This window comes from Nanorana parkeri, unplaced genomic scaffold, assembly GCF_000935625.1.
Source record: "Nanorana parkeri isolate BGI_ZX_2015 unplaced genomic scaffold, ASM93562v1 scaffold899, whole genome shotgun sequence".
NCBI classification, from domain to species: domain Eukaryota; kingdom Metazoa; phylum Chordata; class Amphibia; order Anura; family Dicroglossidae; genus Nanorana; species Nanorana parkeri.
The window spans coordinates 533,550-595,237 of NW_017307167.1; the positions used below are offsets into that span (position 1 = coordinate 533,550).

Here is a 61,688-nt window from a genome sequence, read left to right on the forward strand (position 1 = left end):
GGGGGGGGGTGGAAATCAAACCTTTCCATGGTATATTCCTGAAAAAATGGTGGGAAAAGCACAATGGGAACCCTAAACAGAAAAATATGGAAGATGATTTAATCTGTTGGGAAGTTAAACAAGAGGAAGCTACTCTGAGGTTTGGTATTTGTAGGTTATGACACAACAAATGTGTTAATACATTCATGGCCTTAATTTGGCATCATTTAAAAGAAAAGAAAAAAAAAAACGACAGCTACTAGGCAACTTGTGCTATGCAAGAACCAGACACTGACACAACTGGTCAATACTAGAAGCACCAAACCAGACCACATACACGTCAACTTTTCTAGAAAAGGCACACTGCAAAAACCATTAAAATAAAGACATGTTGCATACAAAGAACATTTAGGTCAATATATAGATATGTTGTAAAGAGACATAAGTGCCTAAGCTTATATTTCACATTTTTTCATTCAACAAGGGCAGAGACATTCTTACTACTGTTAATTCGGCAGCTCCGAATGCCCATAAGTACCAATAAACATCAAACACAAAATAAAACGGCAACCTCACAAGTCTCAGGGTACAGTAATGGTCAAAGGGAGATCATCAACAGTACCACAATTCAACCCAGCTGATCATGTGATTCCAGCTTACTACTCCAATGCCAACATCACTAAGACCTTTAGCATCTCAAAGCCTTTTAACTGTCAGAGGGTTCAGTACTGTACATTGCACAGCATTTGTTCTCCTATCGTATCCAGTGATCCGATGGAGGATTCAAATAGCGCTGATTATATATACTGCGGTTATAGATTGCCCCCACTTCCAAACCACTGATCTGTATACTCATCTGGGACAATAAGGCCCTTTAGGGGCTCCACAACCAGCATGGGCCAACCTTTCTGAAAACAAAAACCATTTCCTTACCATCCAAGAAAACGTTAAACACTGTTACTACCACTGTCATATACTTAAAAGGAAAAGCAATTCAAATGGTTACAAGTCTTAATACTGCACATACTTCATAAAGCCACCACCTGCACTATAATCGGTGGAAATTCACGTTGCATTTAACTGCGGCATGCACCAGTAGAATTATGCTCTACAGGGACTAGCAGAAGTTAAATGATTACATTTAGCACTTGAAAGCAGCAAAGCTATCTATAACATTTCACAAGCAAATTTTTTGGCACCAGTTTTTAAGTATTGCCTACAATATAAAGAATACGAACGCTAGCAGGAATACATTACACTAAAGGACATAAAAGGATTCTGTAGTTGGCATACTTCTGTTACAGGGGCTACTCTACAGAAACCAGCAATATGGAATATACTGCAGGTCCCACCACCAGATTAAGGGAGGCAAGAGGGTGTCAGACTATCTCAATGTGAGACAATGGAATTCGTTAGAATTTGGTAATTTTAAGTGCGTAAAAGGCGCCGGGGCCAAGTAAGAGCTACCAGGGAATTTCAGCATAGACGGTGCTACTAAGCTAATGGCGAGCACTGGGAGAAATGTCCAATCCCACCAGCTTAAGTCAAACGATATACCAAACACGTCACTTGCAAAGTGTGTTAAAGATTAAAAGAGCAGCTCCATAGGCTGAAGCACGACAGCACAGACACGGAAAAAAGACATCACTTCATAGGCTGGTGCGCAAAAGCTGAAATGTCTTCCTCGTGGACGCTCCGAGGAAGGGCCACCTTGTTGTCTATATTCTACCCCGACGAGAAGCCCGGAAGGAAAAGCGTATGAAACGACGGTGGCACCTGGTGTTTCTGTCCTGGTCACGGATCTTCTTTTCCATTTCAGCATCTGTAAGGGTCTCCAGAAGAGGGCACCATTGATCTGCATCACCTGTATTTCGGATGGCAATCTCCACAGTTGGCAAGGGGTTTTCACTGAAATGCAAAAAACATCGATTAAGGAGGTATAACGGAATCAGCTCGTCTGTCTCCTTCATGCACTGTTTCAGTCCCATCAAATGTGCTTACAGCTTCACAATACAACAATAGGTGCCTAAGCGTCCAATTGCTAGGCTCAAGCTCTGTCACATGGTTGTTATGTAATATCAAGTGCAAATACCACATTTTAGAAAGCTGGTATGATCTTTGGAGGAATATAGTAGACACAAAGTAAAGATAATTTGGAATGGTGGCACCATAGGTCTCTTTTGTACAATTAGAGGCTCAATTGGATTTTATACTTAACGCTACACTGACAGCATACTTGTTCCAGGTGAGTGACTTGCATCCCAGAGAGCTGTCCAAATAACTATCAACTGGAAATGGCAGATTACACATTTCTTTTAAAAGTAATGGGGCAGCTGGGAGGATAAGGAACTTCTTCAAAGTTCACAATCTTTAGGGCAGATGTTCCTGACTATAAACACACATTTGCAGTTCTCACTTACACATGTGATAAGCTACTTATGTTGGGTATTCCGTTTCCCTTCAGTCACCAGCTCGTTAAAAATGATTTAGAGTTCATACACACAAGAACTGATGTGGAAACACATCCAGAGCACGTGGCTTCCAGGTGTCATCATTGCCCACTATCAAGACTTCCTGTGATTCCCTGCTGCTCACCCAGTGGGGTAGACAAAATGAATATGCCTGCAGTGTCGCACACAGCCAGATCTTGAGGGCAAAGATTTTATGCAGCCAGGTGGGGGCAAACATTTCATACGTCTGAGGACAACCTGGGATCATGCCTTTTAAGGAGGCATTTCCAACTACATGGCCAATAACAGTATTTCCTCCCTCTTAAAGTGAAGATTCTTGAATCAGGTCCCACAGCATGGAACAGGGACCAATGGTTGCTCTATGACTTCAGCTCTGCTGCAAGTAAACTGGGAAGCCATGGGTTACATGTCATATGAACCCCCAGTGTAAACCAAATGGATCACTGGCAAATGTAATTATAACCCTCTTTGAAAAATAAGCTGCAAGTACAGTATATTGGAGAGAAATTTACTAAGATTCAGGACATATGCCTTTGGCCTTTTAGAATCTCTGTTCTGGCCGCACGATTTGGTTGAAACTAAATAGTAACAGTATATAAATATCACAGCACTTAAGTGTTTGTTCCTGTTAAAACCACAGTTTCATTTATATAAAAAGTAGAACAGATGAAAGAACAAAAATAACTCTAAATTAGATCTGTTCCTTTTGCTTTCATGTGCCGTATTAAAAAAAATAAACACATTTTCTTCTGCATAGAAATACAGTTTAACAAACTTATTGGAATGTACCCAGCAAGGCCTTATGTCGTGCAGATTGTAGAAAAACAAGACATTTGCATTCCAGTTGCACAGTAAAAAAAAAAAACAACTTGCTTAACGAAATGTAATAAATAAGTCTCCTCTGAGGAGTTATTTACATAAAGCAGGAGGCAGCTATAAAGAAAAATTCTTACTTTCTGCCTCTGCCCAAGGAAACAACTTTACTGCTGTTGTCATAACGTGTACAGATCATTATTAGGGTTCAATCTCTGTTGTGTTACAAAATATCAGCATTTTGAGACTGCAGCTGATATTTACAACATGCATGGACTTTTTATACCATTAATAAAATTAGTTTCTGTATTTTCCCAAGAAATTCCACTCAAAACTGATTGTTTTGGGTGGAGCAGATAAGGGCTCTGTTCCCCACCAGGCCTTAGCTCTCTTGGATCATAGAAGAGAGACTTGCTTAGAACTATTATGTCGGCTACTGAAGCAAGTTCTCCATACATTCTCCCCTAACGTACGACGTACATTTCTATGTCCAATGCCTTCAAATCTCACTAACAGCCCAAGTTTTTGGAATATATAGGGGTGGCATTTCAGAGATGCCAGCTCATCCACATGAGAATATATGTGGTTACCTGCGATCTAATAGCTTATTCTTAGGAATACATGGAGGGTCTTACTTCAGTATGCTTCCTCACCACGATTCTCGGAGACCTGTTAACATTTTACCAGGAAATAAAAAAAAAAAGACCCACTTCACCGAGAATGGCAAAAAAATAAAAAAAATGGGCTTTAGGTTGAATTCTCTGTAGCTCTATTAAATGAACGCACAGTAAAGTGCCATTCTTTTTAAACAGCATCCCAACAAAACCTGCCAGCAAACCACAGTGCACACTCTTCAGAGTAAGATAACCCGCAGATTTCAATTACTTGTGCTTTGTGGTGTGCAGCGTTTAAATAAATAAAACAGCTGCAGGTCTGTTAAAACCTGCATTTTGGTGTGCGTTGGCATTACATGCAAAATGAGTGGACTCCCTTACTGCAACAAATGTCAACATGTGTGGGGTAATGCAACCCAACACAGTAATAATGTGTGAAGGGACCCTTAATATCAAATCAAAAAGGGCCAATGTGCCCTTTGGTATCCAATTCTACAGAACAATAATAATCCATAAATCATTCTCACCAGCACCCTTTTCAAGGGAGGATTTAAGGCGATTTCCAGCTAAGTAAAATGTTATAGCCAATTCTGTCCCCTTTGTATATAATATAGTAATATAGCTGAAGGTATAAGCATCATAGCTAATAAAGGAATTCTTATACCCCTATTTAATGTCTATTTGGCTGACTAAAATCAACATATTCAGATATTAATGATTACACAGATCCATTACATCTGAATAGTTGAGCAAATTATACCTACAAGTGAAGTTTGAATTTGAAGCTCCCAGGGATGGGATTGTTGTCAGTTAGCAATTTTTAGGAAAACCCTTTTAAACCCCAGTGTCCAGTCTTGTTTTAGACAAAGAAAAACCTCCAAGTACTAAAATTCACAGTAATGCACACATGGAAGAATTTATAAGCAATACTGTGACACAGCCATCAGTGATGGTGGTGGACACAACACTCCGCCAACTGTCTACAAATCACCCTGATGTGAATTTTAAAGTAACAGGTCATCCTACCTGAATGCGTATGTCTTCTGGTGCCAGCTGAGCTGCCCTCGGATGCTGTATGCGATAGTGGTGACAAACTCCCCGCCCAAACCAAGCTCAGAACATAATTTCAGTGCAAACTTCTCTGGTGAATTCTCCTTCTCTGACATGTCCCACTCAAACTGGTCCACCAAAGAAATGTTCCCAACGTGGATATTCAGCTATGAAAGAACACAAGGACAAAACCACGAGCCAAAAAGTGAGGCCGCTATCTTCCATTCACCAGCATTAAGTATCTCAGAGACAGAGCTGATTGATCACTCACAGGCAGCCTTACTTACTAAGAGCAGCATCTGCAAGTGCCATGCAAAAATGGCATGCAGGCATCAGCTCACTTACACACTGAACAACCAAACTGTCACCTTATCAAGGAAGACAAATACTGCATGCTTACAGTCGCTCTAAATGAGGTCCATACAACACACTGCAAGGGCATGCATTGGAGCCAGCTAGGAATGAATATAAAAGATAAAAACGTTATAATGCTTGGAAAAAACAGGAGAGATTTCCTTAATCATGGGTACCTTAATAATGACTCTCTGATCGGACTGATCCTCCAGTATGCTGTCAGTGGGGTAAGATTCGATCTGCTGACGGATCGCTGAAGCAATAGCTGGGACAAAAGCAAGGGGGTTGAGGTCTAAATCATCACAGAGGATCTCTGCAAACATTTCTGGAGTCATTAACTTCTCTGTTAGAAACAAACAGAAAGCATATGCGCAATAAATTAGAAAGAAGCATTATTGGACTTTGACACACACACAGAACTTGATGGACCTGTGTCTTTATTCAACCTTACCTACTATGTATCGATTTGTTTATCAACCATTAAAACCACTCAATGAACTACCAATGCTAGCAATTATTTCGTAATGCTTATATAAGAAAGTTCCCTTAATTTACCTTAATCTGAGTTCTCTAACAACCTGCAGAGTCAAGAAAGCATTAGGTTCAATGGGAATGGGCACTTTTCTCTCCTTTAAATGTCACCATGCACCTCCAGTGACACTGCTCCCTTTTACTGTCCCGACGCACCCTTCCTCCAGTAAGCACTGTTCTTTTACTGTTCCTACCCAGCTCTGGTGCCTCTGTCCCTTTTTACTGTTCCCACCAATCTCCAGTAACTATACTCTCTTTTACTGTCCTCACCCAGATCCGGTGACTGTTTCCTTTTACTGTCCTCCTCCAGTGACTCTGCCCACTTCAACTTTTCCTATTCATTTTCAGTGACGTGATTAACGAACAGTGCCATGCAACGCACGGTGTGTTAATCACATGGAACCATGTGATTAACGCACAGACCCGGTTGGAAAAGGCCCTTACAGTTCCCACACACCTCTAATGATTTCCCCCCCCCCCCCCTTTTACTTTCCCCACTCATCCCCAATGACTCTGCTTCCTTCAACTTTTCTTATTCAGCTCCAGTGACTCTGCTCCCTTTTACTGTACCCATGAAGCGCCAATGACTCTTCCTTACGAGTGTGATTTATAATGTTTTTATATGTTTGTTTAATAAAACACAACTGAATCTGCCACTTTATACCATTGTGCTCCTTCTTTGCTGCTATAGAGGATCTTTATTTTTTTTGTTTTGTTTTTTTTTTGTTGCGTTTTCTTAGTTCCAATAAAAATGGTGATATGACCATCAAAATGTTTACATTTTGTGACTTTGTTTTATTTTTATATTTTCATGTAAAATAAGTGTCAGTATAATTTCACAAGGGAGAAGCAGAAAATGTGCAGTGTAATCTCTAGATTGCATTACATTGAATGATGATGAAGCAGCAAGTAACTAATCTCAAAGCAGCTCACTTCCATCCGCTTGCCTGCAGCTCATCCATGAATGTGTTACATTGTATTATCTCACACAACAAAGATATCAGAATATAAACCCAGAGAGCTATGTAAACAGCAATAACTGGTAAGTACCGTCTCCACCTCAGTGTTGGTGGAGAGGTGGATTAAAGTACATGCAAAAGGAGTCTGCGCGACAGTCTAAATAAGTCCCAAATGTAGTTACTATGTGATGCACAAGCCTCACATGCTTCCACTCCTAGACACTGCAGCTCACAGTGGGAGGGTTTCAGCAGCAGTGCTGTCAATCCGGAAAGCAGTGGGCAGTGCTAGGTGTGGCCAGGCGCTGATTGCCATGCTCTGTCATCTCATCCCACAGCAGTGAAAGCAGGCACACTCTACATAGGCCTGACAACACTATTTTGAGCGATGCAGTGACATTGTAACCGCATCACAGAAAGTTTCATGAGGTGGACTTCACTAGCAGGATCAACAGGTATTTGTGAGATTTTGCAGGGGGACTTCGAAAACTAAGTGCAGATGTACCTACAATTAGACGATGGAGCGTTTTTTTGCTTTATTTGTTTTATTTAAATGGGAGGCTATAGCATTTTTTTTAAAGCATGGCCCCACACTACTCATGAACTTTTTCCTGCAGAACTTGGTGTACTTTAAAAAAGGTGCAGCAATACATGTTCCTCAGAAACGCATTGCTGTATTGAAAACGCACTTTGAAAACATTCTAAACCCCAACAAGTGAAACAATATTTTTGCCCATAAAAGTTAACACTGCACTCCTCTGAGTGTTTTCATATACTTGGCAATTACCAGGTAAATCAAAGTACAGACTATCTGTATCTCATCATTGTGTGATCTTATACAATGTAATGTTGGGTATCTCTGAGTAAGAAAAGTAGTGTGATCAGGTATCTACAGGCTCAGTGGTGCTAAATAGGAGTTGGCCATGTGTGTGTTTTGTACAAACACAAATCTGACCAGTTCTGTTGATGATTAGGGAATCTATCAGATTACCTTTAGTTTCTTTACAGGACAATAAACTTTGGATCCAATGATAAACATAGCATGACGTATTACTTACATTTTCTTTCAAAAAATAAAATAAAAATATATCACAATATATGCTAATTTAAGAAACTCCAGGTCATATGTACCGTTCATGTTCCATGTGAAGGCATCGCGCAACTTCTGTCCATCTATCTCCATGTCCAACCGGATTGGAACTAGTACTTCTGGCTGAGAAGCATTTTCATGAATCACAGCTGGATCATGGTCATCAAAACTGTACAGGAGTAAAAAAAACACCAGTGAATTCTAAATCAAAATGTCAGCAAAAGGACATTAGCAGAGTCACATCTAATCAGCAAAGCAAAACAAACACAGAGGAAGGCCCTCTTCATACAGGGTTTCATGCATGGTCCATGCCCAGGGCTGCTCTCAACCTTTTAGTGCACTTATCTTTCCTAAGTGTCCTTTTTAAGAATTTTTGTAATATACAAAAATAGGAGCTCTCCATTCATCTTCATTGTGTGGGCTGAAATCACAGTATCTTTTTAAAACCTTCCCAGTCCTGTATCTCATTCCCTGCGCATGCAGCAGCTCAGATACACATGTGCAGAGGGCTCAGTCCACAACTGGGAGGATGCTGAAGAGAGGCTTAAAGTCATGGAGCAGGCCACAGAAGGAAGATCTACATGGAGCAGTATATCAGATAAGAATATTATATTAAATAAAGGGGAAGGTTAAAGGAGAGTGATGTCTGGGGGCAGCAGTAGAAGTTCACTTATAGTGTACTGGTCATTAAAATCAGAGAGCAAAGCAATGTAACACTCAGGAACGAATTGTTACAATGCAGTAAATTGAGTCAAGCAGTAAATTGCAGTAAATTGAGTCAAGCAGACGAATTCCCACTGAATGAGCAGAAAAAAGGTTAACAAAAAAATAAAATAAAATATAATAATAGTAACAATAATAGGTACAAAGTGAAGCATTTTAGATACTTTAGGAACTAAGTTCCCAACTCCTATTATCTAGTCCAGTAACAGAGAACTCAGGACAGGGCTGATAACATTGCTTGAGATTTCAGTAAAGCAGATCTATCAGCTCACTACAGGAAGTTAGGAACTTACTGGATTTCTGTCAGATCAACAGGCATTTTTCTGTACTTGCAGCATTTTTGAACAGGCCAAAAAATTGGGATATTTGCACTTTCTTTAGCTCGGTATACAATATGCTTTACATAAAAGAAGCAAACAGAGAGCCTGCAAATGTGAAAAATACCCTAAAGCTTCACTTGCTGGCTTAAAATGATGCAAAATATTAAATTTGCAACATTTAGGGCTCATTTACAATGGGCGGCTAACCTGGACAGTGCAAACTGCTATTAGGTGCTGCGTACAGCCTTGCAGAGAAGTCTATGGCTGTACATGGCAATATGCCAGTACATGCACACAGCCATTTATGCGTACGGACACACCACCTGGACGCAGGCTGTCTTTGTCCATAAGCAAACCCAGCTTTACACAATTACCAGCGCAAACCTGCATGCAGTCTATGATTTTTATGGGAGGCTGTTTGCAGCACCTTTGGCTTCTGGGTGGGGAAAATACATCAGAATATATGCTATGCGAGTTCGACTAAAAAATAAAAATATTTATAATATAATAATATTTATGTTAGTGGGGAAAAAAGTAATTTCAGGTTTCGCCCCGACAAATTTTGGTGCTGCAGGTGCCTTTCATTTCAATGGCACCCCAAACGTGCCACCCACCTGCACTGGAATGTGCAGTACCGCAATGCTGTTGGAAATGCAGTTCCAGTGTGGTGCAATTGCAAAAAAATGTGCATGCAGTTTTATTCTGAAGTAAAGTTTATGTTTGTAACACTCCATTTGTGTATTTTATTTTAAATTAGGGGTGGTATTTCATTTTTATCCAATTAATTGAAAAAAAATAACCAACTAATCGATTATAAAAAAAATCGTTAGTTGCAGCCCTACTGGGCAGATATGCCTCATCCTTATAACTTTACTTCAGTCATTAGAAGCCATGTTCAAAATGAATTGCATATTTAGGCAGGCAGAACACTAAGCCTTTGTCTTGCATTCATTACCCATCATCTTTGAAGGCACCCATAGACATGAGATTACAATCTGACAATCCAGTCATACAATTAGATGAGAAGTTTTTCTCAAGTCTTTGTGGCAACTATGAACCACTGCAATCAACAAAATCAGAGGTGAGAAAGCAATTGGGCCATTTAGAAGCCAATTTTCAATAGCTATAATTTCCTTTATGATAAATGGTACCAACACTGTCTGAAACATGTCACCCTTACCCCCTTCATAGCCTAAAATGCCATTACGTTTATGCTTGTAGCTAGGCCAGAAAACAATGGAATGGCTGAGCTGTGCCTGTATGGTCTATGGCCAGCTTCACCCCAACAGATGTTCACATTGCCATTTACAGTGCTAGGGAGTTTCACATGGAATTGGCTATAGGTATAAATATACTGCCACTTACCTGAGGTAGGTTGGAGGTTCTGTGCTAATGGAAACAGCTTTATATTTCTCATCGTTCCCATCTAGGATCTCTTCAACTTCTGAAGCTTTCAGTAGGGTAACGCTAGTAGCTAATGTTGTGTATCCATGATCTAAATCAGGACAAGGGAGGAAATCATCAGTCTGGTTGAGGAGCTGCCACTTCAGTGTTATGGGAACTACATTATATTCCTGTACGTTTTTTTAAAAATTTTAAATAGCCCTGGCAGGTTATACAGCTCCTTCCAAACCACAGTGTCTCTTAAATGTCAGATTTGTGTCTTTGTTTTTTCCAACTCTATAATGCCATTTTCCAACTAAGACCTCAGTAAAGATTGGAGGACTTTAGTTCCTGGTGTGCTGGCCAATTTGCTACAGTGATATACACGGTATCATTGTAGGCCATGCGCCCTCCTCAAGGCGCTAAAGGTACAGGAATGGATGCAAAAGGACAGCATGAATGCTTTACAGCATGGTAGCACATAAAAGAACTGCTGGTTACATTTCTCATGAGTTCATTTAAAGCCCTGCATTTCTCAGGTGTCATTTCCCATGGGAAATTCTTCAGCTAAAACACCAGCAAACAGGAATTTTTAAAAGTGCACTGCACCAAAACACATAGGTGATTGGTGCATCTTGCACCACAGCAGTGTGTATTATAACTGAAGGTAAACAATCATAGCTCCGAGGTGAAATAAAAGGACATTCCTCATTAGTGAACTCAACACAATAAGGGAGAACCACTGAATGTTCAGTGACCAAATTAAGCCCGTCTGCCCCCCAAAAATATGACTTGTGTATTTAAGTTGTGAGCATGCAAACAACATTTGTATATCCACGATATGTTTTGGTTGTAATCTGTGATTTAACACTATCACATCCAGGCTACATTAAATTAGGAAAGAGACAAAAAGTTGTAAGGGTTTCTGGAGGGGTGTAAATGACCGTCCAATAGAAATATATAAAGAAATATACAATTTATTGTTAATGCATACTTGATTGGTTACATGATTCGATTACACTTATTAAAAATCAATCCCTGCAGAGGATACATCAATTCATTGATTCTTTAACAACTCTAAAAATCTAATAATTGACCCAGTTGGGGTCTCATTTAGGAATACGAGTATACAAAATAAATACATCTAATGTATGCAATAATGAATGTCGGGTATGATGTACATATCAATGAAGAAAAATTCTCTTATCAATAGATTCATCCTGAATGGTCCCGATGAAGCCTTTGGCGAAACGCGTCGGGGCCTATTAAGTTAAGCTATGCTTTGGAAAATTATGAAATTACATCTGGAAATTTGGATCAAATGATTTTTAGAGTTGTTAAAGAATCAATGAATTGATGTATCCTCTGCAGGGATTGATTTTTAATAAGTGTAATCGAATCATGTAACCAATCAAGTATGCATTAACAATAAATTGTATATTTCTTTATATATTTCTCTTGGACGGTCATTTACACCCCTCCAGAAACCCTTACAACTTTTTGTCTCTTTTTGAATTATGCAATTAGGGGGAGAGGTGTAAAACTAGGTATCCACAGGGGGACTACCCATAATTTAGCAATCTACATTAAATTAGGACCATAAATCCTTGTCATAAAAAAACCTGGTGATTCGTCAACAAAGTGGAACAAAATTGAATATGGAAACATCTAGGAAACCTAGAGCCGAGTGTTAGGGGTAAAAACTCTTGTTTTGGAAAACCTTACAACAGATTCTGAAGCTACACACATCAGCAACTACACCTATATCTACTCAATCCCATCTCTGTATGTAAATACAGGGGCTGTTGACCTTTCGTTAACGATACCTCCAAAGCACATACAAGGGTAAAGCAAGTGTTTGATGTACAACTCCAAAAAGGTGCCAGGGAAACAATGAAATGGGAATAGGAGGATGGATGGTGCAGCTCCAAAAGGCATGTAAATGTCAGGTGATTGTCTGTTAGGACTAAAATTCAGCAGGACTGATAGAGATTACCTGTGCGCTTTTAACCATCATGTCCCTTGGGTAGGCACAGAGCGTGTGCAATTCCCAAAGAGTAGCAAGGGTTAATAATGGACTTAAGGGAGGTGATCATTTCCAGGTCATGAACTGCCATGCGTTTAAAAGTTTACACTGCAATCTTTTCAAGTTTTATATAAGGAAGGGTTTTGTCACCTAGAACTTCCAGTGTTATGGCTATACAATACAAATGTGTTTTACAGCCAGTGGGGTGCATCCTATGCTGTGCTTTATATGTGGAACATCTTTGATAGTGGTGTGCCAACCAGGGAAACAGCACATGTATAACCACACTAACGTAGCTAGGTAAGGTGAGCTATCTTTGGAGACATATTTCGGTTACCCATACATCAGGAACCTCACTATTTGGAAACAAATATACCCGATACTGGTTCAATATGACTTTTGAACGCTATCTCTGTCACCAATATTCCAAGTTGCCAGATCTGATGTGACAATGATGCAGCTTTCCTAAAATGATTACTAAAATTATGTTTCAACAATCTCTCAAAGACAACCCATATTTTCCGCTAATCATAAAAGTTACCCAAAAAGCAGCACAGACATCTAAAACACCTATCTTTGTCCTCACTCACAGTCTTCTATGCTAAAAGAGGAACTGTGTAGAAGCAGAGATGCGAACTGTCCGATGCTGCCTGAACGTCATTGTCTCAAGATCCTTGGGCACAGACCTCAAGACCAAGGCCTAGCACTGGACACATGACTGGTAGTTGAGGACAAAGGAATTTGGGATATTGAAGGAAAAATGTCAACAATTAAGATGTTTCTGGGGGTGAATTTGGATTCCCTTATTATATAGACAGACAGTGGAAGTCCATTTGATTGTGTGAGCAAGTATTAAAAACAAAAACCGTAAACCAGCATTTACATTTCTTCCCATGTGAGGAGGCTACAATTTTCTTCCTTTCTTCAACGGTGGCCAAGCGTCTCCAGAGAGAAGGATACCTTTTGTACAGCGAGCCTCTAAACATGCGCAGGTAATTCCCTACCTGTGAAGAAAAAAATATATATTTATCACAAGTTAGAAAGATCAAATGACAGCAATTGTCAGAAACTCAAACCATATGTGAAAAGCTTGCAATAAAAGTCATCTCTAACAAATAAAACAGACAGCAGTATCATGAAATAGCAGGTATCATCGATGACCAAGGACGGACGAAACACGGGACAAACACTGTAGGCCCATAGGCTCCCCGGGCATTTATTCCACAACGTCTCTCTAGAAGCCACTAAAGTAAAACTGTCAGCACAAAAATCTGGGAGCTGCCCTGGCTGCTTGTTTTAAAAGTGACCAAAGGGGTCCAAGGCTGTCATCGGTATCCATGCTGCTCTACTTGGTGAGTAAAAATAAGCATGCAGAATGAGTCCAGACTTTCGTGGCCTAATGGGTTAATACTGAGTCACTAGCCCAGATGCAGATCAGGACTTCAGATTTTCCCAGTATGCCTAATTGTTCCAGTGACTAAGGATCATTCAGACGGGTGCACACGTTTGTACGTCATGCACAGCCGTAAAATGGCCCGATCCTAGATATGTAGGTTCCTGCTGTTTTGACCAAAACTCGCCCCTATCGGCACCCCTTCACAACCCCCATCCCGTTCCACAACAGTCCATTTTTCAATCTACTTTTGTTGAAGGAGCCAATATGAAAATTCTCAGCCAAACTGTGGCAACATCCCATTAGGCTAGGTTGGGTATTCAGTGGAACAGTGGCTGCAGAGTACAAGAACCAGCTGTGGGGTTCCCTTATCCATGCTGTTTATTGTGTATGGGGAATGGATGGATTTCTCTCATTCAAGAAGAGTGTTTTCAGGCCTATAGGACATTTTGCACAGACACGGTGAGCACAGCTGATTGTAAAACGTGAAAAGGGAACTTCGTGGTTTGGGATTGGAAGAGAAGGGATGGAGATTTTGATGTAAGAAGGTGTAGGCTGTACTGGATAAAAGCAGACTGAGTGAATCAAATATGTTGACACATATACCGGGATTTACCAACGTGCTCACATAGGCACATGGAGGGGAATTTATCAAAACTGGAGCAGACAGAATCTGGAGCAGTTGCCCATGGCAACCAATCAGCATCTCTCTTCAGTTTGTTCAGATTAGATCTGAAAATGAAAGATAGAAGCTGATTGGTTGCCATGCACATCTGCTCCAGATTTTGATAAACTCCCCTCATGGAAGGCTGTACGATTCATATGATCAGCGGAAACAGGCACAAATCTATATGCACATCCACAAATCAATTGCATTTCGCATTGAAATATGGCTGCCATCTGCTATTTCCCCAGCTGTGACAATAAAAATGGGACTCGTACGCAATGTTATTAATATGAAAGAGATAAGACGAATACTTTTTCTGGAAATGGTAGGCTGACCATACACTATACAATCTCCTTGCACAATTTCCTTTAGATCGACCATCACCTATGTAGTGGAAGAGTCTATCTGGTCTGATACTAACTGAATCTGTTGTTTAGGTTGGTCCTCATGTTAAAAAGTTTTGGTAACTCTAAAGTGGATTGTACAACAAGACTGTAACGTGTAAGGTGAGCCTTAGGGTCACCATACATGTTACAATCTGACCATACAACCAACTTTATACGTACCAAACCTATGTAATTTAGTGCAAGCCCTTGCACTAAATACTTGTGGGTAGATCTAAAGGTGGTTATACAGTCAGATTGTAACATGTGTGGTGGGCCTAGGACACTGTGAGAGATTGTACAATCAGATTGTGTAACGTATGGCCAGTTACGAGTAAGTAACAAGTAAACAATTGTTCCAATGTGCTGTGTTATCAAAGCATTGACCCCTTCCTTCCAGTTGTGTGTGTACAAACACAACTCTATGTATACAAATATACACAGGCAGAGAGGAAGTGGGCCTCAACTAATGGATATGAACACTGCTGGTACTCATTCATTCCCATTTCCTGTAACTGGGAAAACTTCTACTCCACCATTCTGTTGATAATAAAAGTGTTGGGTCTGATCATCCCTATCCTCCCCCCTCTCATATCATTGTCCGCCCTCAGTCTCTTTGTCTCAGGCCTCGCTACATACGGAAAGCCTGCCAGTACCTATGCTGCCACAAACCCCGCTTTCCTCGGCACATACCTCTGAACCTATCATGTAGAACTCCCCATCTTCCTCCAGTTGAAATTTCACCGGCTTCTGACCAAACGTTTTACTTAGCGCCATAATCATCTTGCCGTCCACCAGAGCCGGGCCCGCCGCACTGAGCCTGCGCAGAACATTAGCTCCCGCTGAGCATGCGCAGTACACGGTTCTCTCACCGCGCATGCGTGAAAGGCGAGAGCGGAATACAGTGTAAATGGTTAGGAGGAAGGTCTTGTGCTTGTGTGCTGTGTTGTGTTGTAACCTGCAGGTATCATTACACTGCGCAGTATTTGGCCTTGTTATATGTAGTTTGCAGAACACGGTGTTTAGAACGCATTTGCAGGGCTTCTAGCAGCTTTGTTTAAAGTGTATGCAGACAAAACATTTTATTTTCTTTTGGATAGAGGAGAGTAAAAACCCTTGCTAGTCAAAGTTTTGCTGTATGAGTATCATTGGGGAAAGGTCTCTTCACTTCCTGTCCTAAAGAGGGAAAACAGGTAGTTCGGGGAAATTTCCCAATTTAAGGGGAATTCCCGTGTTAACCCTTTCGCTGCCAAGCCCTGCCTAACACATTTGACCTCAGCTGGCCAGACTATTTTTGCAATTTTCACCTTTTTTAAATTTGTAACTGCAGCTTTTTGAGTTTGTAAAAGACCCCCCCAAACCATACATTTCCTGAAAGCACAGGACCAATAGAATAAACAGATGGTGCTACTCATTTTGCAGGTCCTGCTACAGTCCCGAAACAGTTGCGCAAATTGTTATCAAATCAATATTTTCACAAAAATTACACTACAATCATCAGCGCACACAATCCCCCCCCCCCTCCGCATAATCTACAAGATTTCTAAAAAATCTAAAAAATAAAACTACTGACTTAATTTAAAATTGCGCCTTTTGCCAAATGGTAAAAAACGAAGGAACGCAGAATTGTTAATAAGCAACTTATGCTAACAATCTGTGTTGTTGTAACGCCTGATCTGCAGTGGCGTTTGTGCGCTGTGTTGGTGTGTGTTGCGATAAACTGATGCAGGCGAAAATGTAATCGTAACACAGCATACTACAATGCACAGCAATGTGTCACAACGCTTTGCCATGCGCTGCCACACAGTTACATTCGTGTTGTGTTAAATAGTGAAAGAATCAAGCACTGCAATGTGTTCTAACAACACACCACAGCGGTTGGCATACACCACAATATGGTGTGCGTTATGTTATGGGTGTGTGTGGGGGGGGAGGGGGGGCTTTATTTCTTTTTTGTAACCTTTTTACTATTTAAAAAAAAAATTAAATTATTTAATTTATTTTTTTTACTTTATTGTTAGGGGCTTCTGAAAATATTAGGGGTCTAAACAGACCCTGATATTTCCCTTTTGAAATAGTAAAAGAGATTGAGGACACAGAGTCATCAATCTCTCTTTCTGCAGCCCCTGTACTGAATGAACAGAAGCACTCAATACAGAGGCTTCCTGTTCATTCACAAACAGTAGGGATAGTACTCTCCTCAGTTATGAATGGACAGGAAGCTACTGTACTGAGTTCTCCTGTTCATTCATACTATGTCCCCATTCATGAATAAATAGGAAGTGATGTATAGCACTTCCTGTTTATTCATAACTGGGGACATTATAATCACTTACTATGTGTTCAGTTGAGCTGGCCATACACGGGCTAAACGTAAAAAATAGAACAGGCTCCTCCATCAACGCTATGAGCGTGTTGATGAAGGAATCCCCGCTGTTGCCTTTGTATTCGGACAGCGGCTACCAGCCGCTGTCAGAATACCCGAACAAAGCCGGCAGCTCATTGGCTGATCAAGGGATGCCGGCCTAAAAGCTGCCGACAGCGGCACCCACTGTGAGAATTTCGGCCGGTTCCTCAAGAACTGTCCGAAATTCGCACAGTGTATGATCACCTTTATTTACAAACACTGAATGATCAGTACTGCTCACTCGGTGTTTGTTCTGCACAGGGAGGGATCGGTAAATACTTATTTACCAATCCTCTGATCTCCATCCTAAGCTGCTCTGCCCCCTTCCGACTGTCACTGGAGCAGAGCTCCATGCACCGCCCCGCTCAGCCTCTGGAAAGGTCTCTCCTCCCCGCTGGGTGCTGGCAGCTGGATTGGCTCTGTGTCCCCTCCGATCCCCGCTGCCTCTGCCGATATAGGCGGGGGAGAGCAGCGGGGATGGGAGGGGACCCAGACCACAGCACGCAGCTGGCTCCCAGTGGGAAGGAGAGAGCTGCAGAGCAGCAGCAGCATGGGGGCCCATTTTGAATGAATAGCTTGTCAGCCACTAATGACAGCTATTCATTTACAGAGGAGAGTCAGGGGAAGCCTTCTATTATAAGTTTATGGTTGCTGAAACGATCATGGGCTTATAGCAGAAGGCTGAATACCAGTTACGTAAGACATCTTAGCTTTGGATAGGGTATGCCCTTGTCATGTTTTTAAGTTCATGTTAGAGAGATTTTTGCTTACTTCCTGTCCTAAAAACACAATCACAACATCTGCAATGTGAGTGGAGTTCCCCTCTAAATCTCATCACACACGTTACAATTTTGTTCACAGCCTGCACAGTCTCCTGAGACCCCATACAGCCTTCTAAGATCCCGCACAGCCACCTGGGACCCCTCACAGCCTCCTAAGACATAGCACAGCCACCTTAGACCCTGCACAACCCAACTGACACCCCACACAGCCACCTGAGACCCCGCACGGCCCACCTGAGACCCCACACAGCCACCTGAGACCCTGCACAGTCCTACTAAGACCCTGCACAGCCCCCCTGAGACCCAGCACAGCCCTCCTAAGACCCCGCACAGCCACCTGAGACCCGACAGAACCCTCCTGAGATCCTCTGCTGGAGATGTCAGGCCGGCTCCCTGGAGCAGCATGTAGCTTCATATTATTCTGCATTGATGTATAATGCATTGCTGGGATTTGTAGGCCTCTATAGCTGGTTGCCATTTGGCATTGCTGTATAATGTATTGCTGGGATTTGTAGTCCTCTATATCTGGTGATATTCTGCATTGCTGTATAATGTATTGTTTGTAGTCCCTCTACAGCTTGGAGTTAGTGGCAGAACTACCAGGGGTGCAGCATTTGAAGCTGGGACCGGGCCCTGGCACTTCACCACTGTCCTAAAATCATTAGTCTGTATTGTTTTAGAAAAACTGTCACATGACACTAAAAAAAGTATCTGTAATTGGTATCTGTGCGTAATTGAGGAAAAGTATCGGTACTCGTACTCGGTCTCGAAAAATTGTATCGGTGCTTCCCTTGTAACAGGTATAAGGACTGTTCCCACATCATTTACATAATTCTAAGTTCATACGTTGGAAAAGGGGGAAAACGCTTATCACCAAAACGTCATACCCTTGCTACATTTCCAGTCATATTCCTGACCTATGGAAACAGGGTAATATAAACACTTTGGTAAAGGGCTCATATAGGTACAGAGTCAGACTTATAAACCAGACCCAAATGAAGACTATTTGTGAAGGAAAGAGGGATGGTGGGATTTAGGTCCTTAAAAGACTATCCATCAAGAACGAGGGACAATTAAGAGCTATGATTACCTAAAACCTAGATCACATGACTTCTGGCTACGATATGTGTGTTTTTAAAGCGTGTATTGTTTTCAATGAGACAGGCCAGTAGTAAACATGAATATAATTAACTCTTGTACCAAACCCTACAGGTATTTGGTCCTAACCCCACCCCATTTCTACCTATACCATGTCCTACAACGTGTAAATACAGAAGTCATTTTTATAACTTAAGGAAAGGCACTGACAAACCCTCAGTAAGATAGCAGCAGGGGCTCCATCATCAGATGTTGGCAAGCTTTCATAAGACAATATACGGGGGTTAGCACTTCTCTTTAGCATTTTATGTGGGTGCTGTCAACCTACCATGATTCGGAAATCAGTGGATATGTGCAGTTGAAATGTTTATAGATGTGAACCGTGTTCTGTTTTGGCAGTTCAATCAAGAGATAGGAGTGACAGAAAAAAAAAGAAGAGTAGAGGTACAGGACATTAGGAAGAAAGAGGTGTGCGCAGCAGGATCTGGAATGTATACTGGTGTTTCCATTCCCTTGCATCCATGGTGCAAACGCTGGTGAACACAAGGTGGCACTGCAACATATCACATACAATTTTACATTATGGTGTAAGTAGGTGGTTTGTTTTTTTTCAAACAAACTTTATTCAGTTTTTCGACCACCCCCACATGGGGTATAGCCTTTTTTAACAAATGAAATGGCTTGAAATGGTTTTTGCATCTTGGGGTCACTCATCGCATCTCCCAACAGTATGTAAGTAGGTGGTTTAATGTGGGCACTAAGCCATGCTGTAATTTTTTTAATGCTGAGTATAGTATTTGAAGCACCAACATGTGTCCTCTTTTCTGACTGTTTCCAAATGCTTAGCACAGAAATATTACAACAGGATATCATAAGAAGAACTATGCATTTATTCTCCTAACAAGTTACCCTTTAGAAGATCTGCAAAACAATACAAAACAATAGGCAAACAAAGGGCAAAGAACTAGTTGCCAGTTTTCCTGTGGTCTCCCTACACCTAATCTTTTCCCCAATACTGATTTTTCCATGCCTTGTTCTTCACTGTGTCTTTGTGTTGGGTAGCCATCTTGGTAGAGGCAGGGCTTTGCTTTCTTATGTCAGACCTGCCTCCCTGATGCCTGTTTATGGGATGACTGGCATGGTGATGATCAAAATTAGCAGGAGAGGACACTTCCACAGAATTAATTAAAGGAGATCCATGAGGTGAGTGATTTCCACTCATCCTCATAGCTAGAGCCGATCTTTGACAAAGAAGCTGTCCCAGGTCGGCTCTATTGATCGGGAAGTGAGCAGAAGCATGCACCGATCTGCTCACTTCTCGATCGTCTCCCTGCAGTGAACGGTGACTGTCAGTCACCTATCCCCGCAGGGATTCCCCCCCTCCCCTCTCCGATCCTCCAGCGCTGAGTGGAGGAACGAACAGGGTAGGGGGCGGGCACAGCTTGCTCTGCCTCTAGATAGGCAGAGCCAGCTGTCACTCACGCAGCTGGGTAGATCTCGACAGTAATGTCGGGATCCTTCCCGGCTGCGGCGCTCACAGTATATCGCGGGCAATAGCCCACAATATACTGAGCTTTGGATCACGGGAGGACGCTAGTATATGTCCTCCCGTAACACCTAAAGAGAACTATGGGGAAAAACCCTTACCCCGTAGTTCTCTTTTAAGCAGCAGCAGGGAGATGCTTGCACTGCAGATCCTCAGGTACAGCTTCAGCAAGGGGAACAGTGAACAGCAGAATAGTGGCACCACCAAATGCTAGCATCGGAATCGGGCCCGATACAAGGCATTTTCACAAGTACTTGTACTTGTCAAAATGCCCCGATGCCTAGCGCCGAAGCTTGCATCCTATAGAGGGCACTGCAACAATAGATTTACAATTATCCTCTGCTAATATGAATGGGTTAAATGATCCATAGTACATGATATGTAGCCCTGTACTATGGATCATTTAACCCATTCATGTTAGCAGTGCAGAATTGTATATCTATATGTACTGTACATATACAGCACAAATCTTCGAGACAAATATACTGTATTTATTTTTATATCTTCTCTTCTGTATTTTTTATTTTCTTGTATGTTTCTATGATGAAAGTCTCTCTTTATGGTTTTGTGTGGTGGTCTAAAGGTGCCTATACACCTTACAATTATCTGCAGATTTTCTGTGGTCAGATGGAAAAAGTGCAACAGATTGGCCCAGGTGGAGATTACTCCATCCACACAGTTAAGTGTAGATGGAGGAATCTGTTGCACCTTTTCCATCTGACCATAGAATATCTGCAGATAATTGTAAGCTATATCGCCAGCTTTATCGCTGTCATATAGTTTTACAATCTCAGTTGGAAGGCACAGTCCAATACGTATGCTCAGATATTTTATTTTCATCCCTTGTATGCTGAGCTTCCAGTTTGGATAAATGCTGCCAGCATATTTCTACATGGTGTATTGCTGTTATACATCCCGCTGCTGCTTGGAGGTTTCCTTTAACTGTTGTGGTTGTTTTGCCCTTTGCAGCCATATTGCCTAAGTGCTCTTTAACATTGTTCCATGCATCTTCATGTGTGGTTTCAGTGTGTAAACACACATTGAATTGCATGTGTTCATTTTCCACGAGCCCTTAACACATGTCCATGGACCAGAAAACATACCTGACTTGTTTTTCCCAATGTACAGCATCGCAGGGCAGGTGTTTTCTATTGCAAGCATTGTGAAGGGTCAGGTGCATTTGTTTGGTGTGACAATGCACGCTGGGCCGCAATAAAATTGAATGGAATTATTATTATGCACAAACTTTAACTCTCTCCCTAAACAGAGGAACCAATAAGATTTCATTTTTTATTGTTTAACACCCAGTTTTCTCAAACCGTTTTTTTTAGCCCTGTACTCCATTATGTGTTGATTTTTTTCTTGGAAACGCCTCAATTACCTTTTTTCTTCCACTAAATATAATACCTTCCCCCTGAATAACCCTGAATTCCTGTGTTCCCAGTGTGCATTGAGGTTCCATCCTCCGACCCCTGCGTTACTACAGGACATAGCAATGACATGGGGGTCAGAGGATGGAACCATGGTGTGGAGAGGGGTACACAGGCATCCAACACACCAGGAAGTATTGAATACCAAAAAGGATTATAGAGGCTCAGAGGCTGGCTGGAGACACGGGCCAGAAAAATGGGCCCATATAAAAAATATATTCTATTTCAGGCATCTTTAATCCCGATTTATTCAAAGTCTGATGTGGCTTTAACTACAGTAGGGAGAAGTCAATGCTCCAGGCTGGTTATGCTGTCCTGCAGGACTGTGTTCATCTCCAAATGAGATGGACAGAAATACAAAGTCTTTACAGTGGCGGAACTACCGCCTAGGACAGCACTGGAATGCTTCACCTATTGGTGGTCACACATTCCACCGCCGTCTCTATATACCAGCGGACTGGGCGGGGACCCTCTCAGAGGGGGTAAGTTATGGGGTAAGTGTTTTTCCCCATAGTTCTCCTAAGGGTCACGGGAGCACATAAAATACTTCACTATCTATTGAGCCGACGTGTGACAGTTTCATTGTCACAGGTCGGCTCGAACTATGAGGATGACTGATTTTCACTCACCTCATAGTTCTCCTTTAAGCCAGCTCTCAGGATCGGGCGAGTATTACTTTTTTATTTTCATGTCTAGACACAAACGAGCAAATAACCCTTGCAGTGGGTGGAGGTGGGGTCGGGGTTGGGTAGGCCCACTGCAAGAGTTAATAAAAGTTTTGCCCGGAGTTCTTCTTTTATGTTTTTGATGACTGAAGACACTTTTGGAACAAGCATCTGCTGTAAGGATTGAACATTTACAAGCATTACGTTTTAAAAAAGGAACAGCTTTACAGGCTGTGAGCAGTGAGATATGTTTTAACATACAATCTCTTTCTAGCGTTTTACCACCAGTGGGATTTGGATAGCACACTAAGCCAGTTTCTGAAAGAAATCTTCCTTGAAATGTTATGTCATGTGACCTTTTCCTGTTTGTCTTTGCTGGTTTTCTATCTTGTGCAATGTAGTAGACAGATTTGAATGCAGGAAACAAACTATTTAATGTGATTCATTTTTTTACCTGAAACATTCCATTTATAGTTGTAAATAACTACTTCTACCCAACAGTGACCATAGATGAACCAATATATAGGGACAATAGGGAACCACTGAGATTTGTTATTGATTATTAATATTAAACACACGATTTTAGTACAAATGTTTGGCACAGACAACTTTCAGTGGAATATTAGTGTCATAGGACAGTTGATAATGATTAGATTTAGGATTAAAGTGAACTCCAGGTCAACAGCTAAGTTTGCAGAAGATATGTATACTGTATATGGAAGTTGTTTTATTTGCCAAAGAAGTTTAATTTTTGTCTATCCAGTCCTGAGATTTGCACACCTCTGCTTCATAGCACAACTCTCCCTGGCAAGAGAGTAAACCTGATTTTTAGCTAGATAACTGCTTAATACCCCCAAACAATTTTCTGAATGCAAAGGCCCCGAAGAATAAAAAAAAATGCTTGCTGCAATTTTTTATGTCACACAATATTTGTGCAGATTTTATTTTTGTATATGTCACTTCAATTAAAGCAGACTTTTACTCTCCATACTTACTTTCCCTTATATGAATCCGTCCCCCTCCTTTCACAGCATCACAAAATAAAGAAATATATTTTTTCATGCCCTTCACTTCCAGATTTCTTGCCTAGGACCCAGGCTCCAACAGCCTCCTGGGGTACTCACGTCATGCACCCTAGGAGGGTAGGTCAGTCAGTCCAAAATGTGTATGCTCCATGGCATGAAAAGCAACACTGAAAGAAATTGTTAAGCGCACTACTGATGATGGGTATTAATTGTGTTAATGGTTGGTGTGCTGCCTCCTTGACCAGGAAGAGGAGTCCTACGTGATAAAGCAACAAAAAGAGAAGCAAAGGAGCGCTACAACCTGGAGGGAAGTCCTATGTTAGGACTATTGTCAGCGGGATCGTATGTGACAGAGATTTACATCTCTATAATTTACTCACTTGGGTGGGAAGATGATCGACCTGTGAGGGAAGTGATCCAATGTCTTAGGTATTAACGATGTTGAAAACTTCTTAACTCAATGATTTCACGTGATGCGGAGGATACATCCATAAGAAAGGGTATGCTACCCTGATGACTTCCTAAATACTGGGTCCTGGGGTGCTGGTTAATGTATCTGGACCTAGCTATGGGTCCTTCCAGAGAGAGTTCTTTGTGAGGATGGTAGAGATGCAACTGTGTGTAAAATCCGCGCCTATGGTGTTTCCTTTTAAATGCAATGTATGTGTCAGCAGCAGTGAAAACAAGTGAAGCCTAAAGTCACTCTTTACAATCTCAAGACAAAGTCACTGCGCTAAAAACTTACAACTTATACATAAATATACAAAAACAATAAAGTGCCTAGTGATAGCCCCAACATAATATGCAACCTCCCCTATAGTTAAACTCAATGCAGTTTTGAGATTGTATTGAGTTTAACTATAGGGGAGGTTGCATATTATGTTGGGGCTATCACTAGGCACTTTATTGTTTTTGTATATTTATGTATAAGTTGTAAGTTTTTTAGCGCAGTGACTTTGTCTTGAGATGGTAGAGATGGGCTCAGCTGGCCAGGCTGAGCTGTGGCGGCTGTTCGTTTGGAGCACGAATCAGCCGGACCCTCGGAGGGGCTATGAGGCAGTAGGCAAAAGGAAGAAGTTGATCACTGGGTTCTGATGTCCGTGCGGAGAAGAATAGAAGACTGACAGAATGTAATTGGTCTTGAAAATGGTATCGTGGGCTATCCATGTCATCATGGGGCCGGCTGCAAGAACCAGGAACAGACAGCCAGCTCCTAATGACTACAGGACGCTTCCGCATTGGCTGGGTGCTGTGTGAGTATGTTTATTGAACATAACCTGGCAAGCATGGGTAAAATCTCAATATATATATATTTCTTTAATCTTTTTTTATGCAAACCGTGAAAGTACATTAATTTGACTTGGTATAATCCTCTTGCAGTGCCCTGCACAGAAGATCTCAAGACTTGGAGCAAAAGGAGCAGCACGAGGAGACAGTTAGTTGTGCTGACAAGGAATATGCTGATAGGATAAGAGAGGACAGTGACAAAGAAATGAGCTCATCATTCTGCTGTTTTTCCATGACTGTCCGGTCACAGGCTGGGGAAGGGACAAGACCTATAAAGGGTTAGTTCACTTTTAATGACATTTTATATAAAATCCATATGTATTACAGCATTACAAAGGTCGTTCTGTTCTGCCACCTAGAACACATAACCAGAAATGGATTGTACTTAAAGTGGAACTCTAAACAAAACTTCTGTCATTTTGTAGAGTATAAGAGAAGGGCCTATAGCAGTAAAATCTGAAAGAGTTTGCAGTCCTCCCCAAGTCTAAGATGAATTTAATGTCCTGTCTGGAATTCTACTTTGTACCAGTTTGGATAAGTGTCTGACATCCTGGTCACCATAATACTGTGCCTTGAAGATGTATTTGCCCGTTATTGCTAAATTTGATATTTTTATTTAAAAAAACATGCATCAGTGAATGTTTTTAGAATTCCTGCCAGCACATTTACCATTAGTTCATGCACATTTAAATATTCAATCTGCCAAGCTTGTAACACATCAAATGTGACAGCCAGCAAATGTCTGGTAGAAGTTTATAGTACAGTATACTGTTTTAATACCCTTCCTTCTGGCTGGCTGGAGCACTTCAGTGTTTTCTGTTAAACACTGCTAACTAGTAAATGCGCCGAGCTGTTTAAAAAACAAAGTCTGTTTATTGCAGATCATAAAAAAAATTATATACAACATTATAGGGTAACAAGATCACATTGGTTATTTAAAAATCAGCGTTTAACCATAACACTGCATAATGGCTTTAATTGAGTAAGGATACCTTTTCAGTTAAAGCCCAATCGAACATGCTGTTTAAATCAGCTGAATACGTTCCAGGTGCATAAAAACTCCAACAGCTTGATTTCTTTAGAAATCAATAGAGAATCATGTCCTCTTCCAGCATGCTGTAGAGAAGGACCTGTACTTTTTGTGTGAAAACAGTGGTCTCTCTGCAGAAGTCCACCGCACACCATGCTGAGTCAGAGCTAGAGCTTTCCAATCAGCTAGGACCATGAGCTTTGCTAATTGCAAAGCTTTTGGTCTGGTTGAGTCAGGGGCATGTCACTAATGCTGACCATACACCAGTAGAACTGTGTTCAAAAAAATAATTAAAGGAATGTTCATTCCATTTACTAATAGTTAATGGGGCCACATTGATGATGAATGTTGACTACAGTGATACAAAAACATTGAAAGAGCAGGATGACATCTTTCATTTTCCAGCCTTGAATTATTTCTTAAAAAGAAAAATCAAAATTGAATGTTAAAAACAAACAAATTTTCAAGCAACATTCATCAATTCTCTGAATTTGTCTGACATTCTCTGACATTATCGAATATTCTGATGAGATTTCTCATTTTAACGTTCTAACAGTGTATGACCAGCTTTATGCAGAGAGACCACTGGCTTCCACACAAAACAAGGGACCTTTTTTTACAGCATACTGGCAGTGAGCAGGCTTTTGTACCCAGGCTGTGTCTGCTTTCTAAAGGAAACAAAATATAAGATTTTGCAAACCTTTTGTTTTGATGTACCTGTAGAGTATTTAGCCGATTTGAACCGAAAATTCAGTCGGACATGAACATCAATGAACATATTTTTTGAATATTGTATTACGATAGTGTTTTATCCAGCAAATACTCTGTATTTAACCAATAACAAGTTCCAAAGCAATCAAAGCACTTGAGCACTTGAAATTACAAGGAAAATTTGCTAACTAACAAAGATGTGCAAATATGAAAAGTTCACTTCCCCAGAAATTTCCTCATAATGCCCAGCAAACCAGTCTGCACAGAAAGTAAAAAGTGGGGGCACTTTTTTTTTCTGTGCCCCCACTTTAACTCCTGTTCATCTAGTCATGCGCAGCCCATGGACCCACTGCTACAGCTGCATTTGTGTTACTATCAAGGTGCTGAACAGCCTAAAATCCAGCACAGCAGCAGAGGGAGTAAGGGGTGGCAAGCGAGTCTATTTCTGCCAAGCATAGGTAACTGTTTGCTCTGACCATGGTCACATGCTGACAGTCTAGCATTTGTCAGTCACCTAACTCTCCTAGTGTCGGGGCACTGGGACGGGGGAAGTGGACTGTGGGAGGTTTGGCAAATTATTTAGCTAGTATACTGGCAATACACATTTTCTCACACATTTTGGTTGTCATATTGTCCAATTAACTCCTGTCCTTTTCTTCTACTAGGTTGGCTTTGATTTGCAGATAAATAATTATGCATATTTCTAAGGTATTGACTTGTATGGACCATTTGAAAGTATCCAGCCATAGTTTAACATTAATAAGAAGTCATTTGTCAGATTTAGTTTACCACAGTACAAAATTGTAATTAGTAAGGGCAATATTTGCTGTTTCCAGACAGTAACATGCATTAACAATACTGTACCTCATAAACCTCATCAGGTCAGTGACCAGCACTGATAGATGTAATGGCTTTGTACAGACACTAATATTAAATTAAAAGTTCTTTTGGCACTACTTTAAGTTGGTTTAACATCTTCATTGCCTTCACAAACACACACATTCCACCGCAATGAATGACTGAATGGTCACTTCCATGATTTTTCAGTTCTTAACTTTGTTTGATTTGTCCATTGAAGAGAGCCGTAACTCTGTAAAAGCATTTTCCAAGGGCAGTGACCCTTTAAGTAAATCTTGATGCCGTTTCTTTGACCTTGTGTACAACCGAACATTGTAGAAGAGAGTTGACTGTGTCATACCCCAAACAACTGCGAGCCACTTCATGCATAGACATACCAGGTCAGCTTTTCGTTGGTCGTGCCAATATGTAAAATGACTTGACAGAGAGTAGTAATGTCCCTTTAGTAAACTTTGTACAGTATGTGTAGAAAGACGTTTCTGCTGTGTAAGAAGGTTGTTAGCTAACAAAACTCATGACCAGAATACAACATTAAAAAGAAGACTGGTCTCCGCTTGTGTCTGTACACTGCAGTAAAATATGGGGCATGAGGGCCCTCAGAGCCCTGCAAGAATATATGATCCTAGAAGAAAGTTAGTGTTCTTTCTGAAGTTACTTGGTCCAGCTTCATCGCAATGAATTGGTTGAAGAAGACATTGCAGGACAGTTGAAGAAATCCTGGCTGACCAATCGTGGATAACCCTCTATAACTCTCACCTGTACTGGGTCAAACTTCCAGTAGTATCTGCCCCGCAAAAAGTAGGCAAAACCTGGAACATTAAAAAGTCATCAGTTTTAGGAGAAACACTTCATTTTCTATTATTAATACTGTGGTAGAAAACCAAATCCACCAGTTTATACTCAAAACATTTGTAGTAGTCTTACCATGTTCATCTTGGAAGGCAGCAGTTATTCCTGAAGGTACTCCTCTCCAATCACTCATAGTGCGTGAGTGCCAACTTTCCACTCGCCGGGTTTCAGTATTTAAACGCCAATACTCTGCTCCTTTGAATAAATAGGTTTTCTTGTTCTTGGCAGTGCCCCATAAAAAGGCAGCTTGAATGCTGGTTACAGATAAACCAAGGTCTGATATCTGGAAGGGACCCGTGACCTGAAGCTTTGTATCAAAAATCCAGAATCGCTGTCCTATAATAACAAAAACGCAAAGATCAGGAAACATTTAATATGTGTTATATGAATTGGTAAAAATACTATGGTCACAAGGAATGTAATCATACCAGGGCCCCTAAGTTCACATACAGCTCAAGATGCAACCCTTTCTGCACCAATAAGGGGGATTTTGGAAGCTTTATATATTCTGATCATGTGTTTTTCTGATGATCACTGCTAGAAGTGAGAGTGATCTAAACATTACCCCTATACACAAAAGCAGGGGTAGGCAACCTCTGCATGCCAGCTGTGGTGAAACTACAAATCCCATCATGCCTCTGCCCCTGGAAGTCATGCCTGTGGCTGTCAGAGTCATGGGACTCATGGGTAGTTCAACAACAACTGAAGTGCCAAGGTTCCTTGCCCATGCAGTAAAGAATTGTGCAGATATCTATAATGAATAAGGCTTAGGATTAGCTTATATCATGGTGCCTACAGTAACATAATACAAGACAGGGCCCCTGGGAGTAATGGTACTAAAAAGCGTGTCCTTATTGTAAATTCTCTGGACTTCCTACATCATACCTAGTAGTCTTCTTCGCAAGATATTTGATTATTTCCTGGCTTTTATGGGGCCTTCTGGGGCACATATTGTAAACAGTAACTATTTTCTAAAGTGCAATGTCTTTATTTCCTTTTACACCTTGTTCACCCCGTGTCTGCATGCTGCTTGTGCCCAGATCTTTACTTTCACCTGGTGAAATGTTGTGCCCTAGGGTTTGTTGTCTCATGGGCCAGTGGAGCAGTGGGAGTTAGATCTGTCAGGAGCTGGCAGAAGCTAGAACATTTGCTTTGCCTCAGGGTTAATATGACACGCCAAGGCTCCTGTGTGCAGACACACAACCATGGGCTAAGAATGTGTGCAGATCCCAAGACCCGTCTTAACTTGTGTCATCTTACCAATATCCACCTTTGCTGCATGCAAGAACAAAAGGCAGAATACATCTCTATTTATGGATGTGTAACAATTTTCTCATCCTTCACACAAACATAATGTGCCCAATGTGTACACATTTAGAATTGCTGAATTTTTATTTAAATTATATATTGTCCCAAAACTTATGAAACTTAATGAAACTTATGGAACTATTTGAGTGCTGATGTAATGGACCTCTAGCTGCTTTTTATCTCTCTTGGTCACTGCCAATCCTGGCAACTCTTACTGATGGCTTAAAATGACTGCTTCAAAAGAGACATGCTGCAAGTGCATCTCTTACATGGCTTCTTAATGCACTGGAGGTAACAAAAAGGAGGGGTGGAGAAGAGCCAACAACCTGGCGTGGAATGGTGAACAACCTGGCGTGGAATGGTCTTGGTCCAAGACTCAACGAACTCACCCAGATCTGAATACAACCTTCTTTCTTCCCAACACCCAATCACCATTCCACGCCAGGTTGTTGGCGCTTCTCCACCCCTCCTTTTTGTTACCATCAGTACAAACGTCGGACACCACAGTCCGTACATTTGAGAAGCAGCACACCCAGCGTCCCCAAACCCCCCACTCCCCCAGCCCCTCTTAGAGCGCTTATTCCTGGACATTCATTTTCAACTTTCACAATTAATGCACTGGAGTAGCGCCTTGGTGTCTTCCATTGTCCTACCTGTAAGTTGTTCTGGTTGCGTCCCTTCTTCTAAATTTATTTTGCTGCCTGGCCTGAAGTGTACCTTTAATATATCTCAGATATATTTTGATGTCTGATGAGATTTTGTCTAAGGCTACCGAAGGTACATTGCTGCAGTTCAACTGCGCCTTCAATTACAGTTGTCCCTGAAAGGGCAAGTCTAGCAGGGCAAATCTGAGAGCAATATGCAGTTAGATTACATGCCTTGGAGAAGCCATTAAAAATTAATGAGCATAGAGAGTCTAACTTGTAATAGATAGAGGTTAAAGCTGAACTCAAGCTGAGCCAGACAGGGCACATGCAATTTGACAAATTGTCTTTTTACACTAAGGTTGTTCTGAGAAAATCAGTACATTATTTCTCTACTTGTACATGTTTTTCATCAATCCCTAGTATAAGCCAGGGTTAGCAGAACATTTCTCTAACATACGGTAGTAAAGAGGTGCAGTGGCTTCACATGGCCATTAGTTTTTTTAGGTACTATTACTAAGATGATATAATCAGTCTGTAATCATGCTGAAGTTTGATTATAAATGGTAAAGCAAACTGGTGGTTGCCATTATAGACTAATGACAGCTCAGATATAACAATGTCAAACTATTACAGTACCAGTGTATTCTGCTTACCATAAAAGAACCAGATGTTCCCAGCTGAGTCTTCCAAAGCAGCATCCACAGACTCAGGGATTCCTTTCCAGTGTCGGGAAGCCAAGGCCGGATAACCACTCTGTAGTTTACCTCCTCTGAGACGCCATACATAGCCTGATTTGAAGAAGAACAGCTCCCCACGGATTGTGGATACAGCATCAAAATCTGTGGAACAGGCATCTGGCTGCAAGCAATATAAACCATCACTGTTGTCAGTAATAAAGTTATGATATAGTTCAATTACATATAAAATGTATATCTGTGTATATGTAATTCTGGAATTCATTATTTTTAAAATAATTGATTTAGTTTTAGCATTGCATCGATGCAGTCTACTATTCTCATAAATACGCAAATGAAAATACACTATATTACCAAAAGTATTGGGATGCCTGCCTTTACACGCACTTGAACTTTAATGGCATCCCAGTGTTAGTCCGTAGGGTTCAATATTGAGTTGGCCCACCCTTTGCAGCTATAACAGCTTCAACTCTTCTGGGAAGGCGTCCGCAAGGTTTAGGAGTGTGTCTATGGGAATGTTTGACCATTCTTCCAGAAGCGCATTTGTGAGGTCAGGTACTGATGTTGGACGAGAAGGCCGGACTCGCAGTCTGCGCTCTAATTTACCCCAAAGGTGCTCTATCGGGTTGAGCTCAGGACTCTGTGCAGGCCAGTCAAGTTCCTCCACCCCAAACTCGCTCTTCCATGTCTTTATGGACCTTGCTTTGTGCACTGGTGCGCAGTCATGTTGGAACAGGAAGGGGCCATCCCCAAACAGTTCCCACAAAGTTGAGAGCATAAAATTGTCCAAAATGTCTTGGTATGCTGATGGCTTAAGAGTTCCCTTCACTGGAACTAAGGGGCCAAGCCCAACCCCACAAAGTTTGGAGGTCTGTAGCTATTGACTGCAGACAGTTGGCGACTTCTGCGCACTATGCGCTTCAGCATGCATTGACCCCGCTCTGTCGTTTTACGTGGCCTACCACTTCGTGGCTGAGTTGCTGTTGTTCCCAGTTGCTTCCACTTTGTTATAATACCACTAACAGTTGACCGTGGAATATTTAGTAGCAAGGAAATTTCATGGAACACCTGAATCCAATGATTTGGAGGGGTGTCCCAATACTTTTGGCAATATAGTGTATAAAGGTGGAGGGAAAAATGCTGTGGGACCTGATTGTTACTAACAATCAGCTGCCATCCCTGGTTTTTTGGGTGCCTTTATAGCCCATTTCCTACCATGGTAACCACATACATTAATTTTGCACATCACATTTTAATGTAGTTTAAATGTCATACTGCATTTTCTGATTATAAGCATTTAAATGCAAAGCTTGTGTGCTTAAAGCTTTAGAAACTGCTATATATTTTGATTGTTAAAATGTATACTATATATACCCCACACTTCTAGTAAATTAAATCTCTTAATCCAATCAAAGAGCACACTATGGAAAATGTATAGATTTAGATACAGTAGTAAGATTCTTCTAACCTCGGAATAAGGGATCTCATTGCTCTCAGGTTCTGGCTGATTGCCTTCTGGCTTTGGAGTTGGAGCTATGGTTGGGGGATGCGGTGCTCCATACAAGTACTGGATGCCTTGCTTATCATCTGCACTAAGACTGAGTGGGTAACGGAAAGTATAAAATGGAGACATCAGTGATTTCGAGACTGAGGAATGTTGCAAGCCAAGCACATGTCCGAACTCATGAGCAGCTACTTGCAGAAGATCTGTGCCTGCAATACACATGGAGAGAGGCATTTGCTAGTTCAAGTACAAGATTTTAGTGTGCAGCAAGAATTCTTCTATTGTTGTCTGTAATTCATAGCTATCACCTACCTATACTGTTTCCAATGGTCCAAGCTTCATCATAGTCAAAATGTACGTCCCCCTCTCTGTGTGTCTTTGGAAAGAAAGCATGAGCAAGGATGCCCCCAGGACCATCGAAAGGCAGGTTGTCTCCATGCCAGTACCTGTAAAGTATTGTATTGCAGATTATGTCCATATTACTGTTATGATCCTCCTGGTGCCGCTGCTGGCTCAAAGTATATCTCTGTTCTGATCTCAGGATCTGTTTCAACTTGTCTCTGGATGTTCATACTCTTGTATTTACACCAGTGTTAGTAGCCCTTAGAAGTAATTAGTGCTTACACTAGTATTTACTAACAAGAGTAACACCATATTTTATCATTGATTTTAATCCTTCAAAACTGCCACTAATGTGTGTAAAAGTGCGATATGTGCATTTGATTTTGAGTTTCTTTGGGGGTAAGGGTCTAATGGGAATGGGTCAATGTACCGTGTAAAACACTGCACAGTGTCAGTACTGTCACACACATGTCATTACAAAATATACATACTAAAAATAAATAAATATTGAAGCCCAATGGTCCTTTACCTCAAAATGTAAATGTAATGTCCCTTATTCAGAGAACAGCTTTACATTCTGTTCTAACTTCTGTACTAATTATATTATGCCAGAGCACACTGCAAGTCTTCATGATATATTATTAGTTAATATTAGTACAAAATAGTTTTATCAGCTAGAGATGGAGTGTTTGGACTGATTGTCATAGAAAGTGTAATGAACTCTCACTCATCTTAGAAAGATGTGTCAAAAATAAACTACATATAAAAAATGCCTATTACCAGTTTATGGATAGCTTGTCCAGTATAAGCTAAAGTTGTTGTAGACGTTTTTTTTTAAAGTTTTGTGTGTATGTATTTATCCCTGTTTTTTCTGCTGTCCAAATGCATGAAACATTTCAGGCAGTTTTAACCATTATCAATTGCAAATTAAACACATAAAGGAAATCTACTGCTAACATTTCTAAGCATCTCCTGGTTTTGATAACCATTGGTAGAAGGTGACACTGATCAATTTGGTCATTTAAAAAATAGTCAGTTGAAAGTGGCTCAAATGTTTCGAAAATTGCTGTGTGTGGCCAGCACTAGGGCTGAGTCTTGCTTTTTAAAATGGTATGCCTTTGTTTAGTTACTATTCACTATATGATTGTATAAGACGGTACAATATGATACCATAAGGTAGCACAATCTATACAAATATCATTGGTTGGCTTACATAAAAATAAATTTGCGAATATAAAAATTGGGCAGAAAGTATGTTCTAATATGTCAGGAGGAATGAAGAAATGAATACATTTGAAATATGATGGCATTCATTCCTAGAGATGGGATACCTGATAGAAATAAAAGACCAACTCAATCTAAACCTTTTTTTAGTTTTAGATAGACTTAGAGAGAGTAAATACTTCGATCAAGTTTTTATCACTGTCCCCATGTGGCCATGATGGGTAGAGTTCATGGCAATTCCTGAGACAAGCAGGACAAGAAATGAAGGGAGTGCTAATTACCAGAACAGGAACAGCCAGTAATAACAGCCTAACAGATGGTCTAGCCTTTCACCATTTTAGTGAAAAAGTGTTTTGTTGCAGTCTCTTTCCCTACTGGAGAGGTTTTTAATCACTTCCTGCCCTGACATAAGGAGAGGGGAGATCTCCTCGTGAAGACAAAGGCTGTAATTGAAAACCTGAGAGAAGTTTTGGCGGGGATGGGTTTAACATAAAAAAACCTGGAATATACAGTGTATATATATATACAGTATATATATATATACACTGTATAATCACCATTTACTCATGTATTCATTAACACACTAGCTGAAAGCAAAATTCAATCTTAGGGGGGAGTCTGTGGAAATGTAGACTCCAAAAAAGATTGTCAGCTTCCCTATACTACCACATAGTACAGCAAGGTGGCTGGATCACAGGGCTGCATGTAATTTACATAATTACAGGTCTTTTGCCAGTTAGCCCAATTCCTAGGTATGTGTGTATACTGTGTATTAAGTAGTTTGTCTGGAGTTGCCCTTTAAATTCATAGCATTCTCTGTAAATTTAAAATGGATGATATACATAATGATTGATCATTATGTATTTGGTTTTTTTTTTAGCAATCCTAATTATTTATAGGTCTATGTTAGGTAACTATCTAGTATACATATTCTTACATGAACTACATTATACATTACTACGCTATTATGTCCATGCATTTGAAGGTGGCTATTAAATGAACTCACCGTGTGAAATCGATAACAATGTCAGCCCGTCCTTCATACACCTCAGTGAACGTCAGAGGCGTCACCTCACTCCATACTCTCAGTGCTTCAGCAAGAGTCCTTCGCACCTTGACTTTACTGATCTGCCATGGGAAGCGGATAATCCTGAAACATTAGAAGCATTGTTATCATGTATAGTGGATGAACAATCTGTGTGCCTACCAAGAGATTTACCCCTCACTTCCTGTTCCAGAGACACAGCAGAATGTAAAAGGGATATCTCCTCTTGGCCCAGGACCAGAAGTTACATTTTCCCAGCAGGGCATGCTTAGCATTAGGGCTGGTTCACCCCTGGGCGTTTTACAGCGCTATAAAACGCTCAACATGTGAAAATCAATGATTGCCTATGGGCATGGTTCCCACCTGGGCGTTTTACAGCGCGTAGCAACGTGCTGCAAAACGCCCTATGCTGAAAGAAGTACAGGAGCTTCTTTGGGGCGTATTTGCTGCGCGTATCCATTAGGATACAGCCGGATAGCCCTGGGAAACGCGCGCTTGTCGCGTGTTTTTTTACCGCAAATGCACGTATTCGATACGCCTAGGTGTGAACCCAGCCTAAGAGCAGAGCTTCTAGCTGTTGAATATTGTATAAAAAAACTTTTTAAAAAAAAGGTTGGCTTTACATACACTTTACGTCATTAAAAGTTTGTTGTTTGGCCAACCTTTATCTAATGATGTTGCTGTTCAGCAGGACAACTTGGGTAACTTGGACTAAAGTGGAAAGAAATTTTTGTGTACATGGGGCCTCGTTAACCAATAAATATAACTGAAATTGACTGAAACAGGTTGTCCCCTTCTGCCATGTTTAAACTGGATTTAGACTATTTGGGTAAGGTAAAATGAACACAGTTTTACCTGTATGTTAGGTTGGTCTTGTCCCAGCGTCCACCAGAAAGTACAAAACGCTTTTGTCTGTTACGCCCAGAGGAATCTGGGGGGGCAGGAATATCAGGTACTCCACAGCGAGGGGGATTCCATGAATTGTGAGGTCTGAGCAATCCCTTGGTATGAGTGTTACGTGTCCATGACCGTGGTTTTACTGAGGGGTGCTTCTGGTCCTAAATATAAAATAGATTGAGTTATTCCTCCAGGGATGTGTAATGGATAGCCTAACATGCATATTAAAGTTGAGTGTATCAATATCCTGAAATGTTAAATAAATGTATGTGTTAGGTTTATGTTAAAGGAATCCTGTACTGAGAGAAATATTAAGAAAATGCTAGCAGTCTGGCTGTGCTGACACTGTCCTTCCTTCTGGAGGGTGGCTACTTTTCTTCCCCATGGTACCTGTGTATTTTAAAGTAGCCACTGCTCCAAGCTTGCTCCCATAATGGACTACAATCTCAATTCAAATTAGTAAACTAAACATGAGATTGTAGTCCATCACAGGAGTGAGCATGGAGTGGTGGCTACTTTACAACACACAAAGAGACCATGAGGAACAGAAGTAGCCACCCTCCAGAAGGAAGGACAGTGTCGGCACCAATTCAGAGAGGATTTGAGGATCTACAGCTGAGTGATGTACAAATAAGGTCCAGTGCTGTTATTAGTCAAGATACTTGAATGCATTTTTAAGATATCACTACTAATTTTTGTGTCACTTTAATTTAACTTCCTGTGCATGCAGGACATCATGGACTTTACATACTGTAAGCACAGCATCTACTCCTGCATTTTACTTCCTGTGAGTGCAGAAAACAAATCCAATCAATAACCGTAAATGACTGTAATCCATGGCAGTCAGAATGCACCTCGCGGGCAGGGCCGGCCTTAGGCCTTTAGGCACCCTGTGCGAGAAAGCTTTACAGCGCCCCTCATGCCACTATTTACCATCACCAGTTACATTCAAATTCCTAAGGCAGGCTTAAAACTGGTGGCTTTGAGAAACATCCTAAAACTGGCATTTTCTTCACATCAGAGTAGTGTATTAAAATAACTCAATCTTTATTAATCAGACAACCAACCTTGAACTCTATATAAACAATCATGAGCTAAATTTACTCATTTAAATTACCATACTGGAGCTACAGAGTAGCACAGCTGAAGTATAGCATGTTGGTGAGGATCATGTTATACTGTAATTAAATATGAGAGCCACCTGTTTAGCAATGGGAATTCCACATAAGCCTCAACTTTTTTCTAATTTATGATGATCCGTCGTGAGTTCAAGACACTATGAATGTGAGACAAATAGGTAAAGACACAACTGAGGCTAGGTTCACATCTAGGTGAATTATATTGCACAAAACAGAGATCTGCATGCCAGGCTCCATTCATATAAAGCGTTTGCGTTTCCCTCGTGGCTTTCTGTGCAGAAGACTCTGCTTGTTTGATGCTATCATATAATATCGCTCTTGTACTATTTTGCAGGCATTTTTACCAAACCGCGCGGCTGCAGTAAAAGTCTGAACAATGCATGTTAAAGTGCATTGTTTTTTATGCTTAGAGCAGCTCTGCGCGTATTCGGCTGGCTGAATACACGCGGTCAACCGCTCCTGTGTGAATGGAGGCTAAGTCCATTCAACCTATTCACACCTTTGCGTTACGCGGCCGAATTCTCCTGTCGCAGAACAAGGTGCAGGAGCTATTTTGGGGTCCCATAGACATCTCTATGCATTGAAAACCGTGCAACAACCACGCGGTTTTCAAAGCAACATCGCACAAACAAAAACATGCGAAAACCGCTCACCAGCGCAATCGCCTAGGTGTAAACCTAGCCTTACATGGCCCAGGTGCTTGTTCTAAATACCAATATTGGCTTTCTCATTTGGGTTCTGGTTGCAAAAAGGGGCTTTACTTAAAAACAGTGTTATATAGAAGGATCTGAAAGGACAGAGTGAGTGGAGCTTGGTTGTTTTCACTTTGCATGCCTACAGTGTAAGCTAAAACAGCCAATCTGAGGAAATGCAATTGGTGTACAAAAGACCTTTGATCTTCACATGGGCAGACAAAGATAAAAATGCAGTAACATATGTCATACATCATTTAACTAGGGGGAAATTCTGCAAGAAATATTTATTTTCCTTACACTGAACGTGTTGAACTAAAGCAAGCGACACTATTTGTGTGTTCATTATAAAATGCATGGACTTGTATGTAAATGTCTTCTTCATCATGCACAAATTGACACTGAAATGAACCTGATGAGATTGTGTTGGCTAGCATGCAATATAATATACAAGAGTAGATCAGGGTGTGGTAGCTGGTCCCAGGACTTTCAGTGAGTAACACAAGCTACTCTTGGATGCAGAATCTAAGAGCACCCAGTCTTCTCCAAGGCCTCTGAAGGAAAAGATGATTCATTGTGTTATCAGGAGACCCCTGTCACTCCCTTAGGGGGCACAACGATCGAGGATGCCAGATAATTTAGGAAGGCTGAGGACACCAAATATTGGACCTGAAGTAGCAAAGTAGGGAGCAGGATGGTCAGAGACAGCATTTCAGCAGCTGGTGTGCACAGTTGTACCAGAACATTATGTCCTGAACTGTTGAGATGAAGTCAGCAGAAAGAACAGCAGGCCTCCATCCTTGTGAAGTGATTATAGGAAGCTGCACCTACATTTGCAAACAGGCAAGCTCCCAGTGATTCTGTTTGCAACCGAAACCCTTCCACATGATGAAATAGTGCTAAGAATGGCCTCAACGTATTTGTTGTCATAAATTATGCAATAGGCACTAGATCTCGTATCCCTGGTCTGAAACAAGAGACATGGAACAGAGGTGGAAATTCTGAAGGATTTGGGTATTGATGGTTTATAAGTTGTCTGGTTTGTTTTCCTCTTGGCTGGGAATGAACCGACAAATCTGGGGCCAAGGTCTTAGCCAAACAGTAGAGTCCTATGTTCAGTTCACAATGTTATACTGTGCTTTAGCGCGTGGTTCTGCAATGCGTAAAAGAAAGCATGTTTTTGTGTGCTGGTGCGTTGTGGAGTTGTTCATTCTAAGTGGCACCTTACTGCGCCTTGGTATGATTTGGCGCAGTAGGCATCCTATTTAAAAGAATGCATCTAGCCATAAATTGATTTCAGACAGACAGGGACAAACACCTACCAACTGAGAATGGGATATAAGGTTTTGCCAATGATCCTATTTAGTATCTCACAGCTGGAATTTAACTAATTCTTAACAGCTGGTACTCTCAAGTCAGGAACAACATTTAGCAAAAAAAAAAAATAATTAGTGGAAACTTGACAAAAATGGTGGTTGGTTAGTAGCAGAATGAATCATTATAATAGAGACAAATTCAGACCTGGAAAAAAAGCAAGATCTTGGACAAAGAAGGAAATCATCTTTATCTACTGTTGTGTTATTTATGCATTCTGATGGTCCATTCATTTGCAGATGATAAGCTGATTCTTTGCAAAGTTCAATATTCAAATCTTTGCAGAGAAATTTCCAGAACATCAAAGTGAATTGTACCTTAGATCAGAGATAATGCTATTTGGAAAACTACAAGATCTTATCATCTCTTTGAGGAATATGTGAGCCAATTCAGAAGCTACGGAAGCCACTGTTATAGGCAATAAATAAGCCATTTTGGATAACTATTCAACAATCACAAAGAGGGAATAAAAACATTAATAAAAATAGAGTTTCACATGAAGTCCATAAAAAAAGCAATAGACCAGAAAAGGGTCCCTGCAAGCCCCAAACCTTGGTCTTTTGGTCCTTGTTACAGATGGATATGGTGAAAGAAAGTACATAATTTCTGCTGTTCTGTATGTCCACCATAACAACCACTCAAACAATCAAAGTGGACGCAAACAACTGTGTGTTCAGTTTTTGCCTTAATGTGCAAGTGTGTACAGCATACTTGCACATTAGAGCACACTTACCCTACAAGTGTGCCCTTCTCCGGATTGATTTCTGGGCCCCAGTTCTGTTCCCTGCTGCCATCTCTGTCACCACCACTACTTCTGAGTTTCAGCTATTGGGTGGCTGCTGAGGATGTTACTCCTGCGCATGCACACAGGAGTTACATCCTCCCTGGCACCCAGACTATTTATGGCATCTTAGAGATGCCATAAATGGGCTGAGTGTGTACACTGAATTGCGCTTGAGCTGTAAAGTGTACACAGAAAATAAAATATTGCTCAGGGAAAGAGGAAGAATGTTTTAAAAGAGAGACTTTGCATGTTTCTTCTGCCAAAATTTCCTACCTCCCAGCAATTTATTTTATTTTATTGACTTTACTTCCACTTTAGGATGTTTTATAGGTCTCAACGTGACCAGCCAAAGGAAAGGAAATTCTTTAATAGTATTTTGTTTAAGTTCTTAGATGTTTTTGTTCTTACTCATAGTTTCTTTCTGCCGTTTTGAACTTCCTTAAGAGAAAGCTGAATGGGTGCATAATTTGGGATCTTGACACTGAGACAACATAGTTCAAATAGAAGAGTCTAACAGCATTTTATTTGGTGAGTTTTTTTGATGGGTAGAATTATGGCAGAAAGGTCCTCAATGTATTTTTTTTTTAAGTTAGGGAATCTCATGCACATTTATTTACCTTTTTTTGGAAGTTGTAGCAGGCCAATTCATAGTAGAATCTGTGTTGACAGAATCTAATCTAGTCAGACCTTTTTGACATTGGTGGAGTAAAGGTTAAGAGGCAGGGCCCAATCCTGGTGACACACCGGTGACTAGACACAGATGCTTTTGCCTGTGCCAGCCTAGGTGCCCAAGAGCTGATGGTACTTTCTTGACAGTTTATTTTGTCATCTTGAGAAAGTTAGTAGCACTGATTATTAGGGCTTGTTCACACCATTTTCTGGTCCAGATCTGGTGCAGATTTGCAGACGTGGTGCTATGCGTGCAGCGTGTTTTGTATGCGTTTTTACCGCGTTTCAGATGCGTTCCAGTTCCTTTTTTTGTGGAGTGCGGCTGTTAGCTGTTAATTGCAGTGCGGTGCGTTTTCGTTGGTTTTTGACGCGTTCGTGCGTTGGTGAGAACTGTAGCCCATAAAACACATAGGGATACATTGGGATGCATTTTTAGTGCAGGAGCAAACTGTTTTGGTCCGGACAGAATCCGGATGTTGTGTGAAAAAGCCCTCAGAGCTACTGTGACTTACTAGATACCGGTAGTACCACTGTCACTAGCAGAAGTATGGAGGTAGCTAGAACACAGTAAAGAGTAAGGATATTTACACTGATGTAAGTATTTTACTTTTAAATAGGTAATGGTGTGTGTGTGTGTGTGTGTGTGTGTGTGTGTTAACTTGCCCTACACTATAAATACTGTATTTCATATTTAAGCAACAGTATAGTGCATTTTCAGTCAAAATATTTCCAGTTAGTATTGCAGTGTTAGCTTTCCAATATGATCTTCAACTTTGCTAAAATAAAATTTCCCTCACCTCATGCTTAAAGTAAACTTTGTAAGGAAAAGCAACTGGTTCCATTCAACTGCTGGGAGCCTTGACAAATACTTACAGGGTTATTCACAAAGCTGCCAAAGGCAGCCGTGTGAATAACTGACTCGAAGTGAAGTGAGCCGAACGCTGTTCGGCTATTCACTTCAGGCTTCTAAAGCTGATTTCAGCCGTACATCGACTGAAATCAGCCGTACATCGGCCTGCTTCGGCTGGCTTCGGGGTCGGCCGAACATGCTCAGCATTGTAAACTGGCTGCTTATGCACTCAGAACTGTCACATAGGGGCGGGTAAGCGTCATTAGCACTGTGTAAACTTTAAGATGTGACTTTGCTTGGCACCAGCAGCAGCACTGAATATAAGGTAGTACTGTGGCATCCTCTGCTTTCTGACAGCAGTGACAGGAGAAATAATTTGCCTCACTGGATCACACCCCCTGGATTTTCACTATAGGTTGGACAGCATTTTAATAAATCACTTGTTATGCCCAATGTGAACAGTGTGTTAACACTGACCACTAATGTGAAGCTAGAATTTACACTGACCACCAATTTAAGGAGGCTTTTACACTGGCCATCAATGTAAGGAGGCGTTTACACTCGGCACCAATGTAAAGGGGCGCATTTATGCTGATCACCAATATAAAGGGGGAATTCGCACTGATCACCAGTGTAAAGCAGGCATTTACACTGGTAATTTACACTTACATCTACTTGGAGTTGGCATGCTCTCCCTGTGCTTGCATAGGTCTCCTCTGGGTAATCCAGTTTCCTCCCACACTCCAAAGACATGCTGGTAGCTTATTTGGCTGCTGTCTAAATTGGCTCTATTATGTATACATACAGTACATATACAGTATCTCATGCCTATGGCTAGCCTGAGCAGTTTGATTCTTCACTTTATGCCAGCTACTAGACATATCTGATATACCTAGTTTAGTTGTATCAGCACCAGACAGAGCGACTAACCGGCAAAGTGTTACTAAGATGAGGCTCAAATTTCTGGTTAAGCGGTTTTGTCATGCATGACTCTCCATGCTTTTCTTTGTAGTTTACAGCTTGTCTGTGGTAAACAGTCTGTGTTTGCACTGTGTGACCTGGAGACTTCAATCTTGCCTAAGGATCCAGTCCATTAGACACTAAGCCCCAGCTAATTTCTTCTGTCTGTGACATCACCATTTATCAGCATCTAAAGAGACACCACTGACTCAAATTCAAAGTCACCTGGAGACAAGCATGGGCTGGTTAACCTTTCCTATACAAAGCTGAGACAGGATAAATACCCGAGGCTATCCCATGGCACTTTGTGCTTCTATATCTGTTAAGGTATTGCATGACTTCAACTATAAACTACTGTTTGCAGCACATATGTGAAATAACGTTTTAAGGTGATAAATAAAAATACATCCTTTCAAGCTTTACCTAGGTCTACTTTCTCTTCTTGCTGAACCATACAAAAACGGTGATAGATATGCTAATATGGTACATTTTAATTCATTGGAATATCATAATAAATTAATTGTTTGCTATGTACTATTTACAAAACAGTACATACAATTATTATAGTACCACTGGGGAGATTTACCTTCACTTCCTGTCCTGGATAAGCAAAAGGAAATTATAGAAAATCTCAACAAAATGAGGGTAATTCCCATCTTAAAACAGTCATACCTGGATCATGTGCCCCCACTAAGAGATTTTCTCTCACCTTTTGCTCTGGTTACAATTCAAACATTTTGGATTTCCTTCACTTTTTGTCTTGTGACAATGGTCACCAGGAAAGAAATGGTGAATCCCTACATTGGGGACACAGACAGCAATAAAGAGGGTTATTATGTCCCTAACCCTTCCCTACTCTATCCAAAAGCTGCACAAAAACAGTTGCTTTTACATATATTTTACACTGAACTTTAGGTAAAATCCAAAGTTACCCTTGCAGTGAGGATTCCCAGCACTGCAAGCTTAAATGCTCATTTTTGTCTCGGAGAACATTTCAAATCAGTCGCCTTATCCCTCATTCCTGCAGGCTTCCTCTCCACTGCCAGGGAGGGAGTAAGGAGATGTCTATAGAGGTCGCCCCGAAGCCGCTACTCTTAACTGCTCCATCACCACTCATAGGCAATCTGACGTCATCACATATGCAAATATGCATATATGTAAATAATGCAAAACCAGCAGTCCTGTATTGTAAGTGAGGACCCAGAAGACCCACCCACAACTGTCGAAGAGAAGAAGAGAGTGCTATAGGTTTTAGTGCCACCTTTTCTTCAAGTGAAACCCGAACACTGTAGCGCTGTGCGCTGCAATTTTCTTTTCTGGAGAATATAGAGGAGAGAGTGAGGAGAGACAGCCAGGGGAGGGAGTAAGGAAATGTCTATAGAAAACTACAAATCCAAGCAATATATTATATAGCAATACAAAATAATATGAAGCTACATACTCTGTGTTGTTCCAGGGTGTTGGGTGGCCTGTGTGAGCTCTCACCAGGGCTGTCAGGTGGGCTGTGCGTGCCCCCCGGTGGGCTGTGCGGGCTCTCAGGTGGGCTATCAGGTGCGCTATGCAGACTCTCAGGTGGCTATGTAGACTCTCAGGTGGGCTATGCAGACTTTCAGGTGGGCTGTGCGCACTCTCAGGTGGGCTATGCGGACTCTCAGGTGGGCTCTGCGCACTCTCAGGTATCCTGTGCAGGCTCTCAGGTGGGCTATGCAGACTCTCAGGTAGGCTGTGTGGACTCTCAAGTGGGCTATGCGCACTCACAGGTGAGCTGTGCAGGCTCTCAGGTGGGCTATACGGACTCTCAGGTGGGCTATGTGGGCTCTCAGGTGGGCTGTGTGGGGTCTCAGGTGGGGTATTCACACTCTCAGGTGGGCTATACATGCTCTGAGGTGGGCTACGTGGACTCTCGGGTGGCTATGTGGACTCTCAGATGGGCTATGTACACTTTAAGGTGGGCTATGCAAACTCTCAGGTGGGCTATGCGGGCTCTCAGGTGGCTTTGTGGAGTCTCAGGGGGTCTATGCGTGGCCTCAGGTGGGCTATACAGACTCTCAGGTTGGCTATGTGGGTTTTAGGTGGCTGTGTGGGGTCTCAGGTGGGCTATGCAGGCTTTCAGGAGTGCTGTACAGGCTGTGCGGTGTCTCACCAGGGGTAGGCAGCGTTGTGTCAGAAAGACAGAGGAGGAGATGTGCTTGCCGCCCTGCACCTGTTTACAGGCCTGATAAACAATGTCACCAGGGATGAAAGTGAGAGTAAATCCAAAATTTTTAGTTGCCACCAAAACAAGAACAGAGGGGAAATCTTCCAAAGGGGATACTTCTTCCCGAGACAGCTGTCAAAGATGGGATTTCCCCCACGTTGGAAAGATATCCTTGCTCCTCCTGTACAGGACAGGAAATTAAGGGACATTTCCCTAATGGGACACAGATGAAAAAAAAAACCTCACAGTACTTTTAACAATCCTTTGCTTTATCTAGAAATAATAAAATGGTTTTAGTTATATGTGAAATCCTTGGCAACAGTGAGTATCATAAGTGCTCTCAATTGAACTGGGATTATCCAGCATATTTGGAACTATCTGTGATCCTTTAGCAAATGTTGCCTAGGGGCAAGGAAAGGGGCTAATGCCTTCATCCCATGGGTGCTGCTTCTAAACATTGGTCAAATGAGGATAACATCTGTGCACTGCAGGTAGCAGCAGTTCAGGCATTCAATTGAGGACAGAGCAAATATTTCACCATCTCTCATTGCTAAATGATTGTTCTATCTGTTTTGAAAACAGGGCTGTATGGGCCTGTGTCTAGGGCAGAAAGTTTGATGTGAAGGGCACCAAGTCTCAAGCTGTACACATTGTGATGTTTTCTTTTGTGTCTCCTTCCTCTGACCACCTATAGACATGGTCATCAATGGTTCAACTTTGTGGTTGAATTGAGCACAAAAACTCTGGGAGGAAGGGTGAGCAGGTAATGTAGAGGTGTAGGAGTTATAGGAGGAAAGGAGTGTTGGGGATGTAGGGAGTGCAAGACATGACGGTGCTGCAGGAGGTGTAGGAAGAATAGAGTGCCTAGTATGTAGCGGGTGCACGAAGTATAGGGGGAAGTGGGTACAGGGAATGTAAAAGGTACAGGAGAAGTAGGAGGAAAGGAACTGCAGGAGATGGAAGCGGTGCAGGAGAAGCAGGTGCTAAGGGAATGCAGGAGATATAAGGGGTACAGAAGGTGTAGGGATAAGGGGTGCAGAAGGTGCAGGGGAAAGGGTTGCAGGATGTACAGGAGAAAAGGGTTACAGGGAATGTTGAGGTGCAGGAGATGTAGAGGTGCAGTAGGTGTAGGGAAAAGTTGGTGCAGGAAATATTGGGGGTGCAAGGAATGTAGGGGCTGCACACGGTATAGGGTAAAGGAGAGAGTGTAGGTGATGAAGGAGGTGTAGAAGGGAGCGGTTGCATGGGATAGAGGATGGTGTCAAAGGTTCTTCATAGTTCAAGAAACATTAAACCATTTCTTCTTTTCTTGTTTGGTGTTCTAAACAGTTGCAAATAATTTCTTCATATACGGGAGACATTAGGTAATGGCCATTATTAGTGCTGACTAATTATGTCCAATAATACTTTCAGCAAAGAACCCTGCAATAATGTAATAGAAATAATTGCAGAGGACCTAGCAGTCAAGGTCAATGTACACTTTCTAGTCATTATTGTTAGTAGAGTTCCATAGAGCACTATAAGGGCTTATGTAGACACTTTCATTTTGGATCCAAAGTGCAGCGTTTGACAAGAAAATGCTGCATTTGACCTGATTTGCCTGAAATTTAAAACACACCTCAGTAGGATCTCCTGTGTCCAAAGAGAAGCAACGCAAAGCAATGTATGTCAGAGACAGCCTCTGAATTGTCATCTATACTACTTAATTAGAGCCAAAAATAATCTGCTGACCTGCATTCCATCAATATTTGTTCAGTATCAAATAAACTAAATACTGTAAATCATATAGACCATGCCCTAGTGACTTATAGTAAATATGTTGTCCTCTAGTACCTCAGACAAAAATGCAGAGGGGTCAATGAAGAAGTTAAATGGAAATACTCACCCTGGTGACCCAGGACTGAAAACAAAATGACTTATTAAGCCTGCTCAGAACTGGTGCCTACATGTGTTTGTTTTTAGGTAAAGAAGCTGATATACTGTTTGTTCTGCAGATGTAAACCTAACCATAATCCATCTGACATGACCTTATGACCCGCTCTCTGAGCGGCCTTCCCTTTTTCTGGCCCTGTGTTGACGCCTATCGTGTCCTATAATGGCATGGCGTAACCGAAAACACATATTTAAAAGTCAAAAACTAAAAATCAATATGTATTTCCCACTCCTAATACCCATATCCCTCTAGAATTTTGTAAACTTGTACCAGTAAAGGATGTACTTCCTCAATGCACTGACACAATTTCACTCAGCCCTGTGAATATGAACTTACTTGTATCAAAAGTAAGAACTACAACTCTGTGTCTAAACAATGTAACATTATCATTGTTTGCTGGAAGCAAGGCATGATGGGCTATGTAGACTTGAGAAATGGAGATTGCATCACATCAAGCAGCAGAGAAAGAGATGCAAAGCACACTGGGAATCCAGGAAGTTGGTGAAAGTGATGAGCAGATGGAAGGCAGCACATAAAAGGGATTTCCAGTAAGCTTTGTATTCCTACTACAATGCTGATATTATAACAGGATAGCATATGCTGGGACCAGGGGCGTAACTGGAAATCACAGGGCCCCATTGCAAAATTTTGTATGGGGCCCCGTGATTTCTAGTTATACCCCTTGCAGAGCCCACTCGAGATCCCACCTGAGGGCGAACCTGCAGAGCCCACCATAGACTCTCGATCTCAATTTGGTAACCAATCGCTGGCCAGAATGAGCGAAGCGCACTGTTACTATCGATTCCTCATAGGCAGAGTACATTTGGTATCACTCCGCCTGTGACAGGAGACGGCGCTATAGAGAAGGCATAGGCTTCTGCTCCCACCGGTGCCGCCTCGCTTCCTCTAGCGCTGGCTTCGTTGGCACCGCTGATTCTCTCCTGCCTCTCCCTCAGCTCTTCAAGTTCCCCCTTATGCCAGTGGCCCTGGGAATGGTCACAACTAGGTCTTATTTTCTGGGTAGGTCTTATTTTAGGGGAAACAGGGTATCTATCTATCTATCTATCTATCTATCTATCTATCTATCTATCTATCTTTTGTCTGTCTGTCTATTTATCATCTTTGTAATGGCATTAATGGGAATATTTGATTAATTGAGACCCAGAGAGAAGCCAGAAAATGATCCAATTTACCAGGAGACAACAGGAAACGGTTTCTACCACCACCTAATCATATACTATCTATGAAGGAGGTTTACCAGTAGACCCTGTACCAGTTCTGTGAGAATGCAGACAGTGACAACTAGTGACATCAAAGAGACATGAGGTATAAGATTTAGCATATTAGTTCCAGGCAAATAATACAGAGCTTTCAGACACAAACTGACTGAATCTAGTTGTTTTTTGTGAACTCTTTCAGCCTTCTTCACCATGTCTAGGGAAAGGGTACAGCTGAATTCTAAAAGCAATAATGAGTAAAATGTTTACTCAACAGAAAAGTTAATAAGTACATTCGCTGAACACATTCTCTTTCCTCTCTTCAACACTCTCTCCCTCTCTATTCCTCTGCAGTGAACATCCAGCCTGTGAGATGTTTTTAGATACTGTTTATATAGAGGATAAACATTTCAAAAGATCGGAAATAACTTTGAACAAAAACACAGAATCCATCTGGGTAGGGTTTGCAGTGGCTGCAGTAGCTGCCATCCAGTTATCACTTGCAGGCTTATTCAATAAAGCAGTGGTATCAGCGGCAGCGATCTACAAAGGGCAGTGACCCACAGCAACTAATCACATTTCAGCATTCTGAAGATCTATGAGAGATGAATTCTAATTGGTTGTTATGGGTTATGCACTTTCCATATTATTTGCTGCTTGGAAAGAGCAGTTTGTATTCTATGTCATGGGGATATAGAGGCAAATGTATGCAAAGAAACCCTGGGCTGAGTACAGGTGTTTGCAGCATGGCACACCAAGGAAACACCATCATTGACTTTTGGTTCTGGTGATGGTCCCATATCATTGTTATCTGCAAATTCCTCCATCTATTTCTGGTTTATTTTGCGTTATCCTCTACAGGCAATGCTGCCAGTGTTTAAAGCGGAACTCCGGGCACAAACAATGCAATTTAAATATATTCCTCAATAGCCACAAAGGATATACATCCTCACATGCCCTTTCAAGCCCTATTATTACCTTGTTAAAGTAGCAGTGACATCACTATGCAGTACATAGTCAGTACAGAGAGCAGAGCTGTGGGAGGGACCTGGGAGGTTCACCCACTACAGAATTGGTAGCCAAAATCCGGCCCTCAGCCTGTGGTGAAACTACAAATCACGTCATGCCTTTGCAAGTCATACCTGTGGATGTCAGAGTCTTGCAATGCCTTTTAAGACTTGTAGTTCCACAACAGCTGAAAGTTTGGCCACCACTGCACTACAGGCTGCCTGCAGTAAACTACGGGAAGGGGCAGATACAAGACCAGTCACCCTGCACAAGGTGAGAGAGCAGCAGTGACTGGTCTTTATTACAGTAAGCTCCTGCACGAAAGCAAAGTTTCACACTGGATTACTGTACAGATCTGGAAGAAATACACAAAGCACTCCAAGATTGAAGTAATTATACATAGGGCTCTTCTATTTACACAATATTTGCTTATCCTGGAGTTCAGGATTTTAAGAGAGAAACCTGGCACTCAGGAGGCATTTGATTCTGAGACAATCACACACAATGAATGGAATTAGTATAATAGATATCTTTACTTACGGGGTTATTCACAAAAGGGTGAAGGGTTTGGAGAAGGCAGGAGAAGTGACCGATCTAGGACAACATAGCTGAACTGGAAAAATTCTCCAATTCAGCTCACTTTCCAGTTCAGCTATGTTGTCCTAGATTGGTCACTTCTCCTGCCTTCTCCAAACCCTTCACCCTTTTGTGAATAACCCTGCTAGTGGCCATTCATGACTATTAAAAGGTTTTTATTGCTTCTGCATATTTAGTTTTAAAGAAGAATAGCTAAAAAACTGACCTCGTTTAGCCAAGGAACTGAATACAATGTCACCAACATATTACTCACATGAGTGCGTTGCGGCTTAAATCCCCACGATTGCATAGGGGGGTTTAAAAGTGAAATGCTGCTTTCTGAACATGTACGCCTGTGAAAAGCTGTCAGTACATACACTCTGCTTAGCTCTGATGTATAATAAAAAAACGCCAGCCTGCAGATTCCAAATCCCAGGCAGCTGACAGCACAGAAACACAACATCCCTTATACAAACAGGGTCTGTCAGAGTCATCCTGTGGCTGTCACACTCATCCAATCAGAAAATGATCACCTCTGAACTGCTAGAGGCCTGCAGCACATTCCTCCAAGGTGGAAGAGTCTGCAGGTAGTCGCAAACTTTCATTTATTAATTTCTCCTTCCAGAGTGACAGCACAATATACGTGTTCCAAATTTTAATGAATATGTACATCTTGTCTTGAATTGTATTGTAGTTGTAATGTCTTCCTTATATTGTAAACATCTGCGCAAACTGTTGGCGCTATATAAATCCTGTATAATAATAATATCCTGTATAGAACTGTTCTGCTTTTATAATGATCAGTTTCAGTAGACTGTTAAGTACAATTCAGGGAGCACTCACTGGGATATGTATGCAGATATAATAACTCATTCAAATAACCTATTAGATGTAGGGAGTGAAATTGTACAGATCAAATAAAAGTCATTTAGAAACGTACAGTGTAAAGTAACAAACAATCTCTAGTACTTCTATGTGATAAATCACTTCCAATAACTTTTTATTGCACCTGATATGATCACATTATATATAATATAAATATGATCACAATATATATTTTACAATCAGATTGCAGCATGCATAGAATACAATGACTTACAGTAAGGAGATCTATGGTATTTGAGTGGCACCATCAATGAAATGGTGGCAGCACAATTGAAGAATGAAATGTCTCAGTATGCATATTTTCACCCCAGATGACACTAGCTTGGCCAGAGTAGCCTGGCTGGTACTTGGTAACCGATTTCCTCCAGTCTGGGGACACTGAATGAAGTCTGACTAGTCCAGCCAAAGCATGTCACAAAATCACATCATAGGGACATTTTTAAGGCACAGAATCTGTCTGCTCCAGATTCTGCCTGTGGAGCAGACAGAATCTGGAGCAGTTGCCCATAGTAACCAATCAGCTTCTCTCTTTTTGTTCAGTTAAACTTTGAACATGGAAGAGAGAAGCTGATTGGTTACTATGGGCAACTGCTCCAGAGTCTGTCTGCTCCAGTTTTGATTAATGCACCCCAATCATGTTTCCAATTCTTCAGGTCAGTACTATGACTCCTTTTCACTACAAGGCATATCTGCTGAGTTTCCTTATATAACTCTATAGAACTGTATGCTTCTATAAACTTTACACTAGTATTAGGAAATACCTACAGAGCAAATAAGAAATAGAAAGCAGAGAACATTGTGACTCACCTGCATTGTGTGTTGGGAGTTCCCCTGAGGTATTGGTGTTGTATGTACTCCTAGTAGGCACAGGGCAGGCAGGATAATGAGGAGATACATTCTCAGAGCTGAGCACAGGTTGTATAAGGGAGGTAGTAACTACTGTATGTTGCAGCAGACTCTTTGTTCCACTTTCTTTGTCTCTCTCTCTCTCTCTTTCCTGTGTTATGTGTGGAGGAGCTGCCTGGTGCCTGTCAGTGAGTAGAGAATCCCTGCTGGGGATTTATACTCCTCTGTGCCTTTTGTTCTCTCCCTTCACTTTTATGGCCTGAAGTGACACATCTGAGCAGCAGCATCACGTGCTAAATATTTGGGAAGGAGAAAAAGAGAGAGCGAGAGGGGTTGACTAAGGAGAGGGGTACAGTTGGAAAGGAGACAGGAAGGGGTTATTTTGCTGTCAACAAAAAAAAGATTTTCTTTAACAGAAAGTTTATATTGTGTTAATTTATCTTGGCAGCTTCACATTGAAAATAAACATGAAAAAGTAAAACAAGGCAGGCAAAAGCACACATATATATTTGTGTATACAAAATGTATGATAAACTTGTTACATTGCACACTCACAACCTTGGATGGTTAACTTAAAGTGACACTAAGCTCAGGAGTTAAATCTTACAACTGCATTCAGGTATCTTCACTATTAACAAAAATGTATCTTATTTGTGTATCACTCAGTTGTAGATCCTCAAATCATCTCTGAATTCATGCTGACACTGTCCTTCCTTCTGGAGGGTGGCTACTTTTGTTCCCCATGGTCCCTGTGTGTGCTGTAAAATAGCCACCGCTCCAAGCTCGCTCCCGGGATGGACTACAATCTCAATACTAAACATGAGATTGTAGTCCATCAAAGGATCGAGCTTGAGGCGGTGACTACTTTACCACACACACAGGGACCATGGGGAACAAAAGTAGCCACCCTCCAGGAGGGATGACAGTGTCAGCATGAATTCAGAGATGATTTGAGGATCTACAGCCGAGTGACACACAAATAAACTACATTTTTATTAATAGTTCAGGTACTTGAACACATTTTTAAGATTTAGGTCCTGAGTTTAGTGTCACTTTAACCACTTGAAGTCCGAGGTGTTAAATCCCCCTTCCAGTCCAGGCCATTTTTCATTATTCAGCACTGCAGCACTTTGACTGACATTTATTCAGTCATGCAAGCCATAACAAAATTAATTTTATTTATTTTAAAAAAAAATTTGGGGACAGATAGAGCTTTCTATTGGTGGTATGTAATCACCACTGTTTTTTTTTACTATATAAAGAAAAAAAGTACCAAAAATGTTTTAAAAAATACTGTTTTCCCTACATTATGTTATAAAACATTTATTATTAGGGATGCACCGATATATCGGCCGCCGAAACATATCGTCCGAAAATGGCACTTTTGGCAAATTGCCAAAAGTGCCATTTTCCTGCCTATACATCGGCGACTCCGTGATTTCTTTCCTTCCCACTGGGCGCTGCTCTGTGTCCCTGCGGGGAGGAGAGAAAGTGACGGCCGGCCGAGCTATGCGGGACATGAGCGCTGTGAGTGGCCGGTGTCTCTGCTCCCACACCGCTCGGCTGCCTATCACAGTGCGGCAGAGCGGTCTGGGGGCGGAGACAGCGCTGTCACAGGAGGCTGGGCTCTCCACTCGCACCGCTCACTCAGCCTCCTGTGACAGTGTGTGTCAGAGAGGAGAGCAGGCTACATACACTCAGTGATCAGTGATCTCTGAGTGTATTGTACATAATTGAGGATATGGTATGGTTAATATATCCTCAATTATGAATGAATGGGAGTGATCTATATCCCTCCTGTTCATAATTGTGGTTATAGTAAACATTCTATATTCTCAAGTTATAAATGAACAGGAACACTCAGAGGATTTCTGTTCATTGACAACAGGGGATACAGAAAAAGAGATTGAGGACTCTGTGTTCTCAATCTCTTTTTCTATTTTAAGGGTCATATCGGGCTAAATAGACACCAAACATGTCGAGCATAAAAATTGCCTGCACCCACGAAATCGCAAAAAAACGACCATACCAAAAATTGGCCATTGACGACACTTTAAAAGCTTTCACTGCTCATCAATTTAGTAGTACCAGGGATTAATGGCCCTAGAATTATTGATAGTTGCGGTGATACGTAACTTGTGGTGTAATTGTTGTTTTTGCACGTACGTGCACCCGACGCATATTTATGTTTGTATGTGCGTGTTTGTGGAAGCTGGGGACTAAAACTTTTTGTGTGTTTTTTTTTTTTTGCGACAATTATTTTTAAACTTTTTTCTTTTTTTTACACTTATCTTTATTGCTATCACATAGGGGGCTAACAAGGATTGCCAGGCACAGTGATGATGCACCAATCCCAGCGCATTGCACATTGCACTGTTTACTTTTTTTTTGTTAGAACTTTATTAAAATGTACTGCATGGACCACTTGTTTTCAGCACACACCACTGCAACACGGTCATGTGAACTGATCCCATTTGATACAAGGCAGATATTGCCTTGTCTAGCTATGCTGGCTGCTTTTTCCAATGCATCTGGTCAGAATCCAGTCTTAAGCTGGCCATACACTGTATACATTTCAGTCAGTTCTCAGAACCATCTCAGATTTGTTTAGTGGGTACCCCTGTTGCCACCCTTCCACCCGGTATCCTTTGATCAGAATATCGACAGAGCTGGATGGCAAATTTTCCTTTAAACAGTGACGGCAGACAATCAGCTACTGTCACTGTTCGTGCATTCTGACAGTGTTACATCTGCAACTGTCAGAATGCAATAGCCCAGTGGGAGATTCGTCCATCCACACTGTTTAGTAGGGATGGAGGAATCTGTTATATTTTTTTCATTCAGTCTGCAGGTGGAGTGAAAAAATATAACGGTGTACGGCCAGTTTTGGTCTACCTTTTCCCAAAGTATTTGTGTATTAATATATTATTGAAACGGTTGTATTTAATCTGCTTCATAAATACAAAAAACGCCTGTTGATCCAGACAGCGATCTTATCAGCTGATTGTGTGCTCTCTGCTTCTGCTGCACTGTTATAAGTTACAATGCTCTCTGTTATGTCGGAGGACTGCAGAACTCTGCACTCTGTTATGGAGAAGAGGAGAGGTTGTAGTCTTCTGCTTTTCCACAGATACAGTTTGGCGAATGAACATTGTCATTCTAGGACAAAATTAAAAATCTAAATCAAAGATAAAATCTTGAAAAAAAAAAAAACTAATGCAGCCACCATATCTAAGGACTGGGAAACTGAAATATCATAAACCTGAACTCCAGGCACAAAAACATTTGTTTAAATATATTCCTTAATAGCACAAAGGATATAAATCCACTTTTTGTGCACCAAATGCCTTTTTGCAAACTCAGATACTTTCTTGTATAAGTAACGGTGGCATCATTACTGTGCTATACACAGTCTGTGCAGAGTTGTGGGAGTGACCTAGCAGGCCCCACCCATTACAGGTCGCCTGCAGAAAACTACAGGAGGGAGCGGATACAAGACCAGCCACCCTGGACAAAGACAAAGAGAAGAACAGTGGCTGGTCTTTATTACAGGAAGCTCTTGCACAGATGCAAAATTTAACACTGGATTACTGCACAGAACTGGAAGAAATACACAAAGTACGCTAAGATTTAAGTAAGCATGCCTGTTGTATTTAGACAATATTTGCTTATCTTGGAGTTCAGCTACAAATTTCAAAGTTCAGATATGCTTTATCATCTGTGAGCTCAGAGCAGACACCACTTGGCAAGGAGAAATGCAATGCCCCTCGCCCACCTTCCTCTATAGGCTGCAAACAAATGGTCACCTAAGACTATTCTTGTTTACAGTTGCATCATACCTCAATGTCCAACCGCTCTCTGCAGTCACCTTTAGGTATAACTCCATGGTTAACACCAAACCAAAAGCAGATATCCAAGCAAAACGCTTTTTTGGATACAGCACAGAAGATTTAGAACATCTGCTTTGTTTTTTTTGTTGGGTCCTAGGGCAGATTTCTTCTCACTTCCTGCCCTGTTGGCACCAGTTGCTGGGACAGGAATTGATCTTCTCAGGACACAGAGAGCAAAAACAAAACAAAAAAACATGACAGAAGTTCTAATGCTGCTCCATTCAGCTAAAAAAGTAATTGAAATGCTGTTTTTGTCCTAGTTCTTTAGGTGGCAGTATTCACTGGAGGAAGAAGTAAGGCCTGACAGCAGTTAAACACAGCTCCAAAATTTCCTAACTTTTTTTTTTTTAAATAGTTTTATGGTTGTTAGTTGAATTATCATAATCTTGTAACCAAGGAGAATGGAACCTGTATCCCCATGTATTACTTCCATCTTTCATTCTGAGCTTCTAACGTTTTTACAAAAATATAATTTGGTTGTACTAATTACATTTTTCTCTGTCAACCGGAACTGTATGCAGCATATGAAGGAAGGAAACTATGAAGTCTTTGTTCTCCTTCTTCAAGATTAAGCTGCCCACTAAAGCTGAATGTACATGGGTGCTGAACACATAAGAGCAGGGTCTTGTTGGTTGTCTAACTGCTCTTCAGTGGGGGGCCCACACATATTGTACAATGTGACCCATGATCTAGATCCTGCAGAAAACTTTGGGGCAGCTGCACAGAATTGCACCATGCCACCCACGCGTGTAAACTAGGCCATTTGGTTCAATGTACTACTTTGGTTCCATCATTTAAGCAGAGCTGGGCAAGGGTCAAAACAACCTACCAAGTGCCTCCTTCTTTTATCTGTGAGAATCCAGCCTTAAGCTCTCCTCTCTGACGCACACTGTCACAGGAGTCTGAGTGAGCAGTGCGGGAGGAGAGCCCAGCCCCCTGTGACAGCGCTGTCACCGCCCCCACACCATTCTGCCGCACTGTTATAGGCAGCTGAGCGGTGTAGGAGGAGAGACACCGGCCGCTCACAGCGCTCTTGTCCCGCAGCGCTCGGCCAGCTGTCACTATCTCTCCTCCCCACTGGGACACAGAGCAGCGCCCAGCGGGGAGGAAAGAAATCACGGATGCGCTGATGTATCGGCAGGAAAATGGCACTTTCGGCATTTAGCCAAAGTGCCATTTTCGGACGATATGTTTCGATATGCATCCCTATTCAAAACTCTTGCTTAAAGCACCCTTCAGCCAAATCTAAATGGTGAGAATTTGATAAAGTGCTATTTTCAAATTGTATTTTAATATTGTGAATTTGATACATTCAGAATGTAATTAGGAATCGAACAATAGGAATACAAGTTTCCTTCCATTTAGAGTGTACCTGAACTTAAAAAGTGACAATTTGCTATCTTATAGGACACAATCCAGAGTAAAATGTACCTTTTGTCTTGAATAAATACCAATTTCTATGAGATTGCCTACAGCTTCACTGCTCTACATCTGCAGTGTTTGATCATCTAAGGCAGCCTTTCTCAACCAGGGTTCCATGGCACCCTTGGGTGCCTTCTGGCTTCCACAGGGATGCCTCAATTTTGTAATTGACGACTGTGATGTGGGCTTCTGATCTGAAGGGGGCTCCTAATGAGAAGGGGGAACTCTAAAATATGAAAGGGGACTCTGATATAAAGGTGGGATTCTACTAGTCTACTCCCCTCGTCCTCCTGCTCTCCCATTTTTCTATACCTTTCCTCCCGCTGGGTGTCCTACCTTGGTTAACTTCTACTTCCCGTCTGAAACCCACATTCTATGTCCTGCTTGACACTAACCCCCTACTCGAGTTGTCTCGCTATGGTGGAAGTATACACCAGTTGTCCTTCATCTATACCACTAGAGCTCTTGAGTGATGGCACCTGTGATTTGTAACTTGATAGCAGGCTTGATACACCGTTCTAATGCCGTTTATCTTACCTGCTTGGACATCATCCAATAATAACTATATAACAAGTACTCTGACCTCGTCTCTGGGTCAGATAGGGATATAATGCTTCTGTTCCATAATTTATCCCGCCGGGAGTAACCCTTCTCTTCCCTCCATCTTTATTTGTTATTATTTTTATGGTTGTTACCTTATATATATGATTGTTTTTCTTGATTTGTACTGAAAATCTTTAATAAAATCAGATTGAACTAAAAAGGTGAGATTTTAATATGTAGGGGGGCTCCTGGTGTGTAGGGAGGCTTCTGATGTGAAAGAAAAAATATTATATGAAAGGGAGACTGACATAATAGGGGGAACTCTGATGTGAAGGGGGGATTATGATTTTCATCAAGAAATGTGGGGTTCCCCCTTCACATCAAAGCCCCCCTTTTAAATCAGGAGCCCCCTTTACATCAGAATCCACCTTTCACATCAGAATCCCTGATTTAAAAGGGGGACTTTGATATGAAGGGGGAACCCCACTTTTTTGTGGGTTCTGTGCGTGGGGTCTCCCTTAAAATCCATGAAATTTTAGACTAGGATGCCACAAGATTCTGCATAGTTTTAAAGGATGCCACGACTGAAAAAAGGTTGAGAAATGCTGATCTAAGGCACTGCTGCCTCTGACTGCTGGTCTTAGTGATGATAGTGATATCACTAATGTGCTGCTCACTGTTCTCCTTGCTGGAGAGGAAGCTGTACATGAGGGGCTGCAGTGTAAGGATCTCCCTGCTTCTGTTCATTCATTCTGTAGATCTGGTCTTTCCAAACCTCTCCTTCTACTTCTTGAATATTACCCAACTAATCATAAGATCGCCACTCATCTGGAGGGAAGCTCTGACATTAGGAAGCCCAGAGACACAGAGCTGAACAATGTATGGTAAGTTAATAAAGAGGAAAAGATTAGATGTAGGGAGCCTATGGGCAATGACAGTGACTAGTCCTTTGCCCTCTGCTTGCTTTTTCGGGTACAGTGTCCACATTTCTGGTCACCTCTACAGCAGAAAGATGATGAATAGTGTTCTTAATCAAACTTCACACATGCACAATAAAGTCAGTACATGGTGGGGGTGACTTAATAAATAAAATGAGGTAAATTACCTAAAGGAGTTTAGAATCTTCACTGTACACACTGTGTGCATATTCACTTAAGTTATCCAATTATGTGAAAAGCAAATCCCTGTTTACTTATTTCCCCTGCACATGATTGAGAAACTGAAGTGAATATTTACATAATTGATTGTGTGAAGGTTCTCAAATACTTTAGTAGATCACCTTAGTTGAGTGAAAATGTTCTTCAATTATCAAATTATGTGAAAAGCAAATTATGTAAAAAGCACCTTTTTTCACCTGCACATAACTGGGTATTCAAAGTGAATACAACTACACTTTTTGGCCTAATTCCAACTCATTTAGTAAATAGCCTCAGCATTATACCGTATATACTCGAGTATAAGCCGAGATTTTCAGCCCATTTTTTTGGGTGAAAAGTGCCCCCCCTCGGCTTATACTCGAGTCAGCGCCATGTGTCATCTTACTTACCTCGTCGAGCGTCGCGTCACTGCTGCTCCGGTGTGCGGCGCTCCGAGCGGGGTCATCTGGCAGTCTCCGGGTCCTAATTTAGAAGCTGCCTCATTTCCCACCCTCGGCTTATATTCGGGTCAATACTTTTTCCCAATTTTTTTTGCTGAAATTAGGTACCTCGGCTTATATTCGGGACGGCTTATACTCGAGTATATACGGTATATGGTTTATTTATCCTATGTATTCATTTATTTCTATAATAACAGCACCAGAGGTTTCTGATCATGGGATGAGGATAGGCAGTGAAGCAATCATGTGGTCTCAATGGCTGCTGGCCCATTTAGGCTGTGATGTTATTTGTGATCTTCTCATCCTCCTAGAAGCGTTGCTGAATACAACAAACCAGACACTGTGCATGCACACAGGGAGCATTCAATGTTCTTGGCAATGCAGGGGTCATGCCAAGTGTGAAAAAAGATGGATTAGAGGGTGCCAGTCCATTGTCAGCACATCTCACCAACACCTGAAAAAAAAATAGTAGTATTATAAAGGTAAGCTTTAACATTGTACTCATTTCTTTCTTGAATCTTGCCTATTGGCATTAAAATGCAGGTCACAGCTTCCAGAATTTAGGAAGGCAAGCTCCAGATCAAAGTCAAGTCAAGATACAAGCGCACATACAGAAAAGGCCGACATTCAATTGTCTCTGGCTACACTTTTTGGCAGAGGCTCCTTCATGTACATGGGTACCAGCAAACAGAAAGCTGACAAATGTACAAATGCCAAAGTACAGCAAGCACAGTTAAAAAAAACCCCACACAATTTATAACCAGAACAAGTCCTTCTCTCACACATGACTAGTTTTACATTCATCTCTTATGACACTCCCTTATACCCTATGTACAAACAAGCAATCTCACACACTAAGTGGCCCTGTAGGAATCCATACAAACATACATGCACATTCCTGAAAGAAAAAAGGGCAACATCCTTCTTTGAGATACATCAAAGAATCCAGCATTAACAAAAACATACTATAGACCCAAACACCAGGTGTCCATTCACCTGACACCTGCTTACTAGTACAAATCCCCCTACTTAGAGACCTCTGTGTGAGTACCCTGAAGACTCTGCGTGTGTCCAATCTGCTCACTCCTTTGTGTATGTGTGTCACATTTATATACATTAGTCTGTGTGAAGGGTACTATATCAGTAGAAAGGAATGTAAATTAATAAAGGATTATTACTCAGGTTATTGATGATACATTTTATAATCTTCAGATCTAGCAAGCTGGAACTTGGCAACAGCAAGAAACAAGGTTAATGCATATCTAAACCCAAAAGCAAAAATGTAATATATTGCAGCTTACCAGTCCTTAGATTTGATGGCTGCATTGGTTTTCTTTTTTTAGGCTTTCTTTTCTTTTGCACCTGGTGATTCGCCTAGTAAATCTGTTATTTTTCAACTTCCTTCAACAGACCAAGCTGTCCAGCAAAAGTGGAAGCTAGTGTGTTGAGACAAACCATTTGATATAGATAGGGGTGCTTTTATTCGTTTATGTAAAACCTTTATCCCAAAAGGGAAATAAATGTTGCTATCACTGCTTAAAAAAAGAGATAGCTGCAGTTCAAATGTAATTTTTTAGTCAAATCCATCTAAATCTGCTAGTTCAGCTAATTACCCTTAACATTAACAGTACCCTTCCCACAAGTTGACAATGCTGCTGTCCGAGGGTGCCTCCGTTGTTCCTCAATAAAGTAGAGCCACCCTAAGAGAGGAAATGTGTTACTGGTTGGATCACTAGGTAAAAATAATAGAAAAAAAGTCTAATAAAAAAGAAAACTAATGCAGCATTTTTGTTTTTGGATTTAGATATGAGTGCAGCTTGCCTTCTGACAAACTGGTTGTCAAGAACAGACTACGTGTATCATAGATTACCCAGTGGAAATTACAGGATTACAGAAGATTGGTGGTATATTAACCACTTTGCTGACTGGTGCTACAGGCAACTTTAAAATAATTAGGGGCATCACACAGAATATGAAAACATGTCAGTGTCAGTACAAGGAAGTGATAGCAAAATTGTGCGTACTGGTGCTTCAGGAAGCTCTGTACCATATCTGCTTACAAAATGAAATTCCTTGTTTGGGTTACTACACAGTGCACAACATCACTGCTCTTTGTACTTGTTAAATAAGCCCATAATACTACTATAACATATCTAACCAAAAGGTTCCTGCTTCATAACATTAGCCACCAGAATGTCCAGTTTGTCTCTTTGTTGTTTTTATTTCCAGGACAGTGTGTACATTCATAGAAAAGTTCAAGGATTCTGACATGCGTAGCAGCCTCCATACAAGGTCTTACTACAAAATATTGCTACTGTAAACATGATTTGGTACAAAGACAGAGTAGGGAATTCAACAATTGCAGACAACTGTCCATTTTTTTTGTTAAAAATTGAGAAATATAGAGCAAAACAAGTTCAAATGACTACTGTTACCATGGTGGGCATATTTTGTGTTTGTTATAGAAGAATGAAAGCAGGGACTAATGTGGATATTTAAATTGTGAGCGAATGTAAATATATGAAATTATTTGTCATCCATTTTGCCTCTATTCAGCCATTTTGTCTCTACTTCTAAGCTCATATTCACACAGGAATCGGCCCGCACGTACAGCTCCATGCTGCGTGCAGGGCTCCCGGGAAGGACAGGTGCTGCTTGTGATTAGTACGCAGCCCCCGTCCTTCTCTATGGGACTACGCGGCCGTCACAACTGGCCAGCTCCGAGGTTCGGGTGAGTCGATCACTTAACCCTTGCAGTGCAGGGGTAGCCCCACTCCAAGGGTTAATAATGATTTTCCCTGGAGTTCTGCTTTATATTTTTCAAAGGTCATAGAGCTAGGGGCACAATCGCCCTAAGATGGCACTGATGAGACTGATTCTGAAACTTTTAAAAAATTAACCCCTATGGCATATACATATGATTGTACAATGACATGCCTTCTAGAATTACAATACAATGCTGCGAGAGGGGTCAAGTAAAAGTTAATCATATATATATATATA

The 61,688-nt window shown here is 41.3% G+C and overlaps 2 protein-coding genes across 2 annotated transcripts in view; both read right to left on the bottom strand.

Moving 5' to 3' along the window:
• The window catches only part of SMARCB1 (SWI/SNF related, matrix associated, actin dependent regulator of chromatin, subfamily b, member 1), a 17,668-nt gene extending 2,068 nt beyond the window's left edge, over positions 1-15,600 (bottom strand). Inside the window, exons 1-8 of the mRNA XM_018565898.1 lie at positions 15,447-15,600; positions 13,194-13,314; positions 10,267-10,396; positions 9,214-9,337; positions 7,900-8,059; positions 5,458-5,624; positions 4,904-5,094; positions 1,756-1,887 (exon numbers count right to left, since the gene is read on the bottom strand). Coding sequence (XP_018421400.1) covers positions 1,756-1,887; positions 4,904-5,094; positions 5,458-5,624; positions 7,900-8,059; positions 9,214-9,337; positions 10,267-10,396; positions 13,194-13,314; positions 15,447-15,536 — 1,115 coding nt within the window. The 5' untranslated portion in view covers positions 15,537-15,600. The remainder of the gene's footprint in view (positions 1-1,755; positions 1,888-4,903; positions 5,095-5,457; positions 5,625-7,899; positions 8,060-9,213; positions 9,338-10,266; positions 10,397-13,193; positions 13,315-15,446) is intronic.
• Positions 15,601-28,242: 12,642 nt separating this feature from the next.
• On the bottom strand, positions 28,243-51,306 carry MMP11 (matrix metallopeptidase 11). Its single transcript, XM_018565907.1, has 8 exons — positions 51,195-51,306; positions 36,062-36,264; positions 35,168-35,311; positions 32,908-33,041; positions 32,560-32,804; positions 31,050-31,254; positions 28,517-28,777; positions 28,243-28,401 (listed from the first exon to the last, which is right to left on the bottom strand). The coding sequence occupies exons 1-8, from the start codon at positions 51,282-51,284 to the stop codon at positions 28,259-28,261; spliced, it is 1,425 nt and encodes a 474-aa protein (XP_018421409.1). The 5' UTR covers positions 51,285-51,306; the 3' UTR covers positions 28,243-28,258.
• Between the last annotated feature and the right edge of the window lie 10,382 nt (positions 51,307-61,688).

Bases quoted from the DNA above. Each gene is read 5' to 3' on its own strand.
- MMP11 (XM_018565907.1), bottom strand. From the start codon at position 51,284: ATGTATCTCCTCATTATCCTGCCTGCCCTGTGCCTACTAGGAGTACAT. The intron at 32,805-32,907 runs GTAGGTGATAGC...TGTGTATTGCAG, and splicing joins GACCATTGGAAACAGTATAG to GCACAGATCTTCTGCAAGTA. The intron at 28,402-28,516 runs GTAAGACTACTA...TTAATGTTCCAG, and splicing joins TGCCTTCCAAGATGAACATG to GTTTTGCCTACTTTTTGCGG.